The following is a 72,089-nucleotide window of genomic DNA, read 5'->3' on the forward strand; positions in this document are numbered from 1 at the left end:
AAAAAGGATTAAGGGAAGGCAAGAATGAGGGGAAGGAAAGAATGAAGGAAGGAAGGGACTAGATCTTGAAGGCATCTGTGTGGTAGCCAAGTAAATAACATTAATGATTATTTTCTATAGAATTCTTATTTTATTCTACACAGATATTATATTCTAAAATAGAACTATAATTTTCAAAATAGTACATTTCCCCATGTTCTAGCAGATCTGTTAAGTAACAAAACAGTGGCTTTGAGGAACATAGAACTTAAAACATCCATTTGAACATCAAATATTGCATCTACACATGCAAAGTAAAGTAAGGGAAAAATAAAGCAAGAAACGGAATATTTTTAGCTGTCAAATGTTTTTAGCATTAATGTCTTAATATTGATTTGACAATCACAATAATATCATTCATTTGAAGTTTCATGTGTCATTCTAAGCGTTTTCTCCCTATAATGTGATAAAACCTCTCTTTGAGGCAGGTACATATGGTGGAAAATGTTATCCTAGTTTACAAAGGAGAATGAAATATAAAACATAAGAAACTGGTTGAGAGTGATGCAGTGAGTGATTGACTCCAAGGTTCCTAATCCCAGTGTTCTTTTCCATTAATGCCATTAATGTAATTAAAAATGCTTGAATTTTTCTAGTGATGCAAAATAATTCTCCAATACACTTTTTAATGTTTCAACATGACCAGGAGGAGTTAACATAGAAAAAAAATTATATAAAAGGGAAACAGTGGGAAATGTCAAAGATAACAAATAAAATTGGGGTGGGGGAAGGCAGATTCTACATTTATAGTGCTTTATTATATTAAAGTATGGGATATCTAGCCAAGTTAGGAAAGTGGCTTTTGTTATGCCTTTAGAAATATGAGCTCCATCTTGACTGCCTCTTTAAATAAGATTAATTCAAAACATTTCCCATTTAATTGCTTTATCTGTTTTGGGCCATTAGATTCTACTCAAGAATATAGCTTTTATGATAAATTAAATTCTAGGGTTTTATTTTGACATCAAAGTTAATTTTTAATTCTGGCAAAAATTCTGTGCTATACAATTCAATTCATTCAATAGTGCTGAGCAGATGAGTCCTGGGATATTTCAATCTCTTCATGAAGCAATTGTATCACAGCCAAATGGAGTTAAGATGTTTTTGAGTTGTTTGGGGATGGAGCAATAGTAGTGGTTCGAGTAGTCTTGTCTAGGGATGAGTTTAGGTTTCTGTAAATAATTTGCTAAAAAGAAACTTTTTCAGAAGATGCATCATTTGGAAAGGAATAAAGTCTACCTGCACGTCTCACAATGGCATTTGAACCACCCATAACTACTCTGGTTATTCTTAATATAAAATGTTTAGGTGTTCCCCAGTAGATACTTTATTTTAGGAATGCTCAGATGAACTGGAACAGAGCATTGAAAGCTTGTCACTAGGCTGCATTTGAAGGGCACGTCACGTTCAGGTTTCTTCTGTGGTGTGTGGGATACAGAGTAGCACGCGTCTGATCATTGACCTGTGTGCGCCAGCATACCTGCAAGCACACGAACGTAATATTGGATCTTCTGACTGCTTCTGTAAGTCATTAGCTTGGGACAAGACACATAAAGTCAACACTGAGTAAAATGATCAAGCCAAGATTATCCAAGTTCTCCAGGCTTACTTGTACATCTATTACCACAGTCGAATGTACACTGCAACATTTTTCTTATGGAAGGTGGAGAACTTGACAGTTGTATATCATCATTGAGTATAGAATAAAGTTTGCTTAAATAGTTTCTATTTTTTGTTTGAGTTGGTCTAAATCTTTAATTTTGTTGGTGAAAGGAATTCTTAATGGGTAAATGTTCTCTAAAAGTTCAGAAGGGGAACTGTTGAAATTTATAGCTTTAGAAAATTAAATTGAACACTGAGAAGTAAAATGACTTAATTAAGGTCACACAGCTAACATAGATCAAAATAATTTGAATTTGGATCTTGCTGACAATTTGTACCTTCTTCAATCTGCTATGTCATCCTGTTTTTATATATTTCTTAAAAAATTAAAACATCATATAGCAATGTAAGTTTTACAATATGCTTTCCTTATAACACAGTTTACACAAATATTATCCCCATTAAAGTTAAGGAACCTGAGGCTCATTAAGATCAAGTAACTTCAATTCAATTAAACAAATATTAAATGCCTAGTATGGAGGCCTTCTCCAGAATTACACAGGAAGAGCTCTCCTGACTTACTTTTTAGGGCTTTTTCTATGATCATGTGTGGGTAGAACTTCTAAAACACTCTGAGTCTTGCTCTTTTCCTTTACATGTATTGCTATCATGGATCTAAGGATGAAATTCATCAGTAGATATGAAGTGTTAACAATCTAAGATATTCTAAATGCTACTCAAATCCTTTATCACAATTTGCATGGAGGTACAATGAAACCTTTATGCATAAATGTGTAAATGAGCATGTTACTTCAGGTACTGTGTCATATTATTGGTTAAATAAAGAGTATTAATTGAACACCTAAAATTGAACAGAATTGTTCTAAGTACTAATGGAGATACTACAGAAGTCTTAGTAACTGGCTTCAAGAAACCTCCAGAAATCACCTCTGTATGGGAGAAGTCATTTAAGAAAGAAACCATTAGGGAATAAAAACAAGTCATATGTAATCTAATCTTAAGTTATAGAATACATACTATTAATGTCATTGAAAGTTAAGAAAAAGGGAAGCTATGTGAGTTAAAGTTTTTGTGGTCGCCATCCTGGAAGAGTTGTGACTTGAGCTGAACTTGGAACAGTAGACAGTTTGTCCATTTCAAATGGTCAGAATGTATAGAACCAAACCTTCAATGTATCATAAAATGAATAATGAATAATCAAGCGAGGGACACAGCAATTGGTTCATTTAGGACATCAATATTTTATGACTTCTTTGGCTATGATTTATTCCAAATCTAGCTTCTTGTAACTATTACATAGTCTTTGACAACTAGTTGATAAAATGAGAGATGTAAATGCTTTGTTTTAATCTAGTTAAATCATAAGTATAGCATTATCTTGTTCAATAAGGCTAACAATTCTGACAAAAAAATCAGTTATCAAAACAATCTCATGGTAGCTAAGAAATAGAGTACTAGTTCAGTGGAATGAGATTAGATATACTGTACACAGTAGTAAATGACCATAGTATCAAATTTTTCATAAACAAAAAGATTCAAGCTTTAGGGACTAGAACTCATGATTTGACAATAACTTCTAGGAAAACTGGAAGACAGTTTGGCAGGAAGTAGGTATAGACCAATATCTCATATCACATACCAAGATAAGGTCAAAATGAGTGCATAAATAAATGATGATACCATGAACAAATTAGGGGAGCACAGAATAGATTACCTGTCAGCTCTATGGATAATGAAAGACTTTATGACAAAAAAGGAGACAAAAAGCCTGATAGGATGTAAAACAGATAATTTTCATCACATTAATTTAAAAACATATTACACAAACAAAATGAATGCAGTCATCATTAAAAAGAAAACAAATTTTGGGGAAAACAATTTTACAGCAAGTTTCTCTAATAAAGATCTCATTTCGCAAATATATGGAGAACAGAGTCAGATGTCTAAAAATACAAGTCATTTCTCAAGTGATCAATGATTACAGGATGCAAGCAGGCAATTTTCAGATGAGAAATCAAAGTTATGTATGGTTATAGAAAATAATACAAATAACTTGATTATTGAAATGCAAATTCAAACAGCTCTGAGGTACCACTTCATGTGTATCAGATTAGCAAATATGAACAGAAAAGAAAATGACAAAGGGATGGGTTGGAAGGGATGTGAGAAAATTGGGACACTCATGCACTGTTGGCAGAGTTATGAGATGATCTAATCTTATAGTGAGCAATCTGGAACTATGCTGAAAGGGATATAAAACTGTGTATACCCTTTGAAATAGCAATATCACTACTATTTGTCTCTCCCAAAGAGATTTTTAAAGAATAAAGGTCATATATGTAAAAGGACATTTATAACAATTCATTTTGTATTATCAAATAATTGGCAATTGAGGCAATGCCCATCATAGCTAAACAAGTTCTGTTTTATAAATGTAATGGAATATTACTGCATTGTAAGAAATGATGAGCAGGATTGTTTCAGAAAAATCTGGAATGACTTACATAAACTGATGCAAAGTGAAGTGAGAACCATGAGAACATTGTACATAGTAAAAGCAATATTGTATGATGACCAACTATGAATTACTTAGCTATTCTCAGTAATATAATGATCTAAGCCAGTTCCAAAGTACTCATGATGAAAAATTCTATACATCTCCAGAGAAAGAACTGATGGAGTTCTTTTATGATATGATTAATACAGAAATATGTTTTGCATGATTGCACATATATAACCTCTTCCAAATTCCTTGCCTTCCCAATGGAGGGGTGAAAGAGAGGCAGAGAAAGAATATGAAACTCTTATAAAAAAAAAGGTTAAAATTGTTTTTATGTGTAATTGGAAAAATAATTAATTAAAGAAAAATTAGGTTTATCTCACATGACATATTATTGATAATGTTGCCAGGATTAGAAATAGAATGCACTGGTCTAAATTGTGCATACTTCATTCTCTTTTGTTGCAATCATATAAGGAAGTCCAGGATGATGAAGAACTTGGAGACTATAATAATTGGGAATTAACTCTAGGGTGAATATTTATCATGGCTAGAAATTCAAAATAATTCATGGATGAGTTTTCAAATATTTAAAGGCTATCACATAATTGAAGAATTAGACTTGTCTTGCTCAGGAACAGGGAAAAAATAACCCAAACAATACTACATATGGCTTCAATTTGAGAGAGGGAGTGAAATAGTAAACTGAAACAATTGTTTATTTAAGATACCTAATGATAGTGGGCTTTAGTGGGTCAAGGAATGATTGTTTGGAACCGATATCAGAAGGACACAGAGTTTAGGAAGGCCAACAGGGTAAAGCTTATGGGATACTAAATATTATTAAATAGGGTTTATTTAAGCTAAGGGAAGGAAGGGAAGGGAATTGTTATGATCTATCTAAAGACTATGAATAACCTTTCCCCCCAAAATCAAGTTGATAACTATGACAGTTGATATCTACACTATTTAACACTTCTCTACCTAAAATTCCAATTCTTACAACTAGCTAAATAACCCCCCCCCCTTAGTTGATATGTAAAGATGGTAAGGTATTAAAGGTAGCAGGAACAGGACAACAGGAAAAGAGTTCTCACTGACAGCTGGAACTTGGATGTCTTGAGCAGTTCTGTTGGAAATCACTCTATCAGTCATGAGATATACACACAGAGGGAAATTGAAACCAGCTGTTGGATAAGGGATACAGTCGCAAGAGAGGGAGACTAGTCCAACTTATGAGGTCCACTCAAGGAGCTTAGACCAACAATCTCCAGCTTCAACTGTCCTCCCTAGAATGCTGGAACCTTCCTGCTTCTTCCTTTGTAGCAGCTGCTCCTTCTGTTCCTTATAACAGTAGAAAGGCTTAATATCAGGGATGGTGAAAAAAAGGTAAACCTAAAGCAGATTGGACTATGTCCAGATGTACCAGGCTTCTATTTTTCAGATGTCTCATGGCAAAATCTGGATTAATACTCCTTGCATATATTTTAAGGGGTGTTATTTTGGAGTTTCAGTTGAGATCCCATGATCTCTGCAGTCCCTTTCAAATATAAAATCCTATGATTCTGGGGGAAAATATCTTTGCAGCTATTCTCTCTTACTGATTCTAGACACAGCTCCTCACTGTGGCTTTAGGAGTAACTTTTGACTCATGCATTGCCTCAGTCTTTGCTCCAAAAATGGAAACTGACTTTACAAAGAAGGCAGCTATATGGCAGGGTACAGTTCTCTCTTTAGAAAAAAAAAACTGAGTTCAAATATGGCCTCATAAATGTATTAATTGTGACCCTGGGCAAATTATTTAACCTCATTTTTCTCAATGTAAATTGAGGATGCTAATTAGCACCTACCTCATGGGGCGGATATGAGGATCAAATAAGATAATGTTTGTAAAGTGCTTATTACAATGCCTGACATAGATATTGTGTAAATGCTTATCCCTTTACCATCTACTTTTAGATATTTAATTTAAAATATATTGTGTCTGGTATATCCTCCTTATTCCTGATTGATTATAACCTCCTTAAATTAAAGGGTTATTGAGTTTTTGTCTTTGAATTTCTCCAACCTAGCAGAGTACTTCACACACTGAATCAGTTAAGGAACAGCAGCCAACTCATATCTATTGAATATTCTAATAATAATAGTTAGGCTGGTAATTCTTCATTTTGTGGTTATCTAGCTTCTATCTGTATTCCTTTTAGTTATGGAGGCTCTGACAGAGCTGATATTGCTTTTATGTAGACTCCCAGGAGGAAGGCTATATGAAGGCTTTCCAAAAGCATTGGAGTACGTAAGACTCTGAGAGGTAGTAAGCTGTAAGTAGGTTTCTTTTAATGGAGATACGTACCATACCTACATGTATTTGCAAACATTTTGTAAAAGTAGGTAAAAAAAAAAAGATCAAAGATGAGAGATGAGAAAGGATCTGTTTTGAGATTACCAAATTTTCTGATTCAGTTGAGCAAGCCTTCCAATTTGCTTATTTATTGCTCATTTTTAATTGTCATCTTTATTGTTCATTCTACCTTCTGATCCATCCTACCTGATCATTGCTGAAAGGCAGTATCTCCAAAGGGATAGAAAATAGGATCTAAGAAACAAAGTGAGTTACAGGTTCTTTTGCTTTATAATAATTGAGTGGGAGTTTGATAGACTTTGAAGGAACTTTTATGTTCAGTATGTTCATTTCATTTCATCTGTCAATATTGTTTTCCCTTTGGGCCTTCAAGACATTGTGTGAAGAAAAAAAAAACAACACACACACAGAGAAACCTACATACTTTGCATTTCCATTTCCAATTTTCTTTTATCATTGTACTATTTTATCAAAAGTTATTTTTTCTTCAGATATATGCTTTCAAAGACTTAGCTGAATTTCCAAACATGGTGTGCATATTTCTGGAGATAGCATGGTATAGGGGGAAGAATGCTAGGTTTGGAGCCATAGCAGCTAGGGTCAGATACCAGCTCTAACACTTAGCTATGTGAATTTGGGCAAGTAATTTAGGCTGTTTGGAGCTTCATTTCCTTCCCTATTCAATGATGGGGTTAGACTGGATGCTTTTGAAAATCGACTCCAATTCTAAATCTATTATCTTATATCATTATTTCTTTAAATTATTTCTCCATAGAGGATGCACCCTCAATTTTAAAATGTGAATCAACTGAAGCAAAAAAGTCAATAAAACATTTTCCAACTAGCTTTTGGTAGTATATGTATTATATAAAATATATAATTATACATAAATTATGTGTATATGTATGTATATATACATGTTTGTAACATAATTTCTTTCTCATATACACAAATACACAGATATTCATATAGATGTTTGTGGCAATTTCCCTGAGATTTAGTTCCATCTTAATTTCATTTTATATATTCCTTCCAGAATATGAAATATAATGTTGGCCTCTTTCCACTCCACCACAAATTATAAGTCTTAAAGGGTTCTTTGCTTTTGGGGAAAAGCTTTATCGTAGCTGAAAATAGGGGGGTGGAGCTATCATGGATTATGTAACTGAGCAATGACTGAGACATCAGTTGTATTGATTGTGCCGGAATGTTCTGTACAATGAGCCTCATGCTCTCATCATGAGTCTCAGGAAAGTCATTTCTTATGCTAATTTTCTCCCTCAACTGTGTATCCAATTTAATGTATCATTTGATATTCTGGTGCACTGCACATGCCCCAGATTTGGATAATGGATTGAATGGGGATGGGGGATAGCATAGCCTTGCCCTCCTCACAAGAGTGGTAATGCTCATTCACCAATGACATTGGAACTATGTGGAAATCGCTGATGAAACCTGCTCCCTTTCTTTTCTCCTAAAAACTTCTCAGGAGAGTTCACATGTCTATTCAGAAGTGGGCCAGGCAGAGTTGGAAGTGGGGAGTGCAGAGGTGGAAGCTCCTTATATGGCTTTTGAAGAAAATAGAGGTATAAGCTGGATATTTCTGTAGCTACTGTGGGAATTCCTATGAATAATTGAGCCAAATTATACCCAATGTTAATGTCCCTAATATAGTAGTGAGAGACAGTGTGGACTACTTATAGGAAACCTGGATTCATAATTAGAAAACTTGAGTGACATTCTGATCTTTGTAACCAAATAGTTTTTTTTTTACCTTGGCCTGAATTTGATTATAATCCAGTAATAATGGGTAATAATATTTATGCTAGATGCTTCACAATGTTGTTGGGAAAGTACTTTGGAAAACATGAAATATAATAGAAAATTCAAGCTATTTGTTATTTCAACTTTTAAATTAATTTAGTTTAATTTATTCTTTCAACTTTTTAAAAGTCCGTACTCTGCACAATCCATTGTGCTAGGTGCTGGTGATACAAAATTGTAAAACAACACAGACTCTGCCATCAAGAGGCTAATAATTTAATGAAGAGGATTTAATTAAATTCCATGCAATGACATATATAATTATGAAGTACTACTACATGTAAGTGGATATAAAGACACATATGCACACACACAACAACTCTACTCTCAAGAAATTTTTATTTTATTGAAGGGGGAACATGAAAAGCATGATGATAAGTTGTATGTATTTATATGATCAAAAAATTGGAAGGAATATGAAGAGAGAAAGAGGACTAACCATAGAGGTAGAGAGGGGAATGGTCGGTTCTCAGAGATGATGATGTCCACATTAAAACTTGAAATAAAATAAGAATGTTAGAGGTGGAAATGAAAATTCATATTAGGGGGCTTAGCTTGTATAAATTCATGGAAGTATCAAAGCAGAGACCTTATTCAGGGGATTGTTTAGATATAATGTTACACATTAAAAGAAGTAATTGGAAACATTTCTGGAAAATAGATTGGATTTGGATTGTATGGGGACCTTAAAATCAATATGTTGCATTTGCATGGTACTCTAGAGGCAATAAGATGCCACTGAAGATTTTTGAACAGGGAAATGATATGATCTGACATATAGCTTAGGGAAATTACTTTGGCAGCACTGTAGAAGATAATTTGGAGAGAGGTACCAGTTTTGGGCTATTGTGCACAAAAGGCTATGAGTCCTTGACCTTTGATGGTAGAACTATATGTGAAACAAAGGTAGTAGATGTGAGAGGTGTTGTGAAAGTATATCCAACAAGATTTTACTAATTGAATGTATGAGGTGAGACAGAAAACTCTAAGATTAATCCAAGTTGATGAATAAAGGTGACTAGAAAATGGTGCTGTAATCAATAGAAGTGTAGAAGAGAGGATTGGGGTGGGGTAAGAAGGAGATGAGTTTCATTTTGGATATATGTCGAGTTGAAGAGGCCTTTAGATCATATGAAGAAGGGAGAGAAAATGAAAGAAGGAGAAGGGAAGGAAGATGAAGGGCAGAAGGGGACAATTCGAAGAGGGTAGGGAACAGAACTGAAGGGAAGGAGATGAGGCAAGCATTTATAGATACATGCAATGGAGAAATATGCAAAATAAAAATATTAAGTAGAATGTGATGAAAGCAAAGGAGTAACAGGCAACAATTTTTAGGAAATATTATGGGAGTTGGTGAATCCACTTTTTTGCTGGCATGGTAAGGAGAGTAATGGATGAAAAAAAGATATCATACTAGCTTTGAAGTCTGACTGAAGAAAAAGAACAAGTGAAGATGAGAAAGTAGTATTTTGAAGGTATGTGAGGAAACCTATATGAATTCATGGAGAGATTTGAAGATAGAAACCCAGTTTGTCTATAATAGAAAAAATAAGAATAATATGAATTAATATTAATAAATGATATACCTATATTACCTTAAAGTATGCAAATGATCTTAGCTATACTAACTCCAAACCAGGCAGGCATTCCTGACACCAAATATATTACTCTATCCATAGGGGTCCACTGAAAACCTTTGATTAAAGGATTAATTTGTTCAAATATGCACTAGAAATCTGATTTTGTTAGCTATGTATTTAACTGATTGATTGGTAGCTAGTTGTTACATGAAGGATAAAGCATTGGACCTGGAGTTAGGAAGGCTTCAATTTAAATCTTGTCTCAGATACATAAGAGATATGATCTTGGGGCTGTCTATCTATCTCACTTTTTTTCATCTTCAAAAAGAGCATAGTAAAACCATTTACCTCCTAGAATTCTTGTGAGGATGAAATTAGATTTTTAAAAGCAGTTATGGAAGGAAAATGAGTATCCAGTGATAGGATGTCAACAGGTTGTCAAACCAAACTGAAAGATCAAAGTTTAAAAATTAGAGAAGTCCATTAAATTTTGCAATTAAGAGGTCACCAGTATCCTTATAAGAGCAGTTTTAGTAAAATTATGGGGATAGAATCCAAGGGCTTTATGGGATTGAAAAGTGATAAGGAAGTAGAAGTATTCAGTATAGCCAATGCGTTCTCAATATTTAGCTATGGATGGGAAGAAAAGTTATAAGATAATGAATGAATGAAAATAACAACTTCAATATTTTTTCCCGTTTGGTTTTAGAGTAAGGGAGTTCTGAATATATTTGAAGGCAGCCAGGAAGGAGCCAAATAGAAAGAAATATTGAAGATGAAAAAGAATAATCAATGAAACAAGGTCAAAACCAAGACAGGAAATAATGGGATCAATGGGACAAATAGAAAACTTTGGCAAGGAGAAAATCTATTATATCTCCCACATCTAAAGAATAGGAGGAAGGGCAGTATAGCAAAATGGCTACAATAAGGAACTTGGAGTCAGGTACACACGGTTTTGAATAGTGTCCTTGTGACAAATAGGCTATGTGACTTCCAGCAAGTAACTTAATCATATTCCTACTTAGTTTCCTTTTTTGTAAAACAGGGGTATGGAAGCTATGTCATTTGCCTCACTGATATTTTTGGGTTAAAACTGATGGATTATGATTCTATAAGTGGAACAATTTCACAATAGGATTTGTGTTGGGAAGACGGGATAATGTTAGGCAGGGTCCCTCCTGAAAAACTTGAAACCAGACTTCTAAATTTATACCAAATTATATCATGATCTTCCCTACTTTTCCAGGCAGGGTTGGGGTGGTAAGAAGGAACTATGAGCATTTTATTCTTATATATTTGTGCCCATCAGGATTAAGTCACATGGAGCATAAGCACAAAAATATAAAAGATTTAATCAAAAACCATAAAATAAATCAGCAGCAGCTACTCTGAATTGCAGTCATTTAAAAAAAAAATGGGCATCTTCTGTTTTGCCCTGAAGGTCAGTCAGCCTTCTGAGATTCTAGCAAGTCAGAATGGATCAAGAATTCCCAAAACAAGACTTCTCTGGGGAATCCACCCTGCTTCTAGGTCCCTGAAGGTGCAGTGTCTGAACACTTAGCTCAAGTTATCTGCCTTTACTTCATTGGTGCAATAGAGGAGGAGGGATAACTGAAGTGAAAGGCAGCAGGTTATTTAATAGCTTTTTAGGATGACCCTGTCTTATTTCTGACATGCCACTTCCCTGCTTGATAAAGCCCCCAAATCACTACTGGATTAAGCCTAACCTACCATTAAATCAAGACAGAACCTATTTGAGCCTCAGATTCTTTTCTTTCTCTATTTCCTATTAATATATATTTCTACCAGGTGAGTCTCCATACTATGTACCAGTCACATTATACTCCTGCCTTTATTTCTTTCCTGTATTTATCCTCATTGATCTTCAGAGGTCCAAGTAGAATATCTCACCAAAAAAACAGGAAGATAATTCTTTATTTTTTTCTATTTTGCCTAGTCAAATCTTAACCAGTCTTCAAGTTCTATCTTAAATTCCATGACATTTCTATTCATTAATTGTATGTTTAATTTATACATACTTGCTCAATATTTATCTGATGTCTTGCCCATTAGATTGTAATTCCTTGAGAGTATGGACTATTTGATTCTTTGTGTTTGTGTCCCCTCTGCAAGACCCTAGTAGTCATTTAATTAGTGTTTGTTAATTGATTGATGGATTAGACTTTTTCTGGTAGGCCCTAAAGGTCAAATTCAAGGAAATTATATATAGCAGTGATGGCAAACCTTTTAGTGACAGAGTGGCAGATCCTGCCCCCACCCCATCCCCCAGACCAAGTTCTGTGCCCACTCATCCCAGAGACTGTGTGACATGCCCCTCTCCCCCACCAAGTGCTGGACATGCCCTGCCCCCACTCCTTAGCCCACAATGGGGGAGGGGAGAAAACACTCCTAATGGGCTGCTGGGTGGAGGGGTGGGAAAAGTGAAAAAAATGTTCTCAGTGCAGGTGAAAAGGAGGAGGAAAATCTGCCACTTGTGAGATATCCACCTTACCCCTGTGCATTCCCATTGAGCTGCTGGGTGGCAGAGGGGTGAGTAATATGAAAAAATCTTGTCAAACATGATGGAGAGTAGGAGGGGAGCAGCCCCACCTGAGTCTCTCTGCCTTTCTAATAATAAATTTGGGAATGAAGGAGGGATACATGCCCACAGAGAGTGTTCTGCATGCCATCTTTGGCACCTGTTCCATAGGTTCTCCCTCACTGGTATAGAAGTACATTTTGCTTCACATAAGGAGAGATGTTTTTTTTTGGGGGGGGGGGAGATTTATTTTTACCAATTCAATGTATTAAAATTTTTCCACATACATTTTCTAAAGTTATATGATCCAAATTATCTCCTTCCTTCCCTTCTCTCTACTTTCTTGGAGATGGTAAACAATTTTATCTGGGTTATACATGTATTATCATGTAAATAGTATTTCCATATTGTTCATTTGCATGAGAGATTTCCACATTGTTCATTTTCATGGGAGAATAACTACAAAAGACCAAAACCCCAAAATAAAAGCCCAGATAAACAAAAGTGAAAAATAGTATGCTTTGATCCAACTCCAACAGTTCTTTCTTTGGAGGAAGAGAGTTTTCTTTGTCATAAGTCCTTCAGAATTATCTTGGACCATTGTATTGCTGAGAGTAGCTAAGCATTTCAAGGTTGATTTTCCCACCATATTTCTGTTACTGTGTACAATGTTCTCCTGGTTCAACTCATTTCACTCTGCATCAGTTCAGGTAGGTCTAAAGAAAAATCTTTCTAACCTTTAAGCTCAAAAGTGTAATGTGTATCTCTGAAAGTATCAAATTTTCCATTGTCTAAGGTTGCCAAATAAAAGTCAAATGCTGACTTATGGGGAATGGTTTCATATCAATCGTCATGTCCAGGTATGTGTTGGATGAGATGATCTTTAGAGGTTCTTAAATATATATATATATATATATAATATATATATATATACATATACATGTATATATATATACACATATATGATTCTCTGGAGGCACAAGTTCATCATAGAGGTGGAAGAAAAGGTTTAATACACCAAAAACTGACTTTTATACTTGAGGATAAAAATTACATCATTCTCAAGGAATTTTATACATTTTTTAAAGAAAGGAAAAACATTCTCAAGCTTAAAGATTGTAGATAAAGATTACTGTTAATAGGTTTACACTGTGGTGACCAATTTAGAATTGGAATCATAAAGACCTAAATAAAAATACTGCCACAGATACTTACTAGTTGTGTGACACTGGGGAAGTTACTTAACCTCTTGTAACTCAGTTTCCTCATGTGAAATGTGTAGTTTGGCTATGATGGCATCTCAGGACCCTTTCAGTTCTAAATGTAGATGCTATTTTCCTTGTGAAATTGATTTGATTTCTACTTGTCTCTAAATTCTGACTTAATGATTTGCCTTGCCCTTTCATCCCTGTGAGTCACTGGGTTCCTGATTATTTATCTTTTTCATGGCCACCTACTTAGTTAAGGCCCAGGTATTTGCTGGAAGTAATTCATATCAATTTGTAAGAAGAAAGCCAAGTGTTAAATTTTCTATGAGAGCATTTTACACCTTAGAAATCAGCAAATATTACAAATTAGGATTTAATATATTGTTTTATCAGTTGTGTAGCCTTAAGATCTGATAAAGCACCATTAACAATGCAGATTATAATTTAAAATGTGTGTGATTTCAGAGACAGTTTTTAAGCATTTATCATCATGCTGCTGTATGAGTCCCTAAACTTCCATTCATTTCTTGACTTTCTTCATATTGCTTCTATCATCTTATCTAAATTTCTCCTATGACCTTAACATTATCCAGGCAAGAGACTTTTTTCCCCAGTCGTTTTTCCCCAATAATTGAATTCTATGACACTGATAGTGATAACTTATGTGAAGGGAAGATTCTCTTTTCATTAAGTCCAATATCCCATCAAAGGAGAACTTCAAATACAGTTATGTTTTGATCATATTGTTCTCACTATTGCTCTTTCACTGAGTATTAACTGATTTATTTTCTTCCCTTTTCAAAATGATCTACTTGTTACCTCTTCCATTCTCTTTCTGTCTATGGTCTTAAAATTAATTCCTCTAGAGTGTTGAATTTCTGAATCAAGAGAAAGGCTCTTACCTCCCCACACTCTCCCATGTGTACTCCTTGACATTTGCCTATTTTTCTTTTTGCTATTTACTGTAACTCCTTCCTAGTCCTCTTATCTTTTTTTCTTCCTCTATGCTGGTATATCTTTCTTTTCTCTCTGTGGATGTCATTCCTTCTACTTAGTCTTAGTCTTCATGGAAAACAGTAGGAGCAGTAAAGTCAACTGAAGATGAATGACTAAACCCTCGCATGCAGGCTGGTATCCTTTGAATCGGTACCCTCTAACCCTGAGGAAAGCCCCAGCCCTGGCCAAATCTGCTTCCAGAGAGAGGCAAGATAACCATTACTGCCTTTCCAAGTCATTATTGCTGTCAGGTGGAAGCGGGCTTTAAACATTTCATTCAGATCGATTTATTCAAAAGTGTTTAAGGTTCAGCAAAGTTTACTACCAGTGATGTGGTTGGGGACCCTTTACAGTTTATCATAATGTTTGATCAGTTGCAATGGGATATAAACCCAGGTGAAATCAAGGGGAGGGCAAAAAATTAAAACTTTGATTCTGTTTTTCCTTTTCCTCCCTCTTCTCTCTAAAGGTGAAATTGTCTGCCACTTGTGGTTAACCAGAGAGTCAGGGAGAGGGTTTTCACAAGAGAACTGTTTCCTTAATACTCTGGGGGGGTTAAAGTTTATGAAGATTTTAAATCTTTTCTCCTGGCTTGAATTATCTCTGATTTTTGCCCAACCCTGTCTCCAAAGAAAGCAATAAGCCTGTCAAAGGAGGAATTAATTAAGCAAATCAATCAGTCAGTTTTATTAAGGAATTACAAAGCCCAAGTGAAGCATTAATTATTCAGATAATGGGACATCTCTGAGCCTTTCTTTTCAATTATTGATAAGCTGCTATCTATCATTCTGACTGCTTTAGTACTGATTTAGTTGTGAATGAAGTCAGGTCATTCAACCATAGCATATGCTAGTTATGAGAGTTGCAGGGATACTGGGAGTAGTGAGGGGAGTCTGGGCCCTCTGTCTGTCTGGTGAGATTACAGACATTAACCATTGAAATTTGTGGGGTTCTGTTCTGGCACCAAGAAATCAGTACATAGTTCTATCTCAACATTAGCAAAAGCAAGATCATGAAGTTATGTAAGGTCTTGAAATTACTGTTTTTTCCTTTTATTCCTTTTTCTAAAAGAATATTCTTGTTAATCTTATAAGAAACTGCTTCTAGTTAGGATAATATGGGTAATAAACCAATGTTTTTTTGGGGGGGGTTGTTGTCCTGGGGGGGGTAGTTAGTTGGTAGGATAGGTAAGATGGAATGTGGTACCTTTCACTTTAGGATTAAATAAACTGATTTTCCAACTAGTTGTATGGAGGGAGCAGAGCTGGACTTATGGGGGTGGCCACAATCAATCTCAGAAGTGAAAGAATTGGGATAGTGAGTATGTTTAGGTTGGATGATTGTCTGGACTTGTGTTTTACCACTGTGAGAGAATTCTCCCAGAGGCCAAAACTCTAGCCATCAGTGTATATCAACAAATAACCTATAATTTAAAGTATTAAAACTTTTTCAAGGGCACTAAAAAGTAAAGAGATTTTCCCATGGCTATACCATCCATTGTGTACCAGAAATAAGAACTGAAGGACAGCTTCCCAGTTATAGAAGCCAGTCACCTTCCAACCTTTCCTAAGACAATTTACAGAGATATCTTTATGCGAATATACACTACATTCCTGTATTTAAAAACACCTGTGATTCTTTTAGATTAAGGAACTCTGAGATAGGAATTGTCTCTAATCAACTAGATCTCAACTCTTTCATGATCCACAGATCATGTACTAGGGAATTCCCTGAGGCCCCTAGAACAAGGTATTTATTCTGTATCACACATCCAATTAAGATTCAGAGACACAATTGAAACACAAATCTTCTTGATTCTATGCCAGCATTGTATTCACTAAGATATAGTGGTCTTTACAGAGTCACATGCAGTTACCAATGCCTGGCTTAGTTGGTAAAGGATAGTACTGTCTGAGTGACAATAGTAACACAGAGACATTATGGTATGCGTCCTTACCAAAGCATGTGAGCACTCAAGGGGCAGAGCTAGTTGCCTTATTAAATGCTTTGCAAATTGGGAAAGATAAACGGGTCGATATTTACACAGATTCCCAGTACACACTCTCAGTAATTCATGCCACAGCAGAAATTTGGAAACATAGAGGATTTTTGACAAGTGCAGGCAAAGAGATCGCATATGCCAAAGTAATGATGCAATTTTTTCAGGCCATAAAACTGCCCAAGGAAGTGGCAATAATCCACTGTAGATCACACACAGGGGCTAATGATCACATGTCCTTAGGAAACCATAGAGCTTATATTATGGTAAAATTTGGAGCTAGAAAAGGATCTCTACATGTATTGAATGTCTCAATAGTTGAACAGGACAATCTAACAATGAACAGGAAATTCAATCATGGATAAAGAACGCAGGGGCAAAACAAATAAGAGGTATATGTTTTTCCAACTAGACAAACCCATGCTGTCTAGAACATTATTCTATCATGTGTGCAATACAATACATGCACAAGGACACTATGGAACCCAAGCTGTGCTCAATTCAGTGAGACAATTTTGGACTACAACAGGAATATCCTCATATGCCATAAGAATTTGTCAAAAATATAAAATTTGTATGCAGTTCAATCAAGGAGTTTATAAGATGAAAGGGTTAGGAGGTCATCTCTTAGCATATACTCCATTTGAATGCATGCAGATGGATTTTATCAATATACCAAAAGACAAAGGGTTTAAGTATTGCCTTGTATATGTATATGTATATGTATATGTAGACTGACTAGATAGCCAGAAGTTTCTCCTGCCAAAAAGAACAATGCGCCATTTGTGGTCAAAATCCTATTAAAAGAAATCATACCTAGATTTGGGATTCCCACAAAATTGGACTCAGACCATGGAGGTCACTTTACTCAATCAATATTAAATGAAATTTATTAAAATATAGGAATACAAGAAACCTACCACACACTGTATCATCCCCAAAGTTCAGGGAAAGTGGAGAGATTAAATAAAGACATCAAAACATTGATAGGGAAATTTTGTGCAGAAACACACCAAAAATGGACAGACATTCTGCCATTATTCCTGTTCCATCTTAGAACAAAACCAAGTGGAGATCTGCACATCTTTCCATTTGAGATGCTATATGGGCATGCAATTTGTCAAGGAAGGACTTGTAAACCAGTTTACATTGCAATGATAGATAGAAATTGTCAATTAACTATATATATATATATATATATATATATATATATATATATATATATATATGCTTAACAAACAAGAATAGCAGAATTGCATGAAATGGGCTTGATACAACAAACAGTACTCCTGGATTACAATTTGCACAACATCAAAACAGGAGACATAGTATACTTTAAAAATTTCAATAGAAAATTGGCTACAGATATAAAATGGACTGGACCACATGAAGTATTGCTTACTACCCCAACAGCTATAAAAATTGCAGGGAAAGACTCATGATTCCACCACTCCCATGTAAAACCAGAAAAATTTAACATCACTGTAACAGACATAGAAGATAATTACACAAAATATAGACAAAAAATAGACAAAATATAGAAATCAAAACAAAAACTAATTAACATAAAAAGTGCATCACATATAAATAATAGTGATACTTAAAGTTTGAGACAACAAGATCCCAGCAGTCAAACATGCCACAGTGAGAAGACAACTTTCCAGCCCAGAGGAAAAGATTTTAAAGCATCCCAGAGTAAAAGCATCAAGAAAGCTGCTAGATAGAAGAAAACAAAGGGAAAAGCTGAAATGTACAGCTAAGACTTTGAACTTTGTAAATTTGTTTATAAAAGAAGAGTATAGATGGGAAATGAGACATATATAAGACTGAGTGTGTTGAAATAATTAAAAATTCATTTCACATATTAGGGAAATAGCATGCATTACTACATAACTTGGAAGAAAGAAGAGATCTATCAGTCAACATGAGAAGTGGAAATCTGAAGAAACTTGATAAGTATTAATTCAACAAAACACAATTAGACACAAAACACAAAATCACAAACATATATTGGGAGACCTTGTTTAAATAAACAAATGCCTGAAATTGTATTTATGCAAAATGTAAATATGTATATAGTTAGTTCCATAAGGTGCTTAGGCAAATAGAAAGATCAATAGATATTTCTATTTGACTGAAGACAGGTTGTGGAACAATATATATTATTGTATTATATGTAAATAATCTCTATAAATAATGTATATACTTACTATAATTAGTTTAGTAACAGTGATAGAGTCTAGAAATATTTAGCATAGCATGTATATATTTGTACATAAGATTAGGTTGTAGATTAGACTAGAGACTTAAATAATAGTAATAATAAATAGGGAATAGACTAGGAGTAATTTAAGTTAAACATAGGATAGGCAATTAGTTATACATAGGAATAGACTTAAGCTGCATTTGCAGATAGTAATGTTTTAATTGTTTATTTTAAAGCTGATACTGAAATTGTGTTTAATGGAAATATATAGATAAAATAGTTTGCAAATAATAGTAGATATATAAAACAGGAAAACTGTTTCTTTTAGTTTAACTTAGCAAGAGTAAGTAGTATTAGCACTAAGATTCAAATTTATTTGTAATGGTTTTGTTCAAACATTTATTGTACTGAATTTATTGCAAAACCCTAAAACAACCCTTACCCAAACTTTCCTGCATAGAATTCCGTAGATAGCATAGAATAGTAATTAGCATAGAATAGTGATAGAGTAACTGAGGGAATTTCATTATTTTGGAGGAAGAAATGAGATTTAGTAGATTGGTAACTATAATAAAAATAAGTGACCTTGGGAAGGTCACAACAAAAAAAGGTATGATTGTGGAAAGGGAAACTAAAACAAGTTATGGTCTTTCTGTCACTGAGTTGGAACAAACAACAGTGGGAATATTAGAGAGAGAAGATATTAACAAGACTGACAGTTGATGGGGAAAGGGGCAACTAAGAGTGGCAATTGGTCTTGTGACTTGCACTTCCTTCCTGGCCCTGGAAGTGGAAGAAACTCTCCTTGTCTCTGGATAGAAGTGTCTCTATTTTCCTAATTTTCCCAACTGTGTGCTTTCCCTGGATTCCTGTGATTGTGTCCTCGACAAAAGGACTTACGGGAACCAGTTTGAACTGTAAAGCCAGTCTTTAGGGGCATCAATCTGACAGGCCCAAACAGCTCTGAAGGTCAGAATTTTTCTTCCTCTTACTGTCTACTGCTAAGATATTTGAAATTAAGAAAGCTAGCACAGATACAGCATAGACCAAAATAAAAGAAACCCTCCCCCAGCCTGTGAGGCCTGGCCTTAGCTCAAAAGCTGAGAGAGACTCAAACCTCATCTAGGGAATCTCTCTTCTCTCTTCCCTCTACCCTGATACCTCCATAATCCAAACTTGTTATTAAAAATTTATCTTTATTTAAATATCACAGTCAGATAAGAGGACTAACATTTCAGGGGACCTAGAGGGAGCTGAACCTCAGGACAGGATTCAACTATAAATGTTCATTATTGGACCCCGGCTGGGCAACTAAGTCTGGGGAGAGGTTTGTCCCTCAGGAGGGTCTGTTCTTACATGCTCTAGGATATCTTCCATATCAATCAATAGAGAAGACGTCCCCTCAGGCTATATAAGTGACCCATTTCTGAGGAATGCCATTTTCTTTTTTTTTAATTTAGATATTTATCTTTTTCTTTTACATTTTTTTTTAAATTTGGTCAATTTCAAACATTATTCCTTGGTTACAAAAATCATTTTCTATTCTTCTCTCCATTCTTCCCACCCCTCCCATAGCCGACATGTAATTCCACTGGGTATTATATGTGTCCTTGATCAGAACCCATTTCCATATTGTTAGTGTTTGCAATAGGATGTTCGTTTAGAGTCAATATCCCCAGTCATATCCCCCTTCACCCATGTAGTCAAGCAGTTGCTTTTCTTCAGTGTTTTTACTCCCACAGTTTTTCCTCTGGATGTGGATAGTGTTCTTTCTCATAGATCCATCTGGGTTGTTCAGGAACACTGCATTGCCACTAATGGAGAAGTCCATTACATTCTATTGTACCACAGTATATCTGTATCTGTGTACATTGTTCTTCTGGTTCTGCTCCTTTCGCCCTGCATCACTTCCTGGAGGTTGTTCCAGTTCCCATGGAATTCCTTCACTTTATTATTCCTCTTAGCAAAATAGTATTCCATCACCAACATATAGCTTAATTTGTTCAGCCATTCCCCAATTGAAGGGCATCCCCTTATTTTCCAATTTTTTGCCACCACAAATAGAACAGCTATGAATATTCTTGTACATGTATTTTTCCTTATTATCTCTTTCGGGTACAAACCCAGTAGTGCTATGGCTGGATCAAAAGGCAGACATTCTTTTATCGCCCTTTGGGCATAGTTCCAAATTGCCCTCCAGAATGGTTGGATCAGTTCACAACTCCACCAGCAATGAATTAATGTCCCAACTTTGCCACATCCCCTCCAGCATTCATTACTTTCCTTTGCTGTCATGTTAGCCAATCTACTAGGTGTGAGGTGATACCTCAGAGTTGTTTTGATTTGCATCACTCTAATTATAAGAGATTTAGAACACTTTTTCATGTGCTTATTAAAGCTTTTGATTTCTTTGAGTGAAAATTGCCTATTCATGTTCCTTGCCCATTTATCAATTGGAGAATGGCTTGATTTTTTGTACAATTGATTTACCTTTTTGTAAATTTGATTAATTATACCTTTATCAGAGGTTTTTGTTATGAAGATTATTTCCCAGTTTATTATTTCCCTTCTAATTTTGGTTACATTGGTTTTGTTTGTAAAAAACCCTTTTAATTTGATGTAATCAAAATTATTGATTTTACATTTGGTGACTGTTTCTAAGTCTTGCTTGGTTTTAAAATCTTTCCCTTCCCAAAGGTCTGACATCTACTATTCTGTGTTCACATAGTTTACTTATAGTTTCCTTCTTTATGTTCAAGTCATTCACCCATTCTGAGTTTATCTTGGTGCAGGGTGTGAGGTGTTGATCCAAGCCTAATCTCTTTCACACTGTCTTCCAATTTTTCCAGCAGTTTTTATCAAAAAGCGGATTTTTGTCTGGAAATCTGGGAACTTTGGGCTTGTCATAGATTGTCTTGTTGAGTTCACTTACCCTAAGTCTACTCCACTGATCCTCCTTTCTGTCTCTTAGCCAGTACCAAATTGTTTTGATGACCACTGCTTTATAGTATAGTATGAGATCTGGTACTGCAAGGCCACCTACCTTTGCATGTTTTTTCATTATTTCCCTGGGTATCCTTGATATTTTGTTCTTCCAAATGAACTTTGTTGTGGTTTTTTTCTAGTTCAGTAAACAAAGTTTTTTGGAAGTTCGATGGGTATGGCACTAAATAAGTAAATAAATTTGGGTAGGATGATCATTTTTTATTATGTTAGCTCATCCTACCCATGAGCAGTTAATGTTTTTCCAATTGCACAGATCTAGTTTTAGTTGTGTGTAAAGTGTTTTGTAGTTGTGTTCATATAGTTCCTGTGTTTGTCTCAGCAGATTGATTCCTAAGTATTTTATATTGTCTAGTGATTTTGAATGGAATTTTTCCTTCTAATTCCTGCTGCTGAGACGTGTTGGAGATATATAAAAATGCTGATGAATTATGTGGGTTTATTTTGTATCCTGCAAATTTGCTAAAGTTATTGATTATTTCCACTAGCTTTTTAGTTGATTCTCTAGGATTCTTTAAGTAGACCATCATATCATATGCAAAGAGTGATAGCTTGGTGTCTTCATTGCCAATTTTAATACCTCCAATTTCTTTTTCTTCTCTAATTGCTACTGCTAGTGTTTCTAGTACAATGTTAAATAATAAAGATGATAATGGGCATCCTTGTTTCACTCCTGATCTTATTGGGAATGCATTTAGTTTATCCCCATTGCAGATTATGTTGGCTGATGGTTTTAGATAGATACTGTTTATTATTTTTAGGAATGACCCTTCTATTCCTATAGTTTCTAATGTTTTTGCTAGGAATGAGTGTTGTATTTTGTCAAAAGGCTTTTCCTGTGTCTATTGAAATAATCATGTGATTTTTGTTGGTTTGCTTGTTGATATGGTCAATTATGTGGATGGTTTTCCCGATATTGAACCATTCCTGCATTCCTGGTATAAATTCTACCTGGCCATAGTGAATAACACTCCTGATAACTTGCTGGAATCTTTTTGCTAGTATTCTATTTCACATTTTTAACACCTATGTTCATTAAGGAGATTGGTCTGTAGTTTTCTTTCTCTGTTTTTGACCTGCCTGGTTTTGGAATCAGTACCATATTTGTGTCATAAAAGAACTTTGGTAGAACCCCCTCTTTGCTTATTATGTCAAATAGTTTTTATAGTATTGGGATTAGCCGTTCCTAGAATGTTTGGTAGAATTCACTTGTGAATCCATCAGGCCCTGGGGATTTTTTCTTAGGTATTTCTTTGATGGCTTGTTCAATTTCTTTTTCTGATATGGAATTATTTAAGAATTCTATTTCTTCTTCTGTTAATCTAGGCCATTTATATTTTTGTAAATATTATCCATATCACCTAGATTGGCATATTTATTGCCATATAATTGGGCAAAATAGGTTTTAATGGTTGCCTTAATTTCCTCTTCATTGGAGGTGAGCTCTCCCTTTTCATCTATGATACTGTTAATTTGGTTTTCTTCTTTTCTTTTTTTTTATTAGATTGACCAGTACCTTGTCTATTTTGTTTGTTTGTTTTTTCAAACTACCAGCTTCTAGTCTCATTTATTAGTTCAATAGTTATATCACTTTCAATTTTATTAGTTTCTCCCTTCAATTTAGTTTTCTTCTGGGAGATTTTAATTTGTTCAATTTCAAGTTTTTTGATTTGCATGTCCAATTCATTGATCTCTGCCTTCCCTAATTTGTTAATATATGAATTCAAGGATATAAAATTTCCTCTGAATACTGCTTTGGCTGCATCATAGAGTTTGAAAGGATGTCTCATCATTGTAATTTTCTTCAAAGAAGTTGTTAATTTTTTCTATGATTTGTTCTCTAACTAGCCATTTTTGGAGAATCATAGTATTTAATTTCCAATTAATTTTTGATTTGGCTCTCCATGTACTCTTACTGATCATTATTTGTATTGCCTTAATATCTGAAAAGGTTGTGTTTATTATTTCTGCTTTTCTGCATTTTTTTGCCATGTTTTTATGACCTAGTATATGGTCAATCTTTGTGAATGTACCATGTGCTGCTGAAAAGAAAGTGTATTCCTTTTTGTCCCTATTTATTTTTCTCCATATATCTATTAACTCTATTTTCTTTCTAAGATTTCATTCATATCTTTTCCTTCTTTTTTATTTATTTTTTATTTGATTTATCTAAATTTGATAGTGGTAGGTTTAGGTCTCCCACTAGTATAGTTTTACTATCTGTTTCCTCCTTTAATTCTACTAGTTCCTCCTTTAGAAATTTGGATTCTATACCATTTCGTGCATACATGTTGATTAGTGATATTTCCTCATTGTCTATACTCCCTTTTATCATGATGTATTTATGCTATATAATATATAATAATAATAATAAGTATTACTTATTAGCACTCTCTTCCTCTCCTTCTTATGAGAGTATGGTTCTCCTGTCCTTCCCTCTGTATCTTTGTGTGATAAAGATTATTCTATTTATTTTATTTCTCCAAGTATCTCTTGGTACCATCTTCAATTCTCCCTAATTCTTTTTCTTTTTTTGCACATAATCGTATAGACCTTAATGCCCTAATCTTTTCCTATGAGTGATTCTTCTAATTACTATAATAATGAATACAATTTTTGAGAGTTACAAATAACATTTTCCCCATATATTAATATATATATATATATAATTTGATCTAATTGTAGCCCCTGAGGTAGAGAGTTTGAATAAGAAAAAAAACAAATATTTTTCCCCTTTTCCCTCTCTTTCTTATTTACCTTTTCATGTTTCTCTTGATCTTTGTGTTTGGCTATGAAACTTTCCACTTAGTTCTGGTCTTTTCTTTACAAATACTTAGAAATCTTCTATTTTGTTCACTGCCCATACTTTCTCCTGGAAATATATAGTCAGTTTTTATGGATAGGTGATCCTTGGTTGAAGGCCCAGTTCTCTTGCCTTTCTGCAAATCATGTTCCAGGCCTTGAGGTCCTTTAGTGTGGAAGCTGACAGGTCTTGTGTGATCCTGATTGGTGCCTCTTGGTATCTGAATTGTCTTTTTTTTTGACTTCTTGTATACTTTACTCCTTAGCTTGAAAGCTTTGAAATTTGGCAATTACTTTCCTGGGAGTTGTCTTTTGGGGATTTAATGTAGAACTCTTTCAATGTTTAATTTGCCCCCTTGTTCAAGAACATCTGGGCAGTTTTCTTGAATGATTTCTTGTAGTATGATGGCAATATTTCTGTTTAATTCTGGCTTTTTGGGTAGACCAATGATTCTCAAATTTTTCTCGTAATTTGTTTTCTTGATCTGTCATCTTGTCAGTGAAATATTTTATGTTTTCTTCTATTTTGTCAGTCTTTTGACTTTGCTCTATTAATTCTTGCTGTTTTGCAAGATCATTGATTTCCAGTTGCCCAAATCTGGTCCTTAAGGCATGGTTTTCTGTTATAATCTTTTGGTTTTCTGCTTTAATCTTTTGAATTTCCTTTTCAGTTTGGTCTATCCTGATTTTTGTGGCTTCTAGCTGTTTCTCCAATTGGGCATTCTTGTCCCATTTTTCTTGCCAGAAGGCTTCCATCTTTTGGATAAGCTCCAACTTAAATTCTTGTAGAGCTTGTGGACAATTTCCATTTTTTTGAAGGTCTTGGCATTGTTTGAATTTCTTCCCATATTTATTCTGTAGCCTAGGTTTTTCCTCCATTAAAATTTTCAAGTGTCAATGCCTTTTTTTTTGGTGGTAGATGGAGGTTTTGGCTCCTGGGTGTAATTTGTGATCACTGTGGGGGTTTTTCCTTCCCTTTTTAGTGAGAGATCTGAGTGAGATGGGCAGGCTCTCTGTATGGAGTCCTCCATATTGACTGTATGGAGTCAAGGAGCAAGGATTTTGCCTGAGGTAAGCTCTCAAATCCCAAATCTTCTGCTGTTCGCTACTTTTCTCTGTGCCTCCTTGGCAAGAGAGCCCATGGTCAGTGCTCCCCAGCCCGCTGGGGTTTCAGGTGCAGCTTCTTTTGTTCACTGCCCTTCTCTGCACTTCCTTGCTGAGAGCGCCCATGGTCTGCACTCCCCAGCCTGCCGGGGTTTCATGTGTGGCTGCTCTCAGGGGTAGGTCTTTGGTATTTTTAGTCAGCTTCCAAGGACCTAAAGGTGCCCCTTGTTCACTCCAGAGGTGTCCCTCACTCACTCACTGATTCTGGCATGTGCTGGCTCTGACTCTGGCTCTGTAGTTGGATTGGGGGAGGATAGATCATCTCATGTTTGGGTGGGAGTTTTTCACCCCCTTATATTGTGGAAATGCCCCAATCCCATGTACCATCAATGCTGTGCCCTCCTGTAGAGTCCCTTCCTTCTTATGAAAAATTTTTTTTGGGTCTTTTGAGTTAATCTATATTGGTGGGTCAGAGGAGAGGAAGCATCCCATGTCTAGACTGCCGCCATGCTTATCTGGAAGTCTCGGGAATCCCATTTTCAAAACTAGCCTCTCGGCAGGGGGAAGCTCTCTCCTTTTACCTCACCAGTAACCATATTCCCTCTCTCCTTTCAACCACTCCATTCCCTGCTACAAAACCTTTCATATCCCCTGTTTTAATACCTCACCCCATTTTTCCCTATAAATATTATACCCTTTAAGTCAGGAAGACCTAGATTCAAATTTTACTTCTGACAGATCTGAACTCTAAAATCAAGGGCAAATTACTTAACCTCAACTTTAATTATCAGTGTTCCAGGCAACTTTCTAAGACCATAAATTAGTGACAAATTGGTTATGTGCTGGTAGAAGGAGTTTCCAAATGATGAGATCATAGGTCATTCCCCACAACAATGAAATCATAGGTCCAGACCTAAGTATGTGCCTTTGTATATTTATTTTCACAATGCTGTGAGTGAACTTCATGTCAGATTAAAAAAAAGAAAAGAAAGTATTTATAGCCAACTATTATGTCATTCCCTGTCTGAGATAAGGCATTTAAATAATGAAAAAAAAAATTTAAATCTTTATTGAACAATCAGGCAGTCTTCTGAAGGGAGATAGGACATAAGAATGCAAAAATTCCAATGTACAAGGTAGTCATGGCAATAAGTGAAACAAGTAGGAATTTGGAACTTCATATATTATCAAAGAAGTTTCAAGGTATCCAGAAAAAAATTCTGAAGGGCATAACTAGCCTTAATGATAATCCAATGAGATAGAATGGAATGTGGTGGGTAACAGAGGAAGGAATGAGTACAGGGAAAGGACCAAGAGTTTGGAGAAATATCAGAGGAGAAGACAGCTTGGGAAATTGGCCTAATTCTTAATAAGGCATCTTATTTCTATTTGATTCTGAGTTTATTTGCTAGAGTAGAAGTAAATATACTCACTCTATAGGCTTGAACCAAATATTGTACCGGTGGAATATACATTAAATATATGAAAATGAAAATTCTATGTTGGAAAATTTCTTAGCAACTTTTCAGGACTTTGTAGGTTGAAATCACCTCTCTCTCCAGACTTCCATATTTACTCATAAGGTCTTTATTATGAACTGACTTAAGCAGTAATTCTTTCAGTCACTTCCCCAACTAGATTATAAATCTCTTGTAGACAGGGAGAGTGGTTTCAACATCTTTGAATAACAGATACAACCTAGAGTAACCCATGGCTCCTTGGGTGAAATATGGAGCTCACTCTTGGTTGAGCTGACTTACCTTACTTCCACAAGAAGAGTTCTTTCACTGTGTATTATCTGGTATATATCCTTTTATATATGCTTTTGCCACATTTTGAATTAATTGGTTTCTTTTTAATTCCATTCATGTGTTCATATGGAATTGATATTTGAAGGAAAAGAGTTCAAACCTTTGATATAAACTTAAATTTGTATCTACTTCCCCTAAGTAATGAAAGAGCAATCAGAAGTTAGATCAAATCTGAAAAATACATCCACCAGCCCAAACACATTTAAGGGAGCAGATAATTATAATTTTAACATTATATTTCCTCTCTCTGTGGAAAATGAAGTGGCCAGGTTTCTGGCCCCAGTTTATTGCCTTTCTTCTTGGAAAGAATTAAAGTTTCTGTGGGAGAAGGTGGGAGAGAGATTATTTTTATGCCTCCTTTTGAGCAACGCAAAGGCACTCCCCTGCTAAATATCGGGGTCAGCTCTCATTATACTAACACTGGGGTTTTCTACTAACAGCTCAATCAATCTCTCTCTCTATCACATATATATATACATGTATAATTATTAATTATGAATATTGAAGAATGATAGAAAGTCTTCTGTTGAACCAGAATTCACAGATAAAATTCAGGGACTACCTCCTTCAGGAAACCATTGCTGATCTCCTTGATTCTCAGTGATCTTTTCTCCCAAATTTGATTTTGTACTTAATTTTTGCTTACATATTGTATCCCCAAAGGTAGAATATTAATTTCTCGAGGACAAATGTTGTTTTACTTTTATCATTGTATTCCTACCACCTAGCACAGATTTTTAACACATATTAATTTGCCAATTAAGATTGGTTGAATTAAATTGTAAGAAAAACACAAATAGAAAAAATATAATTTATGTTTTTCTTCTTTTAATAATTACTTTTTTAAAAGTCATTTGTAAATAACCATAATTATGAGCTCTAAAAGTTTTTCATGATATACATTGCATTAGTCCTGAAAAGCCTTGTTTTCATATTTTCATTTATTTTGTCACTACCTAAGCCATTGTCTCTACGGGAGGGGTGACCAGTGATGGGTAGTCCAGGTCAAGAGCTCTTCACCTTTTTTGTGTCATAGACTTCTTTGTCAGACTAGTGAAGTCTGTGGACTTATCAAAATATTTTAAAAGAATTCACAATTGAAGAAAATGCTACATTTCAGTTAGAGGTTAATAAAATAAAGATGCATTTTCCCCCATCCAACTTTACAGACTCCCTCAAAATTTTTCACAGACCTTAAGGGTCCATAAACCTGGGTTAAGAACACCTAATATAGGTAGTCAAAGGAGATATGAGTAGTTATAAGGAAATTCTATTTCTGGCTAGGTTCTAGTGTTATGATGGATAGCTAAATGAGAGAAAGAATATCCAGAGGGTATGAGACATGGGAGAAATGGTGGTTTAAATGAATATGAACTCACCCTCTATTCCAGATAGCCAAGTCCTACATTGTATCAGAGCTGGATAATCAAATTAGAATTAAAAATAAAGAAAGAAAAATTAAAAGAGGAAGGAAAAGAACAGACAAATAAGTTAAATAAACAAAAACTAGAATGACACAAACATGGAAAGGAAAATCCAGGGTGGAGATCTAGATTCAGAAAACAGAAACTAAAGGAAGGAAGGGTGCAGTTACCAGTCACCAGTAACAGAGAAGGAACACGGTAAGTTAGGCAGCTTTGTTGTTTTAGGCTCAGGATTCAGATTTCTGTGAAGATAAGAATCAATTATAGCTACACATCAATTAATTTAGCAGATATTTGATGATCCTTTCCAAAGTGATACTTATTTTGAAAAGCATAATAGTAACTGTCTTTTTGTACTATGTGTCATCTCTCTTGGACTATAAATCCCCAGAGGATTATATAGTATAGTTCCTTGTCTACTATAGTTGGCCCATAACAAGAATTTTTTAACTGTCCTAAAGAATTGTCTTGGCTACTGAGGTAAAAGTGACTTGCCCTAGACCACACAACTAGATGGTATCAGAAGTGGGACTTGAATTCTGTAACCATCTATTATGCCATCCTGTCTCTATTATGGACACTAAACATAAATTGAATGAAGAAACCAATGAACCAAGAAACAATGATTATATGTGGTCTCAGGCAAAGCTTAGAATCTTTTTTAAAAATTCTATTTAGTCAATTTAGAACATTATTTCTTGGTTACAAGAACCATATTCTTCCCCTCCCCCTATCTCCCACCCCTTCCCATAGCCAACACACAATTCCACTGGGTTTTACATGTGTGCTTGATCAGAACCCATTTCCATGTTGTTGATGTTTGCACTAGGATGTTCATTTAGAGTCTACATCCCCAATCATATCTCCCTCAACCCATGTAATCAAGCAGATGTTTTCCTTAGGTGTTTCTACTCCTACAGTTTTTTCCTGTGAATGTGGATAGTGTTCTTTCTCATAAATCCCTCTCAGTTGTTCAGGATCATTGCATTGCCAATAATGGAGAAGTCCATTACATTCAATTGTGCCACAGTGTATCAGTGTCTGTGTACAGTGTTCTCCTGGTTCTGGTCCTCTCATTCTGCATCAATTCCTGGAGGTTGTTCCAGTTCACTTGGAATTCCTACACAAACCTTAGATTCTTGTATGGAAATGAATGTCTTTTGATTCTACATGCTTCTGTTCCACATATTTTAGAGACAAAAGATAGAGGTATTTCAGACACTCTTAATTTAATTGTTGTGGTTTTCACCATGCAATAAAGAAAGGACTCTTACATTAATGTAATGCTCTACCTGTATTGTTTAAATACAATTTCAACATCAATTATAATCTTTAACAGGTACACTTGAACCTCCCTATAACCTTCTTTACTCTGTTCTTAAATCTAGGTTGATTCACCTCCACTCCTAATCTAAGATAGGTTTCAATTACCATAGTGCCCCCAAATTTCAGTATATCATTGTTTTAGCTCTAAAACAATGTGGCAAATCTCTGAAGGAAAGTTCAATGCACAGTTTCTGCCAATGGGATGCCTGATGCTATAATAACAATATGTTACACAGTGTTATATAATTGTTTTTGTTGTTCAGTTATATTACTACATGATAAGCAAGTTATAACAAACTATCACTTATCCACCCAAAGCTTTACTCCCACCTTTCTTTTTAAGGATGTGGAGGCATCACATTAAAATTATCACTGAGTTTCAGTCGTACTTTGTTTCCCAGGAAGTTTAGGGAAAGGATCAAATACAAATCAAGAGGGAAAAGAATTGGGTTTCTGCCTTTTGCTTAGAGAGTAGAGTTTTCCTTCTCCTGTTCTCCCACTACAATTCTGTCCTATGAGTGAAGAATATGCCATTCTTTGTAATTCTGTCACCATTTTTTATCTTCCAACTGGGGCATACACTTGTCCTCTGACAACCTCCTTCCTGTTCTTGCCTTGGGCTCCAGCCAGATGATTATCACTCTTCTTGCTTGACATCATTCTGCCTTGATTCTGACTTCTAGAAAATATATCTGCAATTGGGGAGGGGGAGGAGAATGAAAAAGAAAGATAATTTTGAGCCTTCTAGTTGAACTTGAAGCTTAATGATTCTCCTAGAAAGGGAACTTCTCTGGCTCATGTAGCAGGGGTAGCAATGGAACACACTTCATTCTTTCTTGGAAGTACCCTAACATAGATGGTTTAGGCCCATTGTAAATCTTGACACTAATTCTATATTTTTTTAAACCCTTACCTTCCATGTTGGAGTCAATACTGTGTATTGGCTCCAAGGCAGAAGAGTGGTAAGGGCTAGGCAATGGGGGTCAAGTGACTTGCCCAGGGTCACAGAGCTGGGAAGTGGCTGAGGCATAATTCTATATTCTTAACTTCTGCCAAGTGGCCATCAGCTCTCAGCAAATTACTGGATTATGCCTCTCTGTACACTTGGTTTCTTAATTTAGTTTGTTTATCAACTATTATTGGCACTTGGTACATTGGTAACTTCAGGAGATAAAAGACAAACAATAATTCATTACTTTTTTAATCTCAAAAGGCACAATTTTGATTGGCTAAAACTGCTTTATAAGGGAAATAGGCATGAGTTAAATAAACAATAAGAATTGTAGCAGCAAAATAGGAATAATCGGTTGATAGATATCCAGAACATGGTTGCATTGGATGGATATTCAAGTCATTTAAGATTTTGTTAAACGTCAGTTTTAGGAAGTGCTATTCAGGATTGGATAGTATTATTAATCAATTAATGAGCATTTATTAAGTACCTTCTATATGTCAGACACTTTGCTAAATACTGGGGTTAAAAAAAAAAAGACAAAACTAGCCCTTACTTTCAAGAAACTTACAATCTAATGAGAGAAAAAAAAGAAGAAACCAGTAAATTATATAAAAGATAAATAGGAAAATAATAGAGGGAAGATGCTAGAATTAAGAAGGGTAGAGAAAGGCTTTTTATAGATGATAGAATTTTAGTTGTTAATAAATCCAAGAAAAATAGTAAATATAGATGAGGAGAGAGAGATTTCCAAGCCTGGGGGGATAACCAAGGAAAATGCCCAAAGCAGTCTTTTTTTTGGAACAGATAGTAGAGCATTTCTAGTAGCCTGAAAAAGTACTGGAAAGATAGAAGGGGGCTAGGTTATGAAGGTCTTTGAATGCCAAAAAGAGAGTTTGTAGCTAATCCTGGAGATGATAGAAGTAGGAGCTACTGTAAATGATAATTATATCCATGGGAGCTGATGAGATCAACAAGTAAAGCAGTATAATGAGAGAAGATGGCTCAAGATAGAACCCTGTAGGACATCTACATTCGGAGAGAATGATCTAGATAATGATCCAGCAAAGGAGACCGAGAAGGTGTCTTAAAGGTAGAAGGTAAACCAGGAGACAGTGGTGTCCTGAAAACCTAGAAAGAATATAGTATTAAGGACGAGAGGGTGATAGACAATATTAAAATGCAGTAATAATATCTGTGGGTCATTTTAGTGTCTCAGTCTCAAATATAAAGGCTTTTTTTGAGAAGACAATTTATATTAGGATCACCTAAAATTAATCAACTATTACCTATAGGAGAAAAATGATATACTAATTCAGTTATCAAACCTCTTATGATAATGGAAATGAACTATGAAGAGTCAAAAAATATTTACATCTTGGTAACAAAGGTGCATATTTATTTGTTCATTTATTTTAATAGAATGACAGGGTTTTGTTTAAGCCACCAAAAATAAGAATTCTAATCAAGGACTAAAAAAAATTCAAATGGCAAAAACAATCCTACATCCATCACTTAGTGAACTTATTACCTACGTGATCATGAGGAAATGACTTTTTTCTGTAAATGTAGCCACATAGGAAGAAAACTTCTGTGTCCCTCTACCACCAAGTCTTTCCTTATCCAGGCCAATATTTTACTCTCTAGGCTAATTATTGTTCCCATCAGTGGACATGGTTAGTTTCAATTGCAACAAATGCTTGAGATCTGCCCTAGAAAATATATCACAATATTGACTGTCAGACTTATTTTCAAGAAGTTAAAATGGTAGCTTATTTCCAGATTTCTCCCCTTTCTAAGACTGACTCAGAAACTTGGAAAATTATCTTTCCTTCCTTATAAAGTCAGAAAAGCAGCAAAATGACACAGGAAGGCAGCATCTTCAGGACTCCCCATCCAGTTTCTGAACACTCCAATCCCAGCATTTGTGATATTCCACAGCTGCTGTCTTCACTTTGGAACTAAATTTTCAGATAAGATATATGATTCTTTCATGAACTCCTTTCAGATAGATCCCTGTTGGTATCCTTCAGATACCAGATACTCTCAGATACTCTGAGATCCCTCAGATTCAGGTTATAGGATGGGATATCGAGATATTGGGCATGGTCATTTCAACTCCCCAAATACATTATGATCAGATGGCTTCAGAAATCTAGCACTTAGCACTGCCTGTCTTTCTGGAAGTCAGTTGTTTTAATGTTGAGCCAAAGCAGTTGTAAAATATTGTTATGTACTTGACATCCCATGAATAGCACCATTAGATTTTCTCTTCTTTTACCTCCTTCCTTTAATCCTACCCAAACTGACGTTTCTCTGAAGTCTTAAATTCTACCTTTTTAATTCATGAAGGTTTCATCTCCAAAAAATGTCTTTGTAAGTAATAATGCAATGATTTAATCATTAAATATTGTTATATAATTAATCCATTTGGATCCTTTTCTTTGTGGAAGCTTCCAGGGAACAGATTTTGAAAGGAGAAAAGATGAAAATTTTTCCAGGAACATGGAAGATGGCTCACATACTGTAAGATTCTGAAGCAGCTTATTTGAGAGTTAGGAGTTGTAAACCTCAAATTTCCTTAGACTTATAATTGTTGAAAATTTCACCATTGGGATATTTCATACTTGGAAAATTTCTTACTGATAGTCTATTGGAATGGGAACTCCATTGGCATGGGAGGTTCCTTCTCTTCCCTTCTTAAGACTACTTTAGGACAGAAACCCTTTGCTGAACAATGGAAAGGACTTTGACCTATGCTTAAGCATAGAACAGGAATTTCTTTGAGTCTTGATTGATTTTAGAATTGATACAATGGAGATACTCCACCCTATTCAGTCCTAATAAGATTGAGTAAGGGCTGCAGCCTAGATCAAAATTTAATTATTCCAATCTCTACCATACTCAAGTTAACAGGATTTAGAAAGGGCTGGAACAAAAGAGTAAAGATTTAATCATTTGAAAAATATGACCTTCAACAGACATGTGCAAAAGCTAGAAACCTCTGGGCGGTCCTGGGTTAAGCAAGAGCCTCCATTGACAGGGAAATTGATGAAGAGTGATTGGTAGATGTGAGGACTGAGGGGAGGCAACTTGGATGGTGTCCTTAAAGATAGGAGGGTCTGGAGACTCGGGGGAGAGGATTGAGTTTTTTGGTCGGGGTGGTTCCTGGGCTCTGAGGAAGCTTGCTCTGAAGGAAGCTGAAGGTGGGGGCCTCTGAGACTGTTTCTCCATTTTGGACACGTGAGTGAAAGGGACTGATCTCTTTTCTTTGCCCCAGCTATCTAAGGGCTTGGGCCTTTTGGCCCAGCCTAAACAGAAGGGGTATTTAAGCCTTATTCCCTTCTCTCCCCTTTCTCTCTATATATATATCTCTAATTCCTTTCTTGCTCCTATTGTAATTAAACTCCAAAAAAGGCTGACGGCTGACTTGAGTTTTTCATTTAGGAATTACATAGCTGATTCCTTGGCGACCTTAAATTAATATATATCAGTCTTTTAAGGTGATTCCCTTGTAACATTGTGGCTGACCACACGGGAGTCTAAAGAATCCTCTCAATAAAACTTTTTCCTTGCCTTTTTACTATACTGTTTCACCACTTAGTCCTTTTTTTTAAAAAAAAAAAACTTGGCTTAAAGACACAGCTGCTAGAACACGTGAGTAAAAAAAACTTTTTCTCTTTTCTCCTTAAGTTAAATTGGAATCAGCAGTTTTTTCTTTTCTTCCCTTTAATCTTAAGGGACAGCTGGGTAGCTCAGCGGATTGAGAGCCAGCCCTAGAGGCAGAAGGTCCTGGGTTCAAATCGGACCTCAGATACTTCCCAGCTGTGTGACTCTGATAGACAGAAAACAGCTGTTTTTAAATCTCAGCAACAGGACTCTAAAGTCCTGGCTGGAAGAACTGTTTCTAAATATCCTTTCCCTTAAGGAACAACTTCCTGGATTTAAAAAAAAAAAAAAACCCTGTGGAAAGTTTGTTGCTTTGCCCTGCTCCCCACGTGTTTTGTGAAATTACAAAATATACATATAAAAATGAGTACTACATTCTTTGACAATTATATGGCAGCTGAAGAAGTAGGGGCATTGAGGAATGAAGGATACCTCCAAATTTTTATATTAATAGGTACTGTCATTTTTGTACTCCTCAATACTATATTTAGAGATGAAAAAATAAAAAATATTGAGGATAAAATAAAACAAAATGAGGATAAAATAAAATAAAATGAGGATAAAATAAAACAAAATGAGGATAAAATAAAACAAAATGAGGATAAAATAGAAAATATTGAGGATAAAATAGAAAATGTTGAGGATAAAATAGAAAAAAATGAGGATAAAATAGAAAATATTGAGGATAAAATAGAAAATATTGAGGATAAAATAGAAAAAATTGAGGATACAATAGAAAAAATTGAGGATACAATAGAAAAAATTGAGGATAAAATAGGAAATATTGAGAATAAAATAGAAAAACTTGAGGATAAAATAGGAAATATTGAGAATAAAATAGGAAATATTGAGGATAAAATGGGAGATATGGAAGATAAAATAGGAAAAATTGAGGATAAAATGCAAGCCCAATTAGAAGATCTAAAATGTTTCTTACAGGATCAATGGGCAAACACCCACTCTACCAGAAACAGTCCTGTTTCTGAACCTTTGAATGAGGAAATTTCCTTCCCTGAAATAGAGATGGAAAACACCTTCCCTATAGCCCAGTTAACAGACTGCTTCTCTCGTGCAGTGCAAATCTTGTCTGAATTTAATCCCCAAAACCCTTCCCCTGCAATCCCAGCTTCTCATGTTCCTTCTCCTACAGAAAACCAAATTCCAATGCAAGGGAGATCTTGTCCTCCTAGAGAAACCTGTCCTTGTCAAACTGACCCACAGGTGCAAAATTCAACTAGAGGCCTGTTTCCTCTAAGAGAAGTACCTGAAATAGGACGAAATGGGGATGTGGTGACTTTAAGACATAGGATACCATTTACTCCCCAAGAAATAAATGAATTTACACGAAATATCCCCACATATGAACAAGATCCTTTTCTAGTAACAAAAAAGATGGGAGACATATTTTTTCAATATAATCCGTCTTACAAGGACGTTGAGAGCTTACTACAGGCTTTTTTAAGTGAACGTGAAAAAAATAAAATAATTGCTCATGTCAACAAAACCCGGGGGCGTAATGCAGCACATTGGCCATCTCAGGATCCCGAATGGGACTATAATAATCCTGAGGACTATCTACAACTATACCGTTGTAGAGAGGCCATCCTCACGGCCATGAAGGAATGTGCGGACAGTACAGATAAGTGGATGGAACTGGAAAAAATTAAGCAAAAGGAAAACGAAACACCCTCCAGATTTATGGACAGAATTATCGAGTTTGGGGACAGATACTTAGATTGGGACTTAAATAAAGAGAATAGTTTAAGACAAGTTAGAAGAATCTTTGTAAATAATTGTTGCAAAGTAATTAAAAATTATTTCAAAACACAATGCCCAAGATGGTCAGATATGGACCTTGAAGAATTGCGAAAAACAGCTATATATGTTTTTAAGGGAAACGAAGAAAAGGAGAAAGAGAATAATGATGACATGGAGGAAATGAAGAAAAAAATGAGATGTGTAATAGATAGGATAACTAAATTAGAAAGTGGGCATGATAATGAACCAACGACAATTGCCCCTCTCCAGAAATCCAATTATCAATCCATTACTTGCCACTTCTGTGAGAAGAAGGGCCACAAAATGATGGAATGTAGAACCTTTCTTAAGATGTTTGGAAGGAATACACAGTTTAATAATGGTTTTAGAAATAATAACTATAGAAATTATGATAATGGTTATAGAAACCAGAATTCTAGAAATTATAATAATGACTATGGAAATAACTATAATGAATATAGAAATAAGAACTTTAGAAACCAAAATTATAGAAATAGGAATTGGGAATTTAATGACAATGTTCCAATTAAAGAAAATTTTAATGATAATACTCAACAATATATGAGAAATGGCGCTCGTCCAAAAATTACTCGAGGTGCTAATGATCCTCAGAGAGGTGCCCTTCAGGAGGGTGCCCAGGGAACTTCCCAGTATAATAAAGATGATTCTTCTTAGATTGTATTGATTTTGTTGATATTAATTAACCTTTTTCAGTTTTTTTTTCTCTCCTCTCCAAATAGTAGGAAAGATGAATAAAGAACTTAAGACTATGATTGGCAAATTATGCACTGAGACCCATTTAAAATGGCCTGAAATTCTCCCTCTGGCCCTATTTTATCTTAGAAGCAGGCCTAGAGGAGACTTACATATTTCACCATTTGAGATGCTTTTTGGACATCCGCCTATACAGGCTAAGCCTTTCTCCCCGGCTTATACATCGCTATTAGGGGGAGATATTACTATTGCTTCCTATATACAGGAGTTACAGCACAAACTACGTGAACTTCATGAATCCGGAGCTGCAGTACAAGCTGGACCATTAGACTTTTCTCTGCATGACCTGAACCCAGGAGATAAAGTTTATATCAAGAATTTCAAGCGAACTGGAGCAACTGAACCTTCATGGGAAGGACCATTCCAAATATTACTAACTACTCCAACATCTATAAAGATTGGAGAAAGAGACTCTTGGATTCACTGCTCACATGTGAAGAAAGCATCTTCTGCTGAGACTGATTGACTCTATCCTATCATATGAATTGTGACTCTATCTTATCATAAGAATTGGAGATAATAATCCATAGACAAATGGATGCTGGTTTTTTTTTTCAAGAATATATTGAATTACTGATTTTTTTTCCTTATTTTTTCTTATTTCTTTTTATTTTTTGATCAGAATATTTGATTTTTTTCTCATTTTTTTGTACTGAAGGTACACATAATTAATATTAATATTATTTTTTTCCCTGCAGTAATACAAGTTAATATATATACTCTTGCTATAATATCAATATATGCCTAAAAGCTTTAAACTATGGGAACCTGCCATTTATTGATAAAATATTATAGGACTGTGATTAATGTTTGTGTCTGATTCCAGGAAAAGGGATAAAAACAAGGAGCACAGACTAAACCTGAATAGTGCCAATAGAGCACACTAGAAATATTAAAGTGAGACTCGAGGTTGCGACGCTTAACTTATGTTTAAGTCGTAGGACTTCCTTGTATCTACACTCTTTTCGAAGTACTCAAACAAGTACAAAGCTTGACTATCATGCTGGCTCCCTATATCCCTGAGGAAAAAATCAGACAAGGGAATGACATTTCCCCATCAAAATAGAATTCTAATTCTTTTCTTCTTATATTATGGCAACTTCCTGTAGTCTTGGCTACAAATGGCTAAGTGAAATATTACTGCATTCTGTCCTACATACTTGTGGGATAGAAATTACTTTAAACTGGACCTATACAAGGTCTATTTTGAAATTTTCTTATGTTTTTGATTATTTTTCTATTCTTTTGATAATTGACACATACACCCCCATAACTGAACATTGCATTCTGAGCTAAACTTGATATTTTTTTTTAAATACTTACTTCAGGGGGGATTGTATTTTAATTTAAAATCTAAGAATTTTTGAATTTTTTTTTTGTTTGAGATTTTATTTTTATAAAAATCCAAGACTTTTGTTTAAGATTTTACTGTTATAAAAAATTTTAAAGATTTTGATTTTGTTCGAGAAAAGATCTTCAAGAAAGAAGCTTGAAACTTTTATATCCAGAGAATGAACTGTTGCAGAAAGATGCCGAAAACCTACACTTCATCAAGAAGATCAAGAATGAACTTTGGATGTGATTGATTGGACTGAACTTTTGATTGAACATTTATTGTAACATTTATGCCAAAAGGGACTGCCCCTAATTTGGCTTTCTGTCAATGCGCCTAGCAAACATTGGTTTTGCTTTCTTTTCTTTTCTATTTCCTCTCTCACTATTCTAATTTCTCCTAGAAAATTGAATATTGTGTATATCTTTAGTTAGAAGTGAATTTAGAACTACAAAATGATTATGTTAAATGATCAATGGGGAGACTAGTCTCCCAATGATCATCAGGGGGGATTGTAAACCTCAAATTTCCTTAGACTTATAATTGTTGAAAATTTCACCATTGGGATATTTCATACTTGGAAAATTTCTTACTGATAGTCTATTGGAATGGGAACTCCATTGGCATGGGAGGTTCCTTCTCTTCCCTTCTTAAGACTACTTTAGGACAGAAACCCTTTGCTGAACAATGGAAAGGACTTTGACCTATGCTTAAGCATAGAACAGGAATTTCTTTGAGTCTTGATTGATTTTAGAATTGATACAATGGAGATACTCCACCCTATTCAGTCCTAATAAGATTGAGTAAGGGCTGCAGCCTAGATCAAAATTTAATTATTCCAATCTCTACCATACTCAAGTTAACAGGATTTAGAAAGGGCTGGAACAAAAGAGTAAAGATTTAATCATTTGAAAAATATGACCTTCAACAGACATGTGCAAAAGCTAGAAACCTCTGGGCGGTCCTGGGTTAAGCGAGAGCCTCCATTGACAGGGAAATTGATGAAGAGTGATTGGTAGATGTGAGGACTGAGGGGAGGCAACTTGGATGGTGTCCTTAAAGATAGGAGGGTCTGGAGACTCGGGGGAGAGGATTGAGTTTTTTGGTCGGGGTGGTTCCTGGGCTCTGAGGAAGCTTGCTCTGAAGGAAGCTGAAGGTGGGGGCCTCTGAGACTGTTTCTCCATTTTGGACACGTGAGTGAAAGGGACTGATCTCTTTTCTTTGCCCCAGCTATCTAAGGGCTTGGGCCTTTTGGCCCAGCCTAAACAGAAGGGGTATTTAAGCCTTATTCCCTTCTCTCCCCTTTCTCTCTATATATATATCTCTAATTCCTTTCTTGCTCCTATTGTAATTAAACTCCAAAAAAGGCTGACGGCTGACTTGAGTTTTTCATTTAGGAATTACATAGCTGATTCCTTGGCGACCTTAAATTAATATATATCAGTCTTTTAAGGTGATTCCCTTGTAACAGAGTCAAGGTGGGTGAAAGGAACTATCAGAAAAAAAAAAGGAAAAATCTCTTAAAGATATGATAGAGGACTACCAAAGACAAGGCTAGACAAGTTAATGAGGACCTGAGCCTAAGCCTGAGAAATATGGAGATTAAATTAAATCTCTCCCTTGATTGTAAAAATGAAAATAATACCCCTGCCCATTTTTTAGATTAAATCACCAAAAGTGTAAAAATCTCACTTAATCATTGAGTAAGGGGAGGTGTGTGACCCACATGTGCAATACTGGGTGACAAATCAGAATCAACTGACTGTCCTCTGGGCAGTTGTAAACAAAGATTTAGACTATGATTTGTCCACATAAAAAATTGGAGGAATGCATGTGAAGTAATGAAAAGAAAGTGTCTTTAAAAAGGAGTTACAACTTCCTGTGGAGAGATTTGTGGGAGAATTATCCGAGAATCATGGGAGAATTGTCTGAGATCTTCAAAGATAACTTCTGACTTCTTCTGGAGTTCTGAGCTTGAGTTGGAGGCTGGTAAAGAATCTGCTTACTGGACCTGAGACATTGAACTTGGTGTGACTATTCTTAAATCTCTCCCTTTTGACTGACACATGGTAAGTGAAAAAAGATGACTCCTTTTCTGGATTTTCTGAAGAGACTAGCCTAGGAGAGACCTATCCTCTTGAGAGAGGCTCCCTGCATCCCCAGGTCCTTGCCTACAAGGGCTGAGGCCTCTCAGGTGAAGGACTAAACTCCCCTGCCTGTTTTTGAGCCAAGGGTTAGAACAAAATACTTAGCGCTGTAATAAGCAAAGAAAGACTGCAAAATGATTAGTAGGAGCATGTGACACAGAATCACATTAGAGCCTGGGTCAAGATTCCAAGGGGAGTATGGTTCCAACTGTAAAACAGACTACTTGCTAAAGTTTTTGGAAGTATCTGTGATTTCAACTATCTGCAAGATATCTTGGCCCTTGTGAGATACCAGCTTGAGGAGATAGAGACTTGAACAGGCTGCTGGCAACTAGATTGAAGACCAAGGAAAGAACCATCAAATCTCTACTGGACCTAATTTGGATTTTACCTCTGGGATCTTGGCCCATATCTGGACTCTGTTTGCGAGATTCTGTTTGGGGGAAACTTATCTTATTTAGCTTAGGAAGTTAGCCAGTAGGATAGTATTAAGGGGAATTAGTTTGGGGGATAAGATTAAGAAATTTCCCTTCTCCTTTGTTACTCTCATTCCTATCCCATTCCATTAATAAAATCAAAATATTTGGATGTTTACCTCTTGTCTCTTCCCCTTATACATCCCATAATAACAGTGCTTAGGCTAAATATATTTCCCAATCCTCTCTCTCTGACTTTCTAACTTTACTCCTATATCTAGTAAATAAATTGTAAATAAATCTCTTTGGAACTAATCAAATTCCTGGTGACCCTAATTTTTGAATAATCTAGCCCAACCTTTATATAAAACTCCTTATTTTCCCCCTTACAGAAACCAACCCTTATAGTGTCAGTGTACAGTCAGATATCTATGGAATAGATTGAGAGACTAGTCCTGTTTATTCATTGGCATTGAATTGTCCTTGAAAAGGTCTTCAATGGCATTGCTGATGTCTTTGGACTTATTAATAATTTGAATAGAAGTGAGGCAGAGTTGCACAATGTAATTGGCTTCTCTCTCTCCTAGAATCACTGAAGTCTAGTGGTAAGACAAAAGTCAAGATGAGACATGATGACTCAGGAAGCATTGGATAATTTTGGCTGTCTAACCAAGCTCTAAGTGTTCCACAACACCTTATTCAGATACCTTCATGACCAATGGAATTATTCTTATCTGCTCTTTCTGCCAAGGGAAGTCTTGGCATGCTTAGAATAGACATCTCACTTATCAAGAGATTTGAGGTCTATTGGTTACCTGTTTGCCTGTATACCATGATACAAATTTAATTTTCATGGGTATCTACCAGAGAGGTACTTCCTTTTCAAATATTTCCTAACAATTTCCCTGAAACTTTTTGCCTTAGACAGTTGTCTGCTATACTGAGAATTGAAGTGGTTTATCTTGGGTCACATGGCCACTATATATCATAAATTCTATTAGAATCCATATTTTCCTGGCCCCAAGAACAGTTCTCTATACACTGTTAGTCCCAGATGGAGGTTAGAAATAGAGAAAGACATAGAGATAGAGGTTGAAAGACACAGCAAGAGAAAAGAGACAGAAAGGACAGAGAGAAAACTAGAGACAGAGAGGTATGCATGTCCTACTATTAAAGTGTTGTTTATTTAGAATCATTTTTCTTGTTTTTGACCTCTTCATGGAATGTAGTTAGTAGTAAGATCACTGTATGAAAGAATATGAGTAGCTTAGTTCTTTTTCTCACTTAACTTCCATATTTTCAAGCAATGGACTTTCCAAGGAAAGTGAATTGCTGAATTGGCTCTGGCTTCCATATTTCTAAGAATTTCAGTCCAATGTTCTATGCCCCTTGGCTAATCTATGTCAAGCCAGCTTATGAGTGTCAGGGGCCAGGATTAGCCAGGAGACATTGTCTGGAAAACAAATTAAGTAGGAAGTATATATATCAAGTGCCAAAGCACAAGTGCTCTGCTCATCCAGAAGAACTGGGTGAGTATGTCAATTCTAGTGGGAAAGGAGTTGATTCTGATGAAACCAGATGATTCATTAAAAAAATGGCATGATCAGACATTTTTGGCATCCTTGTTACCATTTCCAGGGAACTTAGCTAAGTAGGACAAGCAGGTTAAAATTCCACAATCTAAAAAATAACAGCCCAGAGTCAAGAGGTTGAAAAGTTGGTTAGCACTAGTGAGAATAACCTGTAAACTTTAACCTAGAGCAGCAATGTATTGATCCCTTCCCTATTTGAGCCTGCCTATTGGATGGAGATGGATCTAATCTGGGAAGTTTTGATTATGATCAGAATGCCATTGAGGCATATTTTCCCATCCCTAGGATAATATCAGACAGCTCTTCTCTCCCACTGCTTCACAAATGTCACTCAAGTCAGAGACTGGGATGGTCTGCCTCTGCCATTGTTATTGTTGTTATTGCCATTATTATTGTTTTCCCATTTTTAATCACTGCCATTGTCCTACACAGGTCCAGTCTAAGACTGGAGTAACAAATCCCACTCATATTCTATTAAACTCCCTACTGTATTTGTCTGATTGTAATGGACTTATTCATGGTAGTTTAGGATCTTGGATATCTAATGATTTCAATAGCTATGTGTCCCTTGAAGGAAAGAAACATTGAGGATCTTCATTTCTATATGATAACATTGAAACCAAAATTTCTAAAATGAAATTAAAATCATTCTTGCTCTGATACCAACTGATACTCAAGTCTCACACAATTCTCCATCCCTTTCTGAATTCCTTCAACCACATAGTTTCTCTAACATACCTTCAACTTTTATTACATACTACAACATTTTTTAAAGCACCATAACTGAGAAATTTAATACATAGTCTAGGAACATTAAATTAGCTCTTCATTATTAAGGCACACTTCATTCTCCATATAGGTCATCACTTCTGTTGTTTCTTCTTCTTCTATCAGCACTTGAGGCCAATTCATATAAACTGAGAGAGAAATTCAAATGTAATTTAAATCTCTTCCTAGCATAGAACTTTAGGCTACATATCAAGTCAAGTCAACAAGTACATTTATTACATACTTACTATGTGCCAGGTACTGTGCTAATTTCTGAGAACACAAACACAAACAGAAAGACAGTCCCTGATCCTCAACAAAACATAAAATAGAGTTGAAAGAGAGAGGGAAGGGGAAATGAAGGTCCCTGTAATAGTACCTGGTAGAAAAAGTCCTCTGAAAAATTGGGACTAGGGCCCAAAAAAGTATAGCCACATAGTTTCCCTGAATCTCTTCCTTAAAATAGAGGTTCTAGGAGGAAGCAGTCAATCAGATGGCCAGGTAGAAAGGATAGAAGTTACTTCCAATATGAAAAATCATCTAGGAGTGGTGTGAGTTTTCAGAGTGAAGAGGCTTCTATGGAAAGGTAGTGAAATTCCTTTGGAGGGAGAGAAGAGCAACCTAATGAAGAATAAAGATCATGCTAACAGAATCTCCTTCCACAATAGGATAGGGACCACTCAACTGAGTCCAAAGTAAATAGTGTTTCCTAGACACTTGAACCAATTCACAATAACCTCAACCTCCCCTTCTATAACATCTGAATGGTGCTTGATGTCTCTAAGTAAATTAGAAGGTCACTTCTTTACAATTAAGATGTCATTTTCCAAAACAAATTGCCCAGAAATGTAAAACTTGAATTGCCCATAGCCTCCTTTGAATTGTCCATTATTTCCCTTTGAAAAAACTCACTATGGCCTCACCAATGGGAAAGAACATTTGGATTCTGAATACATATATGTGAAGAAGGAGTTGATACTCTGTAAGATAATAGAGCTGGCACCAGTGAGGCAATAACATACTCTGGTTCCTTTTTTCTACCATTTATCTTTGCCAGCTATGCTGTGATAGTGATCAATGTTCAATTGGGTCCAGTTTTACAGAATTTTACAGAAAATGATTGTCAAAAATATATCATCTTCTCAACAACCATGTAATTCAAGGTTTGGAAAAATACACCCCTGTAATGTAAGAAAGAGAGGTCCAGGGTGGTTGCAATGAGAAGCCAGGCTGAAGGAGAGATCAGCTGAAGAGCAGTGGAGAAGGGGCAGAAAGAGAAGCCTGGAAGTTATAACTCTGAAGCCAACTGTCAATGGTCTTCCAGCCTGGGAGGTGAAGGAGGAAGGTGGTTTTCCTGGAAGGTGAAAAGGAGCCCATCCATTTGGGTCCTGTTATTCCTTCGGGGACCCCAAAATACCTCCACTAAGTCTCTTCAAGAACAGCTACCTGAATTCTCAGGAGGGTTTTGGATTTGGACTCAATCTGGCCAGAGCCATTCAGATCTTTCCCTGAGATTTCTTTCTCCCTCTGACCGATTGCTGGAATCCTGAATTAAAAGCTAGTTAGACAAAGAATAGGGATCAATCAGCAGCTGGCCCGAGAACTTGGGGGGACAGTCTGTCAGAGAGGACAAGTATTAGGGTTTCCTGCTACCCACTTTCCTTGTCTGACACCCTTACCTCTCCTTCCCTGTGTGAACAGAAATTATTTACTACTTTAGAATTAGGTCTGGCTGGTTTCTGACACTAAGAAAGGGGACAGAAGATTTGGAACAAACCATGTCTCTCCCCAAAAGAGGAAGGTTAGCTCAGGATCCCAGTGATCCAAACTGCCTAACCCAAGGATAGTGGGGTGACTCCAGATTTCTGAAGGGAAGTGACAGTTGGTGTCCCTAAAGAGACCAGAGGCAGAAGAATCCATCCTGCCTCTCAACAACAGCTGGAACAGTCCAATCTTCACAGAAACCAAAGGGGAGGCAGTGGGTCATCTTACCAAAGCTAATCTTGTCCTCCATCTCCCAGAACTATTCTCTGAGGAGACATATTCCCTTGGTCAGCGGGACAAGACTTACCTAGCTAAGCCTACACTAAGACAAAGTTCTGGGAAAATGTCCAGGGTAGGTGTGGTTTTGCTACATGGGGTTGATACAATTGAATAATATATTTTGGACTAACAGTGTCCCAGAACAATATGCAACAATATTGATTCAAAACTACTTGTAACAATATCTTAATGATCTCTAATCTATGATAACATTTTATAACTCCCTATGTTATCTTATATTTGCTTAACTTCTCTAGCTATTACAAATTCTTTAATATTTTAAGATATTTAAGTTGCCTATATTATGTGCCTTGTTCTTTCCCTGTTGCTGTCTCTCTAAACTTTGAACTTCCCTTTTTGGCCCTGACTATTATCTTTCCTTGATCTAAGTAATGTTAAGATTATTAGTTGATTCCTACCTTATAGTCCTAGGCCCCAAACAATGCAACCACCAGGACTGGTTCGACAAGAACAACACTGCTATTGAAGACCTGTTGAGCAAAAAGAACAAAGCCTTTATGGAGTGGCAAAATAATCCAAACTCTGCTCCTAAAAAGGACAGATTCAAGTCTCTCCAAGCCATGGCACACACAGTGTGAGATCAGGAAGATGCAAGACTGATGGTGGGAAAAAAAGGCAGAAGAAATCCAGTGGTTTGCTGATACAAAAAACTACAAACAATTTTTCAGTGCCCTCAAGACTGTCTATGGGCCATTAAAACCCACCACCACTCCCTTGCTATCCTCTGATGGTGACACTCTCATAAAATATAAAAAAGGCATCAGCAACAGGTGGAAAGAACACTTCAGTCAGCTTCTCAACTGACCCTCTTCAGTCGACCAAAGCTCCCTTGACCAGATCCCCCAAAACTGCACCATTGAACAACTTGATGTCCCTCCTTCAATAGAGGAAGTCCAAAAAGCCATTAAACAAATGAGTGCAGGCAAGGCACCCGGTAAAGAAGGGATCCCAACCAAAGTGTACAAGGCCTTAAATGGAAAGGTGCTCCAGGCATTCCACATAGTGCTGACCAGCATATGGGAAAAGGAAGACATGCCCCTAGAACTCAGAGATGCCTCCATCGTAGCCCTATACAAGAACAAAGGCGCATGAGTAGCCTGTGACAACTACAGAGGCATCTCACTATTCTCCACTGCTGGAAAGATCCTCGCCCGTGTTAGACTCAACAGACTCCTGTCATCTGTTTCAGAGCAGAACCTGCCTGAATCACAATGTGGCTTCCGACCAGATAGCAGTACCATCGACATGATCTTCATGGTGAGGCAAATGCAGGAAAAATGCCTTGAGCAGAACCTGAGTCTCTACATTGTCTTCATAGACCTGACGAAGGTGTTCGACACAGTGAACAGGGATGCATTGTGGGTGATCCTCAGCAAGCTTGGTTGCCCAGCAAAATTCGTCAAACTGATCCAGCTCTTTCATGTCGACATGACAGGGGAAGTCCTATCTGGTGGAGAAACTTCTGATCACTTCAACATCTCCAAAGGCATGAAACAAGACTGTGTCCTCACTCTGGTACTATTCAACCTATTTTTCACCCAAGTATTACAACATGCTGTGATGGATCTAGACCTGGGCATCTACATCAAATACCAACTGGATGGCTCACTATTCGACCTTCGCTGCCTAACTGCAAAAACAAAGAGAACAGAGAGACTCATCCTGGAAGCTCTCTTCGCAGATGACTGTGCTCTCATGGCCCACCAAGAAAATCATCTCCAAACCATTGTGGACAGGTTCTCCACCGCAACAAAAGTGTTTGGCCTGACTATCAGCCTCAGCAAAACAGAGGTGCTGTTCCAACCTGCACCAGGGAGGCCAATGAACCAGCCATGCATTACAATCGACAGCACGCAGCTTTCTAACGTCAACACTTTCTAGTACCTGGGCAGCACCATCGCCAACGACGGGTCCCTAGACCATGAGATCAATGCCAGGATCCAAAAGGCCAGCCAGGCACTCGGGTGGCTGCGCTCCAAAGTCCTCCAACACAGCAGTGTAAGCACTGCGACGAAGCTCAAAGTGTATAACACAGTGGTCCTCAGCTCGCTCCTGTGCGGCTGTGAGACATGGACACTGTACCGGAGGCACATGAAACAGCTGGAGCAATTCCACCAACGCTCCCTCCGGTCAATCATGAGGATCCGATGGCAGGACAGAATCATCAACCAGGAAGTCCTCGACAGAGCCAACTCCACCCGCATCGAAGTCCTGGTCCTCAAAGCCCAGCTACGATGGTCTGGACACGTCATCCGCATGGACCCACAGCGAATACCAAGACAAGTATTCTATGGTGAACTGTCAGCTGGACTCAGGAAACAAGGCCGGCCGAAGAAAAGATTCAAGGAGCAGCTAAAGTCCAACTTGAAGTGGGCTGGCATGACACCAAAGCAACTAGAACTCGCTGCCTCTGACAGAAGCAGCTGGCGAACCCACATTCACCATGCCGCCACCATCTTTGAAGATGAGCGACATCGACGTCTTGCTGCTGCACGTGAACGCCGACACCAGGCCACAACTGCACCTCCTGTAACCACTGGTGTCCCAGGCCCCATGTGCCACACACTCTGCACCTCAGCCTTTGGACTCCAAAGCCACATGAGGGTACACCGTAGATGAAACTGCACAAAGACAATCGTCATTCTCGGTCACCGAGAGACTACCACTACACTACCTTATGTTAGTATGTTAGTGCTCTAAAATTTACATTATGTGCTTTGGAGTCAACCAGACAGAAAAGTTTTTTTTTTTCTAATTCTTTTCTACCTATTTGAGTCTTGCAAGAACTTTATTTACAAGTATATACATTTTTCATTATCATGGGCCTCACTTATTTACAAGGCCCCTAAATCAGTGTGTTTTATGGTTATCTTCTAAATGTGTTGTGTGGCATGTACATACTTACTTCCTGCAGATGTATATCCTCTTCACATGTTGACTGATATGGTCTATCTTCTTCTGTCCTGTCTTGGAGTTGTGTACATGTTGCATTTGTGTCCCTAATGTGATGTTAATGTTTGCAGTTTACCATTTTACATGACCTGTTCCTTGAAGTTCTTTGTTCTACATAGTTCATGGGTTACAGTTCTTTTGCCTGTCTCTTCATTTAAAGTCTCTGGTGGTCCTAGAAGGATTCTTTCTTGTCTTGGTCTTTAGTTGAACTCTTAGTCTGTGTGGGAAACATGCTTGATTGTTGTCTCACCTCCATTGTAGATTCTTCTGTCTTCTTTTACAGGAACATATAGGTGGGTAAGACCTGTGTCCAATTGGATGAGTGTGTATGTAAGATTGGTTAAGATTATGTGAGTGTGAGTAAGAATGCATGTAAAGTTGGTTTTTTTCTTTTTGGTATAAGAATTTTTGTGTATGTGTGTGTGCTATCTTTCTTGTTGTATCGAGAGTGTGGGTGAGAGTGAGAGATAGAGAGATAGTGAGAGAGTAAGGGGTTTTTCTGCTTTTAGGTTTTTAATCAGTCTGTCCTGTCATTATTTATGTTTCAGCATCACTTTGTTCTGGCTTCTTAGTAGCTTGTTTTTCCCTATTCATGTCAATTTCACTTTCAGTCTGGATATCTTGTGTATGGTCTGGAATGGTTTTCTGAGCTTGGGTCTTTTGGGCTAGGCAAGGCGCTTTTGAGTTTAACATGTGAGGTATGATACCAGGGGTCCTTCCCTATAATTTTGATCAAGGTAGGCACAACCTGGAATGGTCTGTTCCATTTTGTATCTGTTACTGTACTTCTTGTAAAGTTTTTCACATACACCATGTCTCCAGAATTGATGTTATGTCAGCCTAAACCAGAGATTGTAGGTCCGAGTTCCATCTGGGTTGCCACTGTAATAGAAAGGGTGAGAGGGGAATAGGGGGAATGGATAGAGAGAGGGAAATGGGGAGAGAGGGTGAAGAGATTCTTTTTCCCTTCTCTTTTCTGGAAAGAGGTAGCCAAGTCTTGTCCCCCTGACAGAGAGAATATGTCTCTTCAGAGAATAGTTCTGGGAGATGGAGGACAAGAACTGGAGAGATTAGTTTTGGTAAGATGACCCACTGCCTCCCTTTTGGTCACTGCTATTATTGAGAAGCAGGATGGATTCTTCTGCCTCTGGTCTCCTTAGGGAAACCCACTGTCACTTCCCTTTAGAGAACTGGGGTCACTCCACTATCAAGGAGAGATGTTGTTCCTTTGGTTAGGCAGTTTGGATCACTGGGATCCTGAGCTAACCTTTGCCTTTTTGGAGAGAGATATGATTCTCCCCACATCTTCTGTCCCCTTTCCTAGTGTCAGAAACCAGTCAGACCTAATTCTAAAGTAGTAAACAATTCATTTTGGGAATTGGGTAAGGAGAGGTAAGGGTGTCAGGAAAGGAAAATGGGGGAGCAGGAAATTCTAACACTTGTCCCCTCTGGCACACTGGCTCCCTCCCCCAGTTCTCTGCTTGATCCCTATTCTTCATCTAACTAGCTTTTAATTGAGTCCAGGAACAGGTCAGGGAGAGAGAGAAAAGATCTGGATGGCTCTGGCCAGAGTGAGTCCAAATCCAAAATCCCCCTTGAGAATTCAGGTAGCTGTTCTTGAAGAGTCTTAGTGGAGGTATTTTGGGGTCCCAGAAGGAATAACAGGTCCCAAATGGATGGGCTCCTTTTCACCTTCCAGGAAAACCACCTTCCTCCTTCACCTACCAGGCTGGAAGACCACTGATAGTTGGCTTCAGAGTTCTAACCCCTTTAGAACTCCTAGGCTTCTCTTTCTGCCCTTTCTCCACTACTCTTCTTCCATTAACCTGGTTTCTCATTGCAACCCCCTGGATCTCTTTCTTACATCACCCCCCCCCCCCAAAGGATCTCCTCTATTATTCCAATTTTCCATATAGATGAAATTTCCTCTGTCAGGAGTAAATGTTGTCTCATTAAATATTATCTAGAATAGATTTTCCTTTTTGCTTCTATTCCCTTTATGCTTATTCTCCCCATTTCCCACCATATATATTTTAATGACAAGCCAATCAAAGCAATAACAAGATTACAATAATAAAGCAATAACGAGATTACAATAATATAGCAATAACAAGAATATAATAATAAAGCAAAATTTTAAAATGCTGTTGGATCATCAAACTCAGATTACACATCTGTTTAAGGTTATCTTTCAAAGTGCAATTCAGACATTCTATCATGCCTAATTGCCAGGGTGGCAGATAATGTTAATTTGCTATTTTACTCCAGTTGCCATTCTTTGGCCATGATAGAATTGAAAACAAACAGACTGTCTATCTGAGTCTGTCACCCATAGAACTTACAACTAGCATACCAGTTCAGTGAGAGATTGGGCCATCATTTCTGGGGGTTCCTTAACTGTAGGGGTCAGTTCTATCCTTTAAATTCAAATGGTCACAATTTATAGTATTTTGCCAATCATTTTTCCCTCATAGTTTCTATGTATTCTGGTCTGTTAAGTGTAGAACTTGGAAAAGTAAATGAAGTGAGAATTCAAGGGTCATTTTTCAATTTATCACACTTTACCAATCAAATTCCCCATTTGAAAATTTTCTTTTGTAACATGGCAAATATGGAAATGCAGCACTAAATGTGTATAATTGATACCAAATTTTTCTGTTTTCAAGGAAGAATGAAGGACAGGCAGGAGGGAGAGAATTCATAACTGAAGATTTTTTTAATTGCTAAAAATTTACATGTAATTGGAAAATATTTAAGGAAATATTAAAAAATATCAAAGACTAAGCTATAGTGTTTATTGGATTCAGTTTTTGGCATACCTAATCTGTTCCATTATTTGACCCCTATATTTTTAAACCAGTTGTTTTCACTTATAGAATCAAGAATCCTATGGGCATGGCTCCGTTAGACCATATCCACTGAGAAACATCTTGGAACAGTAGAAAGAGGAAACAGCATCTCCAACAGGAATAAGTTAGCTGCCTTCTCCGTAAGATCAGGAGTGAGGCAAGAATGCCCATTATCACTAATATTATGTATTATTGTGTCAGAAATGCTATCAATAACAATAAAAAAGAAGATATAGAAGGAATCAGAATGAGCAAAAAATGTAATAAATCTATATATTTTTGCAGATGATATGATGGTATATTCAGGGAATCCTTGAGATTCAATTAAAAATTATGTAAAATGATCAATACATTCAGAAGAATAGCAGTATGTAAAATAAACCCACAAAAATGATCAGCAATTCTATCTATATATCACCATTAAGAACACATAATAAGAGAAAACCCATTCAAAATAATCAAAGATAGGATAAAATACCTAAGAGTATACCTGTCCAAACAAACCTATAAAAATAATTTTAAAACACTTTTTATACAAATACAGTTAGATTTAAATAGGTGGAAAAATAATTTTCATGAGTGGGCAGAGCCAATATAATTAAAATGACAATAACAAATTTACTTCTTCAATGCCATCCCTATTAAATTATCAAAATTTTATGTTATTGAACTAGAAAAAAATAATAAAATTTAATTGAAAGGACTAAAATGTCAAAAATATCAAATGACTTAATGAAAGATATGTAAAGGAAGGATATCTAGAAGTACCAGATTTAAAACAATTTATAAAATAGCAAAGTATTTATCAAAACTATTTGGTAGTGGCTAAGAAATACAGAATTATATCAGTGGAACAGAATGTATAATGAACAGTAGTAAAAGATTATAGTAATCTTGTCTTTGACAAAAATAAAATATCCAAGTTTTGGAGAAAATAATTCTCTCTTTGGTAAAAATTGTTTGGAAATCAGCCTGGCAAAAATTAGATATAGTCTAGTATCTTATACCATTTAGCAAGATAAGGTCAAAAAGGATGCATGACCTAGGCAAAAAGGGAGATATTATAAGCAAGTTAGGAGAAGGAACCTATTATTTATTAGATTTAGGGATATGAGAAGAATTTATGAGTAAACAAGAGATATAAAGCATTGTGAGATATAAGTTGGATGATTTTGAATACATTAAGTTGAAAAGTTTTTGTACAAATAAAACTTTTATACCCAAGATTATATGGAAAGAAGAAAATTGGTAAGAAATTTTATGGACAGATTCTTGAATAGAGGTTTCATATCTAAAATATATAGAGAACTTTCTTAAATTTATAAGCATGAGTCATTTGACAATTGATAAATGATTAAAAGATAAGAACAGACAGCTTTTGTATAAATAAGTCAAAGCTATGTTTAACTATATGGGAAATGCTTTAAATTATTATTGATTAGACAAATGCAAATAAAATAAGGCTGAGATATCTCACACATCTCAGATTGGTTAAAATGAAAATAGGGCAAAATGACAAATATTGGAGGGGATATGAAAAAATGGGAACACTAATAGACTGTTGGAGGAATTGTGAACTAATTCAACCATTTTGGAGAGCAATCTGGAATTAAAACCAGTCATAAAATTGTGTGTATCTTTTTACCCAACAGTACCACTATTAGGTTTATTTCCTAAGGTGATCAGGGAAAAAGGAAAAGAATCTAAAATATTTATAGCAACTTTTGGTGTGTGTGTGTGTGGTGGCAAAAAAACTTGAAGTTGAGAGGATACCCCTCAATTAGGGAACCATTATACAAATTGTAGCATATGATTGTGATGTAACACTATTGTGCTGTAAGAAATGATAAGCTAGTTTAGTTTTTTAAAATAGAAAGAGCTATATGAAATTATGAAGAGTAAAAATGAGCAAACTAAGAGCATATTATGCACAACAATAGGAATAGTTGAAGGATGACTTATGTCTACCTACAGAGAAAGAAATGATAAATATGAACTAGTAAGACAAAAGATGTGTGGGGAGAGGAAGGCAGGAAGGAGCTATCTGGGAATTTCAAATGTAGCAAATTAATAAAGTTAAAAAAGAAACAACACTAGCTCTAAGACCAAGAGAACTTTAGCACAAATCACTGCTTTGATACTTATGACCTTTAAAGCACAAATCATTTGACCTCCCTTGGGCTTAATTTACTCATCTTTAAATGATAGGATTGTACTGGATGATCTCTGACGTGTTGAACAATTCAGGTATTCTAGGATTCTGAGATACAAAAAAGAGTGAAATTCAGTCATTGCCTTTTCTAAATTTTCATTCCAATTAACAGAAATACCCTGAGAAAATATCTTTAAAGGAGGACACATTAAAACAAATGCAGGTCTTTTAGATGTGGTTTGTACCCCTGGCTTTGGGCAAATTTGTTCTCTTCTTGGCTGCTCAGTTTCTACATCTGTAAAATGGAAATAATCATACTGCTTAGCCACACTGGGGTACTGTGAAGATTAATTAGTTCACATTCATTTAATTCTTTGTAGAGAGGGGGAAATTCTCTGGAAGTGCTAAAGATTATGATCTCCCTGAAGCATCTATAATTTGTGGAGACATTTATAGCTGGGCTGGTTAGTGAAGCCTGCATTTTGTAGCATCGTCCTTGCTTCCCTGCAAAGTACCAGAATGTTGTTCAGTAACTCTCTCCTCCATTAAACCTATCCCATTCTCTTGGCAGAATGATAGTGACCTATGCTTCTTGTATGCTAGTGAGCTCTCTGTTTTCTCTGTATCCCTGCCCCTACCTCCTTCAGCTGCTCTTGGTTATGGGTGCAGTGGGAACGGTAGAGAGAAAAATTCTCCCAAATTTTAAGCAACAGATAATGCTCTTTTACTGTCAGATCTGTTTCCCATGAAAACTTCTGTGTTTTGTTCAGATCCCATCTCAGTGATAGTTAACAACACTTCACCTTTCCTATTGTGCTCTAAGGTCTTCATAAGGACATCAAAATGTAAACTATGGTTTCTGGCATCTGTACTGGGCAAAGAAAAAAGAATGTAACAAATGGAAAAATAAAGCAGGGGTCCTCTCCTTTTCTTTTGGCAAAAATTCTGCTATAGAAACTAATGTAGATGAGGGGGCACTGAGCCATATATAAGTGAGTAATTATCTACTGTTACAGGCCTTATTATCTCTCCAAATGTTTGCTAAAATTCTGTTGGGTAACCATCTGGACCCAGAGATTTACCCATGGATACAAACTAGGTTGTTGTTTTAACTTTGGATGGGAAAAATCCTTTCTCTAATTCTTTTCTGTCATCTTCTGTTAAATAATTTAGCTGAACATCTCTTAGATAGCTCTCTGTGAGTCCTTGGAGTAAGTAGATTCTGTATGATATACTCATATAAAATATTCTTTGAAAGTTTATTCTTTTACCACCAGAGGATCCAAGGACAGTTTGCCATCTGTTGTAAGAATTTCATTAATGCACCTATTTCCCCTTCCTTTTTCATAGTGGCCAGTCCAAATAATCTGGCTCTGTCTCTCAGGACGGATGAAGTTTGCTGCCCAGAAGTCTCACCCTATCACAGCTAAATCCTTGCTTTCTCGTTATGACCTTCTCTCAGGTGGCTTTGTTAGCTTGGAACAACAAAGATTGTTTCCCACATCCGGGCTCAGTATCAATAATTTAATAACATGTCATCAACAACAGTGAACCATGCTGTTTAGGATGAAATATTCCTAGGGCTCTCCATCTATTATGCACTGATCTCCCAGAGCACCTGTGAATGCAGTACAGGTGGGCGCTGCTTGGAGAAAACCCTATATACATCAATCCATGCTTACTAAGTGAGAGAATAGGATTGAACAGATGCTATTTGATCCATCAATCAATTCATTAACAAGCATTTATTTAGCACCTACTATTTGCCAAGAATTGTGTTAGTTTTTGCTTACACAAGGACAAAAACTAAATAGTCTCTCTTGTCAAGGAGCTTACCTTTTTGGGGAGGGATTGTTGTGGTCATATTTATATAGTCAATGAATTAATCAATAAGTAATTTTAAAGCACTTGCTACATGCCAGGTACTGCATTAGGTCTTGGGAAATACAAAGAAAGGTAAAATAGCAGTCTTTGCTCTCAAGGAGCTCACAGTATATTCCAAGAAATAGACATGATTCCTTCCAAGGATTACAAAGCTATCCTTGTAAGGAATGGCTTTTGAAAGAGGGAGGAGTAAGAAAGGATGAGAAATTGATATTTTTGCTGAGTCTTGAAGAAAGCTTCAGGTTCCATCTAAGATAATACCTTTTGTAACCAGTCTTTCCCAGTTCTTCTTAATGCTAGCAGTGTCTTTCCTCTGAGATTTCCTCCATTTTATCATATATATATATATATGTTTACATATACATATACATATATAGTTTTACAGAGTTGTTGATATTTTGTCTCTTGAATTAAACTGTGAGATTTCTTGAGATCAGGGCACAGTTGTTTTTTTTTTTTTTGTGCCTTGCTTACTTAGAAAAGTGTCCAGAATATTATAGGTGTGGAACAACACATATCAACTTAGATCAACTTAAAAGGTTGCAAGAGGTGTATCTCCAAAATGGGGAACAACTCATGCAAATGTACAGAGAGAATGTTGCATGATAAACTAGTATAATTGATGACTATAGAGAGAGTTATGCAGTACAAATACAAAGTAATATTTTAAGGGGGAAGTGAAGAAAAATCCTAGTAGGTAGAAGAATCAGAAATTATAAAGAGCTTTGAAATGTAAGTGAAATGGAAATTCATTTTAGGAGTGGATATTATAAGTTTGGAAAGACTGGGTTCTGAAAGACTTTAAATGCAAAACAGAAGAGATCGCATTTTATCCTGATATAATGAGAGGCAACTTGGCCTTTTTAAGCAGGATTGGAAATGTGTCATGGACATAAGCAAAATCACTTTGATTACTATGTAGAAAATGGATTAGGTTGAGGAAAATCGAGATAAGAACAATTAGGAGGCTATTTTAAGTTCTTTCAACACAGTTAGGTCTTGAACAAGAATAGCAAATATATGGATGATGATGATGATATAGTACTTTAAGTTTTTCAAATTACTTTTAGACATATTATCTCATTTAATCATCACAACTACCTTGTAAGGAGAGAAGGGCTTTACTGAAGATTTCATCATGGAGTTTCTTTAATGAAGAGTTCCTTGAAATATGATGGGCTTTTTTTAAAGGAGGAAAAACATAATAAAATAAAGTACTTTTAGGATCATATCCATTTCATAAAACAAGATATATGTGCAAAAAGAAAAAAGAAACATTTCCTAGGCTCATAAACTTTGAATTTACTGATTTGGTTTTTCTCTGGTTTTGGCTTTGAAGTTTAATGTCATATGTAAAATGACACTTTGTCTCTCAATTATTATGATCTCATCCATATGGAGAAACAATTATATAAAATTAGATACACTGACTAGATAATCTTTAAGGCCTCTTCCTTCTCTAAACCTATGATACTATTATCTATTTCTCCATTGTCTATCTAAACATCTATATTTCTATCTATCTGGCATCTTTCTCTATCATCTCTATCAAGTTAAAACATCTTCCCCCTCAAATTTAGGAGAAAACTGTCAACATTTGAGAAACCATTTAGGGACACTAAGAACAAGCAAAATTATTAATATTCCTTGAAGGATAATAGGATGTAGTCCAAGAGAAAATCTACTAACTTCTTTTATTTTTCTTATGAAGAAACTGAGACCAAAAAAGGGAATGAGACTCCAATCCAATTAGTACATAGCTGGCAGGATTTCAATGCAGTTTCTCTGACTTTAAATCCAGTGCTCTTTCCATTTTACCACAATTTGAAAGTGGACTATTAGTAATGCAAATAGCATATTAACTCTGAAGGGAAATGCAAAAGAATAAAGGCAACCATGAATCCATTACAAAGTGTTAATAAGACATTTAGCCTTTGATGACTTTAAAAGATAGCAGAAGATCTAGTTTCCACTTGGACTAGCCTTATTTAATTTACTAGAAAAAAGTCAGTAAGGTTCTCTCAAATGTGTCATTCTCAGTTATGTTTCATTATCTCAAGGATCTCTGATTTCCTGTATATCAATGATATCACACCTGGTCTATAACTTAGTATATAATTCTGAGTTTCTTAGGACTGGGAGAGATTGTGATTTTCACATAGCCACATAGTATGAATCACAGGCAGGAGCTGAATCCAGGTCTTGTGATTTTCAGATCCAACAATTTATCCTCAACAATCATAGTGCATCTCTCTACCCTTATAGATAGCTGTGCCCAGATGGACTGGTTTTAAAAAAAAATCATTATCTCTTTATGTGATATTTCTATTCAAGATGCAGCAAAGAATCTCTATTTTCTATGATATTTCTGAAATACTTTACTCAGCATTCAAGAGGCTGTTTCTATTCAACCCTCAATATTCATTCTAATCTCATAAACATGACTTTGAATCTTTCCTTATCAGCTACAATTGTTTCCCAAAGATCATACTTAATTCTATTGTTACCTCTTGTCCCTTCTCTTCGTTTCTGGTACTTACCATTCTAATCATAAGTTCCTGACTTTGAGTCCTTACTCATGTTATTGTCTAGACCTAGAATGATCTTCTCAAAACATGATAACTAAAATCTACCAACACTTTAAATCCCAGGTTAAATGTTTCCTTCTTTATTAAGCCTCCTCTAATACCCCAGTAAATATGCTTTTTCTCCATCTAGACTTGTTTTAACATTTTGCTCATATCCCCTACCATGTACTATTTCTTATTACAATGATATGTATATTGACTCTATCTATGTTGAAATATAAGCTCCATCAAGGCAGAGATACTATCTTGTTTCATTTTTTTAATCTCCCCTATGATTTATACTTTATTTGGCCCATATGATAGTATGTTATGTACTTGTGATTTTATTAATGTAGGAACCCTTCTACCAATCAGTGATGCAGATAGCTAGTTACAAACATTTAATATGTCTTAGTAAATTGTTTTGATTTGGCCATGGTCACAAAGCTCAGAAGTGTCTTGATGGAATTTTAACCCAGGTCATTCTAGTTCAGAGGTGAGATTTACTCTATTGCTACCCCTCTGATTTGTATAATTTTTTTGATTGTTATTTCATTTCAGTCATGTATGACTTGGTTTCCTTATATGTAAAATGAACTGAAGGAGAACATGGCAAAATATTCTAGTATCTTTGCCAAGAAAACCCCCAATCAGTTTGTGAAGAGTCAGACACAACTACAATGTCTCATCTGTACATAATAGGTCTTAAATTCATTCTTTTATATATCATAATAATTATAGTCAGTAATGATATAACCATAGAATCATAGATAGTCTTGTATAATAATTGTTCAAGTGGCACCACAGGACAGTGGTTAGAAGGCTAATAGTAAAGTCTGGTTCCAAGTCCTACTTGACATACATACAGGAACTTGGGTAAATGACTCCCAGCATCCCAGGTGACTCTGAAGACTATTAGTTTCAAAAAATTTGTCAATCTGCATCAATGGCAATATTTTTTTCATACTAGGATTTCCCTATACAATGAAGTCACAAGTGTAGGTAATAATAAGAGATCATATTAATATAAACCTTTTTATATTTCTGTCATAATAGCCATGTCAAGTAAAGGCAATTGTATTAAAGACATTATAGAAATAAATAAACTCCAGAGCAGAGAAGCTAAATAACTTAACTATCATTTATTATCTGATAATAAATGGCAGATTTGGCACTTAAGTTCTTTCTGGGCCTAGGAATCTATGCTCCATATTTTTTCCACTGTATATCCTGCCTCTTGTTTCACATAGGTGAGCACAGTCACACTAATTTTAAGTCAAATTTATATCTTTTATATAGCCCAGAGCACCTTATACAGATTTAAAAACATTAACCAAATATAATTTGATGGCCTAATGACTTACATAGAAAATGGAATTATACTTATTGATTCATCTTGAATTTTTTAGAATATCAAATTTTTTAATTCAGCTCTGGGATTTAAACTAGGATTGAAAGACTTATATTTCATTTTCTTCCATTTTCCCCCTTAAAGATTCTATTTCACTTTGCTAGATAGGTTATTCTTGGGTTGAACTTCTAGGTCCCTTGCCTTCGAGAATGTTATATCCCCTGTGCTCCACTACTTTATCATGGTAGCTGCTAAATTTTGTGTGATCCAGACTATAGTTCCTTGGTCTCTGGATGATTTACTTCTGACTGCTATCAGCATTTTATCCTTGACATAAGAGCACTGGAATTTGGCTGTTATATTCTTTGAAATTTTAATTTTGGGATCTCTTTCAGGAGGAGATCAGTGGATTTTGTAAATTTCTATTATGCCCTCTGGTTCTAAGATATCTGGGCAAATTTCCTCTATAACGTCTTGAAATTTGATATTTAGGTTCTTTTTTTGCTTATGATTTTCAGGTAGTATAGACTCATTTTGAAACATAGTAGAAAGAGCATGAGAAGTCTGGAGACCTCTATCGTATCAGTTGTGCCACTACTTTTTTACCTTATTCAAGGAATTTCATCTCAATGAATCTATTTCCTCATCTTTAAAATAAGTGATTTAACTTATGATATTTCTATCACATATATGCACTCATGTTCTTTGATCTGAATGAGTTTATATCTCAGCTAAAAAACAACAACACTAATATTCTATGAGGTAAAACCACTTCTCTGGAAACCAAAGCATTAATTCATATAAGTTCATCAAGAAATTCTGTTTTGAAGGGTAGAATCTCAAGTTCTCTTAAGAGTACATTTAAATTTCTGAAAAGAAATGTCTTTATTTCATCAAAATGAAAAGGATATTAATCTTAAATTATTAAAAACTGGAAAGGGGTTAGGGATCCATTTTTCTTAGAAAGAAAAAAGAGACCTACTTGCTCTCATTTCTGTTAACCTGACCTGAAAGTTGAGAAATATAGATATATATATATATGTGTGTGTGTGTGTGTGTGTGTGTTTTGTTGGTTGTCTCGCGAACCGAGGAAGATGATTGTCTTTGTGCGTTTTTGTGCATATATATATATATATATATATATATATATATATATATATATATATATATTTCCATGGACTAAAAGTAAAGCAACTGAGGGAAAGAGACATGAAGAATTAAAGACTAGAATTCTCCAAGATCTTATTTGAGATGCCAGCAAGAGTGGCTGCTCTTAGTAGTCAGGATGGCTACACTACTAAAATGACACCTTATTGAAATGCCCCATATAATTGAAAAATTCCCATAGTGGTAGCCTCTCCCTAGATACATTTGGTATGCTAATAAAGTGGTATGACTTGGCAAAGCTGGAGGCATCTACTAGCCTGTGACTGAAGACTCTAAGGAAATAAATCAGTCAGCACAATTCAGGTGTCCAACAACCTTTTCCAGTTTCCATTCTGAGGTCCATGGCTGCATTAAAGTTACTTCAATATTTGGGTAAGGGATGCCAGTTTGACTAAACCATGAAGTGTCTCCACTTGTGTCAGACTCATTATTTATCAAAGATCAAGTCACTGGATAATGAGCTCCTGTACTTGGAGAATAGAAGCAGGAATGATGAAAAGGGAGAAGAAACGAAAAGGGGAGAGAGAATCAAGAAAAACAAAATAGTAGATGTTTTGAAATTAGATAATCTGAGTTCAAAGAACTATAGAGAAAGTTCATCAATATTTTATTTACTCAGGAGAGCTAAACCAAGGCAAAGTGGGGGCATCACCCTTTCTTTTCATGCCCTGCTTTCAATGTCTTTTACCTCTCATCCTGCCCTATAAACCCAATGCCTGAAATAGTGTCTTCATCTTGACCTTTATTCAAATTATCTCTATGGTAGAAGTACCAACTTATAAAGTGAGAGGAGATCATATAAAATTTGAGCAGTTCATATAGTACAATTAACTGAACAGGAATCTCTACTATGACTTTCTTAAGAGGAAGTCATCCATCCTCCATTTTAGGACTTCCTGTGATGAACTGAAGGCCCTTTATTCTATGACTTTATTTTCAGGAAATCTGCCCAATTTTCCAAACAAAATTTTTCCTTTTTATGATTTTTCTCATTGCACTAAGAAATATTGGGATATAGTAAAAAAGAACAATAAGCTTGAAACTAACTTTGTATATTCAGAGATAAGCCTTTTCAGCAAATAGCCTAATTCATATTTTATAAACAGATAATTATCCTTGTTGAACAGCCTTCTTGAGGTGATTGAGGGGATCAAATGAAATGATAGATATAAAAACACTCAGAAAACTGCACAGAAAGCACTATATTAATGTTCATTAATAATCTTGCTCTGAGTTCTGTTCTCTGAAACCAAGCAGAGCAAATCTAATTCTTATTTTACATGACTGCCCTTCTAACATTTGGAGTAAATGCTCACATCTCTCCTAAGTTTTAATGTTTGAGGATAATTGAATCATAGAATATTAGCACTGGAGGGAACATCAAAGGCTATCCAGTCAATTCTTTACTCACCAAAAAACTCTTCACAGCATCCCCACCAAGCCATCCTTCAGCCTCTGCTTGAAGACCTATGAAATGGAGACATGTAGTCTCCCAAAGCAGCCCATTTCATTTGGAGATCTCTCTGATTATTAGGATGTTTTAAAATGTATATCCAGCCTCAATGTTTGTCTCATAACAATCTACCATGGCAAACAATTTTTCCATATAAGGTAAAACAAACACTAAAGATCTTTAAGGGATGGAAATAAGTCACTGAAAATTTCTTTAGTTGGGAAGTAAAATGCTTAGACCTATATTTTACAGAGATAATGTACTATATCTTTATTTGTCATCCAATGTCTTAAATTTCCATTCCAGAATTATACTATCTGTACTATTAATAAGCTTTGTCATTGATTGCTTCATCTAAATTATTGATTAAAAATAACAACAGCAGTAATTATAATAATAATAATTACAAAGAGTCAAGGAAGGGGACATTTAGGAGGCTCAGTAGATTGAGAGTCAAGCACAGAGATGGGAGGTTCTGCATTAAAAACTGGCTTCAGATGCTTACTATCTGTGTGATCCTGGGCAAGTCATTTAACTCCCATTACTAGTCCTTTACCACTGCTCTGCCTTGGAACCAATAAATAATATTTATTAAGTATTTTTACATAAAAGTCAAGGGGAAAAGTCTTAGGAAAGTCCAATAGACATCTCCCTCTACATTGACTATAATGTTTCAATAGAAGTTACACCTCATTGTGATGCTTATTCCCTACAATGATGCAGATCACAAGTCATTCATTACTATCTATGCTACATGAATCTTAATTACTCACAGGGGGTCTACCCAGAAGTAGAGCCTATATTAGAGTGTTTTCTCCTCTTTTTTGAAAAAAATCAGGGCAGATATCAACATGGCTGGCCCATGATTGTGTATCATGCACACCTACATATAGAGACAGAGATATAGCTATCTATCAATAGATAGATAGACACATATAACACACAGCAACGTTTAAGGGTTGATCAGAAGCAGCAAGGTGGGTGATGGGGTAAAATGCATTTGAGAAATTTGCAAAATTCTAATAGCAACCTTTTTCATGAAATTTGGGTCCATATTTTTTACTAATGATATTTTCCATTGATTATATATGTCTGAGAGTGATAGATAATATTTCTTTCTTTAAGAGCTAAAGGTAGAATGACCAAAAGATCAATAAAAAGGCATAGATTGGATATAAAAAGGTTGCGAACACTAAAAAGAATGAGTTATGCAGGAGTAGTAAAGGAGATATATCTCTACCTTATCAATCTATTTATATGTCAATCTAATTATATGTCTCCATATAGAGATTTGGTTATCTACACAGATACATATCTATCTCTATGTAGATATATCTATATACAAATATTTCTATATATAATCTCTCTATCTCTTTCTCATTTATTTCTATAATCATATATGATCTCTCTATATGTGTATATACACATAGAGTATCTCTGTGTGACATACAATAATAGGCAGTCATATTGACATACACCAGAATGTTTAAAAAGGTAGGGAGAGGAAACTCCCTAACATATTGGGTAGAGCCTCATGGGCATATGAGTAAAACAAGATGGGTAGGGATAGATAGATAGATAGATAGATAGATAGATAGATAGATAGATAGATAGATAGATAGATAGATGATAGATAGATAGGTAGAAAGAAAGAAAGATAGATAGATAGATAGATAGATAGATAGATAGATAGATGATAGAAAATTTTTGTGTATTTATAGATTTATGTACCTTATTTACTACTTTTGCCTATCTCTTACTTTTTAATGTACTACAACCTCTTCACTTCTGCTCTGTGTCTCTCCATTGTGCTTTGGGTTTGTCTCAATTTTAGTATTTCAGAGATAGTCATACTCTATAAATCTTATATAAAAGAAATAAGAAACTTACAGTAGCAAAAAAAAATAAAATATGGGCCTCAATTTCAGGGGGAAAAACTTAGGGGTATTAGAAGAACATTTAATTTTCCAATTGCAATCTAGCCCATTGTCCACTTTGCTGTTTCTGCTCAATTCCAAAATAACAAACATATAAAATGTATCATTTTATATTATAGCTACTCCATTATATACTATGGGCCATATAATAGCCTATCAGCTCTATGTGGGTCATGAACTGTCGTTAATTGTGTACCTCCTCTAAAAACTAACACAGTCTTCTGCATAAAGCAGGACCTCAATATATGTTGTCTGGAGTTGAGAGAAATAAATTCAATTTATCTTTTAGAAATCAGTGATAATATTCTGATAGTATAAAATGCTGACATATTGACAATTCAGAGCATCCAAATGAGTCTAGACAGTCATGTCTCCCTCGTGCATTTCCTTGTAATCTTTGGCAGGGGCTTACAAGAAGCCCAAACAAGGACTCCTTGTTCTGCAAATTAAATATGAATAATTAATAACCCTCTGTATAAATCTAATGTGTGATTTGAACTAATTAATTCATTCATATTTGGTAATGGGATGTGCTTTTGAAGTCTCCAAATACTGTGTCCTTTAAATTTAGGAGTTTATGTAGGGTTAGTGTTAGAAGTGGGCTATTATCAGAATACTCGTCATTCAGTTTTGGATATTGGGATTAAATGAAACACTGGTATGCCATTGAACAGTTATAAAGAGGAGGTTTTATTTATTCTATTACTGGCAGGACATGCAAATAGTTTAGAAAGACACTTACCTTCATTGGTTGCTCCCTTTCTTATCTCAACATGGAAACACAATCTGTTCATCAGATGGTCAAAGGATGGTGACTTTAATAGTGACTCAAATGTTCTTAAGATATCCACAAAGTCAGAGAAGTCATGACTATCTGGGTGGCACTTTTCATGTCATTAGATGACTAGGAACATGCATCAAGGGATAGAAGGCAATCAAACACCAAGGTCATATTTTTTTTGTCATCAAGGAGAAACTAATCCTTGTTGCAATTAAGAAAGAGGAGGAGTGGGCCTAACTCTGGTTTAGTGGAACAAAGGGGAGGAATAGGTCTTCCTCATGCTATAGGAAAACACTGGTAGATATTAGTAAGGAAGAAAGGAAGAGAATATGGAGAGAAAATCAATAAATTGGTCATTGAACAACCAACAAACAACTGTTAAACTCCTACACTTTGCTAGAACTCTACTATGTACTGAGGATTAGAAAACAAATGTAAAATATTTCTGGTCAAGAAGTTTAAATTCAATCTGTGGAAACAAATATATATATATATATATAAATATATATACATATATAGTAATATGTAGAATAATTACAAGGCAATATGGATGGAAGTACATTAGAAGCTAGGGGGATGAGGAAGGTAAAAATGAGAAAGAAGTATATTGCAAGAATGGAAGGGAGTCAGTATGAAGGAACAAAAGTAGAAGGTGGCATGCCATGTATGAACAATATTTTATCCAGATTTACTGGCTTATAGAGAATTTTGATATATATAAGAAAGAAGATTGGGTTATGAAGGATTTTAAATTCCAAACAAATGCATCTATATTTGATTGTAGAAGTGATAGAGAACTTTTGTAATGCAGGAGAAATGCAGTGACATGGACAGACACATTCTTTTAGAAAATCACTAGAAGTTATAGATGGGATGGTTTGGAGCAGAGAGAGACATGAAGCAAGGGCCCAATACTGTAATAAGACAAGTGAGAGAGGATGAGAACCCAAACTAGGATAGTGGTTATGTATAGGAAAAGATGATAAATTTAAGAGATATTTTGGTCATTAAAATTAGAAGTTTGATGAACAACTATATATGGTGTGAATGAGAATGAGCAGTCAAGAATAACACTAATGTTAAGGACTTTGGTGACTAGAAATATGGATCCCCTCTTCCTATCATTACACATGATTATTTTACCTCATATTTCATTGAAAAAATAAGGCTATTAGTCATCCTATTCTCCTCGCCTCCTGATCTTACATCCCCTAGAAGCCTTCTATGGCTTCATTCTCCTTCAATTGATTTAAAGAAGTGGCTAATTTCTTCACTGAGGCACACCCCTCTATAAGGACAAAAAGGTTTTCTAGCAGATTATTGAAGGAAGGAAGGAAGGAAGGAAGGAAGGAAGGAAGGAAGGAAGGAAGGAAGGAAGGAAGGAAATAAGGAAGGAAATAAGGAAGGAAGGAAGGAAGGAAGGAAGGAAGGAAGGAAGGAAGGAAGGAAGGAAATAAGGAAGGAAGGAAGGAAGGAAGGAAAGAAGGAAGGAAAGAAGGAAGGAAGGAAGGAAGGAAGGAAGGAAGGAAGGAAGGAAGGAAGGAAGGAAGGAAGGAAGGAAGGAAGGAAGGAAGGAAGGAAAGAAGGAAGGAAACGTGGATGATGGATATTTATACTACTAGTTATAAAGGTTGGAGAAAGAATATGCCTTATTATCACAGTAATCACAAGATCGTGGTATGTTAGTACTCTAATGGAACTTAGAGACCCTCTAGTCTAATTTCCTTATTTTAGAGATGAGGGTAAGGTCATACATAGTAAAAGGAATTATGATTTAGTAGACAAAACACTGAGTTCAAAGACAGGTAGGTTGGGCTAAAGTTCTTACTCTGTTATGTGAATTTTTGTAAATTATTTACACTTATAATTTCCTTTGTTGGTTCTTTATCAATGGCATGGAATTTGAACTTAGGCCTTCCTGCATTCAATGAGTAGCACTTCAATAATATCTTTAATGACTAATATACCCACCTTCCAATGATATTCTCTTCCCTGAATTTTCAAGGTAGCTCATATTTATTATAATTTTGTACTAAATTATATTTGCTCTTGTATAATTTTTAAAGTTTTTTCCATTATTAGTTTTGATTTTCTAACTAGAACATAAGCTTCTCCAGAAAAAGGATGGTGTGCTAAATGCCTTCTATATTCATTTTCTCCCACCATTGTAAACCTCAAATTCCTTAGACTTATAAATGTTGGAAATTTCACCATTGGGATATTTCATACTTGGAAAATTTCTTACTGATAGTCTATTGGAATGGGAACTCCATTGGCATGGGAGGTTCCTTCTCTTCCCTTCTTAAGATTACTTTAGGACAGAAAACCTTTTGCTGAACAATGGAAAGGACTTTGACCTATGCTTAAGCATAGAACAGGAATTTCTTTGAGTCTTGATTGATTTTAGAATTGATACAATGGAGATACTTGGAATAAATCTCCACCCTATTCAGTCCTAATAGGATTGAGTAAGGGCTGCAGCCTAGATCAAAATTTAATTATTCCAATCTCTACCATACTCAAGTTAACAGGATTTAGAAAGGGCTGGAACAAAGGAGTAAAGATTTAATCATTTGAAAAATATGACCTTCAACAGACATGTGCAAAAGCCAGAAACCTCTGGGCGGTCCTGGGTTAAGCGAGAGCCTCCATTGACAGGGAAATTGATGAAGAGTGATTGGTAGATGTGAGGACTGAGGGGAGGCAACTTGGATGGTGTCCTTAAAGATAGGAGGGTCTGGAGACTCGAGAGAGGGGATTGAGTTTTTGGTCGGTGTGGTTCCTGGGCTCTGAGGAAGCTTGCTCTGAAGGAAGCGGAAGGTGGGGGCCTCTGAGACTGTTTCTCCATTTTGGACACGTGAGTGAAAGGGACTGATCTCCTTTCTTTGCCCCAGCTATCTAAGGGCTTGGGCCTTTTGGCCCAGCCTAAACAGAAGGGGTATTTAAGCCCTATTCCCTTCTCTCCCCTTTCTCTCTCTATATATATCTCTAATTCCTTTCTTGCTCCTATTGTAATTAAACTCCAAAAAAGGCTGACGGCTGACTTGAGTTTTTCATTTAGGAATTACATAGCTGATTCCTTGGCGACCTTAAATTAATATATACCAGTCTCTTAAAGTGATTCCCTTGTAACACCATTTAGCACCCACCACCCCCCAGTATATCAAATACAAGTACAAAGAACCTCCCACAATCCTAAATCTTTAATAAATGCTTGTGGAGTAAATGAATTAATTTTAAAAATAGTTTTTTTTTTCTAACCTGCTGACTCAATAGGTACAGATTATGAGGCACCAAAGATTTAATTGCCTTCTTGTTTTAGCTTGAGTTTGGGTACTAAATAACTATCAGAAAAAAATATTTCTTTACATGCTTCTCCATTTGCTTGGAAAGGGAAAGTTCCTTATATCTTATGAGCACCTAGTTCCTGAAAATATCACCTCAATTTTACAAATTTTTGGAACTTCCCAAACTTTGGACTAGGTTGATATAGATATCTTCCCTTTGGAGGCCACTGCCACTTTTGAGACTGTCTCATTACTAGTCACCAGATTAAGTGAACCCAAAAGGCACCTTACAGGTCAGCTTGCTAATATATTTACCCCAGCAGCCACAATAGCTCTTCCAGGATCATTACCATTTCTTGGATAACTAAAATACACTTTATTACCAAGTCATGAAAGATTTAATTGCTTTAAGCTAATAGAAAAAATGGCATTAAAAACCCTCAAATGGGTACAAGATGTGAATTGTATCATCTGATTTTTTTTAATTGAAAGCGAATAATATTTTATTCCAATCATATTTTTGGTAGAAATCTGTTCTTGACTCTTCTGTGTAGAAAAGGAATCAGTAATTCCTAGGAAATGGAGATATTAATACTAACACTATAATGATAACTAACATTTATAAAATTATGTGCCTACTATTAAGTGCTTAACAAATATCATTTCATTATTGTTATTCAGTTGTTCATTAGTTGTCTAACTCCTGTATCAGACCATAATACACCAATATTGTCCATGAAGTTTTCTTGGAAAAGATACTGGAACAAGTTGCCATTTTCTTCTTTATTGGATTATAGCAGACTTTAAGTTACTTGCTGTGTCACACTGCTAGTAAATGTCTGAGGATGAATTTTATTTCAGATCTTCTGGAATCCAGATTCAGTATTCACTCTGTCCATTGAGCCACATAGCTCCCTCTTCATTTAATATCTATCATGTTCAGAGGACTATACTGGGTGCAGGGGAAAATACAAGTGCTAGAAAAATAACTAAATAAAAATGAAAGAATTTACCCTTATAAAGTTGAAAGTCTAGTGGAGGTATTTGATAGTTATAGTAAAATAAAATGCTAATGAGAACCAAGAGGAGAAATGCCCTTATGAACTGATAAGGTATGCTTCTTTGGGGTTAAAGATATAATGTATAGGGGGAAGACATAATATTAAAGTTCATCTTCTCCAAATATTTCACTGAAAAAAGGAGAAAAATTCTTGGAAAATGTTATCTAAGCTATTGGGGTAGGAAATAGATGCTAATTCATTATTTGATAGTATACTTAAGTAGGGAAAAGAGAGGTCAAAGGAGAGGTAAAAGCCATAGAAGTCAAGAAAGGAAAGAAAATTCTATAAGAAGGACAGGGTGAACAGGGCAAAAAGGTAGAAGAGAGGTCAAGGAAGATTAAGACAATGACATTGAATTTAAAATTTGGGGTACTTCATTTTCAATAAAATAATAGCCTATTTTCTGCTTTTTGTGTGGGGACCTATGGACCCTTCTGAAATATAAGTTCTGAGAAGTTCAATGCAAGCAGAAAGAGGGATCATATATAGGCAGAGGACATTTTCTTATGTGTGAAATATAGGATTGGAGTGAATTTCTAAGATGAAGAGATTTCTGGGGTATGTTAGAGAAAATCTAGAGTAAAGCCTGGAGAATTCACTCAGTGTTATTGTTAAAATGAAATTTCAAAAAATTGAATATTATAATGCAAGAAATAATATAAGAAAATTCCCCAGAACTTGGGACTACAGGAAACATCCATAGATAACTTGGAGTGGGGAAGAAAACAAGCAAAATAATGATTAAATTAAAAAATTCCAATGACAAAACAAAACAAAAATCCTCTGCAGTACCAGAAGAAATAAAAACAAATAAAAAGAACATGAATATTTACTAAAATAAATATATTCTGTACCCAGAATATAAAGAAAAAAACTGAGAGGACAAGGTTCTAAAAAGCAAACTCTTATAATCTCTCAGTAAGTATGAGTAAAGGAAAATGTATAATGTGATGAAAAGTGGGAATGAAACATGATAAAGAATAGAGAAAATATAAATGAATGTTGGGAGTATGTCCCACTGAAAAGCATTTCTTCAGTACAACAGGTATATATAGAGTGATGTGAAGTATGTCTCTAATGAGAGATTATAACAGGAGGTTTTAATATTCATCTTTCAGAGATGGACAAAGCATAAAAATAAAACTGAAAATAGTGATTTGAAAAAAGTACCAAAGAAATGAGAATGAAAAGACTTATGGAAACTTCTGGAGTTAAATACTAAAATGTGCATACTTTTTATAACACATAATACTTTAAGAAGTTACTTTGTATTAGTCAATAAAGAAAATGAAGAAAATGTAAAATTAAAAAAAAAACAATTTAGACCACAATGAAATAAAAATCAATTCAAGTTCACAAAAGAAACAAATTTAACTGAGAAAATAATTAAATGCTAAAATGAGTTTTTTCAATGACATGTTACAGAAACAATGAATGATTATATAAAATGATAATGATAAAACAATTTATTTGAAACTTCTGTAACAATAGTGTAAGCATTAAGTTTCTTCTTTCAAAACATGATAAACATGGAAATATGTGTTGTATGATAACATTTGGACAACCTATATCATATGGCCTGCTTTATTGGGGAGGAAGGAAGAGGAGAGGAAAGGAGAGGAAAAAGATTGCAAAAAAAAGACCAAAAATTCATTATTTTAAATTGTATTGGCATTTAAAAAATAAAACTTTTGTTATGGAGATAAAAGAATTCTTACAGGAAAATTGTGACCCTGAAACCTTATATTGGGAAAATAGAAAAGATCTGGATTGATCAGCTGAACATGAATTAAAAAAAAATTAGAAACCCCTAAAAAAGTAAAAGATAAAATATTGAATATTAGAAGGAAAATATATAAATTACAAACCAGTATTTATATTAAATGTTTAAAAAACCCTAAAAATTTACTTTTGGGGGGAAACTAGCAAAACTAAAAGTATACAAAATCCAACAAAACAAATTTTTCCTATTTTTTTTATTTTTTCAATTACACACAGAAACAACTTATGACAAGTATTTTTTTCTATTTTAAAATTCAAATTTACTCTCTTCTCTTCCCCTTCATCAAAGCAGTGAATAATCTCATATAGGTTATTCTGGTATACATGTTTCTATATTGCTCATATCATGTTAGAAGACTCATATCATATATACAATAGAACTCTCATGAAGTAAATATAGTAGAAGAAGGCATGCTTTGATGTACATTCAGATTCCAACAGTTCTTTCATTTACTGTGGATAGAATTTTCATCACAAGTCCTTTGTGGAAACATTTTGCTGATAATGGTGCAGTCCTTCAAAGTTGATCATTATATAATATTTCTGTTACTGAATACATTATTCTCCTGGTTGTGCTAATTTCATTTCATATCAGTTTATATACATCTTTCCAGGTTTTTCTGAATTCATCCTGTTCATAATACCAAAACTTGTTCATCCATTCCCCAAGTGATGGATAACCCCTTCCCTCGGTTTTCAATTCTTTGCCATTACAAAAAGAGCTGCTAAAAATATTTTTTGTTCAGTTAGGCCCTTTTCCCTTATCTCTTATCTCTTTGTAATATAAACAAGTAGTGATATTGCTGGGTCAAAGAATATGCAGAAATTTGTGCCCGGTGAGTACCATATTTCTCTCCATATTGGTTGTATCAGCTCACAGTTCCAACAACAGTGTATTAGTATCCAAAAATATGTATACAAAGTAAGAATACCAAATAGACTCCTTAATCCAATCTGCACAAAGGAAATGTATGGGAGAAATTTTTGTTCTGATGGAGTTTTAGGAAAATTCTAGTAAACTTTTAA

Source organism: Monodelphis domestica, chromosome 3 (genome assembly GCF_027887165.1).
Source record: "Monodelphis domestica isolate mMonDom1 chromosome 3, mMonDom1.pri, whole genome shotgun sequence".
NCBI lineage: Eukaryota > Metazoa > Chordata > Mammalia > Didelphimorphia > Didelphidae > Monodelphis > Monodelphis domestica.